This window comes from Archocentrus centrarchus, chromosome 11 (genome assembly GCF_007364275.1).
Source record: "Archocentrus centrarchus isolate MPI-CPG fArcCen1 chromosome 11, fArcCen1, whole genome shotgun sequence".
NCBI classification, from domain to species: Eukaryota; Metazoa; Chordata; class Actinopteri; order Cichliformes; family Cichlidae; genus Archocentrus; species Archocentrus centrarchus.
The window spans coordinates 4,665,452-4,727,235 of record NC_044356.1 but is presented as its reverse complement, the minus strand read 5'-3'; the positions used below and the strand labels follow the sequence as shown (position 1 = coordinate 4,727,235).

Genomic DNA, 61,784 nt, shown 5'->3' with positions numbered 1-61,784 from the left:
CACAGTTGGAGTGACTTGAGAGTGCTGAATATAGATAAACAAACAATATGTAAATAAAATGATAATAAATAACATACAACAGAAAGCACATCACTGTACGCCAGATTCATTCTGCACCATCATGTCTGTGTGTAACAGCTGACAGCGGCGTTGGAGTTGTGTTTGCATTTTTGCAACACACGTGAAGCGTATTTAGTGACTGAGAACGTGGTTGCTGTTGCGTAAAAGAGAGTGATTGAGTTGCACCGGATGTGTGTGAGTGCCTGAACTGTGTTCACGGTTTGGCCAGAAGAGCGTGTGATTCTAGAAATTCATTTAGGCTTCTGTGGATTTGGTTTAGAAATACTGTAGTACCCATATTGAAACCAGAAACTGATTGAGGAAAGTTTATGTCAGGACCTCAGGCCGGCGATCTCAGCTGTTACACCTGTAGCTGCTCAAAGTCGCTGAATGTCACTTATGTTTTTTAATCAATGTTCTATGATCTCTGGTTGCCATGTAGCTGTGAATCTGTGAATCTAAAATAAAATAAACATAAGCAAAAAAGATTTAAAAATATTTAAGATCTACCGAGAATGAATTAAACCCAGAAATGTACATCATAAATATAAAATGTAAGCAAAACTGTAAAAGTTATAAAAATAAGAACAAAAACATGAAAAAGCTATGAATGTGACATTACAAAAGTACTTTAATGCTACAGTTTTCCCTGAATGCAACATACATTTGCATAAAACGTGACGCCTCCTTGACGCTTCAGCCAATGGCGGACCGTGAGTTGATTCCTGCATGGACCGCGTCCCGCCCCTCGTCTCTCACGCTGTCACTTGAACAGTGAAGGCAAAGCCAGCCTGTGTGTGTGTGTGTGTGTGTGTGTGTGTGTGTGTGTGTGTGTGTGTGTGTGTGTGTAAAATTAAAATGAGATGCAGCTCCTTGGACGTCAGAATGTTTACCTTTCCTGCTCTTCCTTATCTGAGCAATAAGGCAAAATAGGATTTTTAGCCTCAGTTCAAACTGATCAAACAGCGATATTAATGACTCCATAGTAAACACATAAACACGCGGCTCTTCGTTACAGTGTAACTAGAGATACAGTGAAGCTAGGACCGCCCTATTATCCTGGCAGGACACTGAAACATAAATGTATCATTGTTTCCTTAAATATTCGGAGCGTGTTTCCACTCATGCTGAAACTGTTTGCCGTGAGGCTTAAAAATAATCGCGTCAAAGTGGTTAAATTGTCTTAAATCTCGTAAAAACCACCGGAGGAGCGGCGCGTCGTCGCTTTTCTCCCTCTTAGATGTCCCTATCTGACTCTCGCGCTCTCAACAACAAGCACATGGACCCGGCACGCGCCGACTGTTGCCTACCGGCGACTGTGCCGCGCTGTGATTGGCTGAATCTAGGTCACTCGCTGCAGCTCTCGGCGCCCTATTGGTTAAAAATAGGTCACAGTCTCCGCCCACAGGTTTCCCCATGCCATGGCCGCGTGAGAGCACGGCTGGAGAGGAGGAGGGGGATGTTTATGTTTCACTTGTGAAGGATCCGTTAAAGCGCGTATTTACCTTTTCACCGTCAGTGGTCACAAACACAAATACAGCAAGAGCTTCAAAAACAAAGGTGATGTTAATCAAATTAATAAGCAGCAAATCACAGGAAACAATGTAACAAACTAACACAACAGTGATATATTTTGTTTACATTTTAAAACCATTTGAAATGCTTTCCTGTGTATTTTTGTGTCCACATGATGCAGGATCATTAATCTCACTTGTTTCCTGTCAGATTCAGATCTGATCACAGATCACAAAAACATGCTCATAAAATGTTACAACCAAGTAGAATACATAACTGTATTCTTGATACTTGATAATCAAACTTATTGAATTACCACATTGTGCTTATCAATATTAATCTAACTATATCAGTAATAAGGACTTTTTGACTTTTAGTCCTCATACTCAGAGGTAATTTTGCTGAAAAAATACTACTTTTGTGGTATTTTTTCATTACATCACAGTTTTAATACAGTAGACGTCGGATGGCTTCTGCAGGTCCCGATTGTTCCTGACGTTAATTCCAGTAAAAATCATCACCTAAGTCGGATCACACAAGTCGGATTTTCGCCTACCTCGAATGAAAAATCCCGTCCCATTGTAATACATTTCCAATTAAATGGGATCCATAAGTTGGATGAGTTTAGCGCTGAAGCCCTCCTCGGCTCCTGTCCGCCCACTTCCATGCATCGGTTCATTGATGCACACACTAACAACACCTGGAGATCGCTTTAGTGTCTGTATCAGTTCCTTTCACCGGAGACAACCATGGCAGCAGGAGGCAAGCATAAGCTACAAACTCTCACTTACGAGCAAAAGTATGAGATTATAAAATTTGCAGAAGCAAATCTGGAGATGAAGGAGAAGCAATTGCTGCAGAATTCGATATTAGAGCCCAACCTGTCTGATATTTTGAAGAATCGGATTTTATCCAACTTACACTTAAAAAGGATTTTTACAGGTCGGATGAAATTCCATGGGCCATTTGGATCCGACTATTTTACCAAATGGTGAAACTTAACCTCTGAGGTCTACATCAGTCCACATCAGTGATGAGAAGTAACCATAGGCTTTAACCTATGGTATGAAAATATATATCATCTTCCTCTTCTTTCAGCTGCTCCCTTTAGTGGGCGCCACAGTGGATCATCTGCCTCCATCTCGCCCTGTTCCCAGCATCCTCCTCTGTCACACCATCCCTCTGCATGTCCTCCTTCACTGCATCCAAGAACTTCCTCTGTTCTCTTTCCCTCCTGCCTGGCAGCTCCATCTTCAACATCATTTGTCCAGTACATCCACTCTCCCTCCTCTGCACATGTCCAAACCATCTTAACGTCGCCTCTCTGACTCTGTCTCCAAACTGAGCAACCTGACCTGTCCCTCTGATGGACTCATTTCAAGTCTGGTCCATTCTGGTCACTCCCAATGAAAATCTTAACATCTTCAACTCTGTCACTTTCAGCTCAGCCTCCTGTCTTTGGTATGAAAAAAACAGAGCAACCGTCAGCCACTTCCTCTACATGAACACTGTAGAAGCTGGATGAATACCAAGGGCTCAGAGAAGAGCTAGAGAGGCTGTGGGAGGTCAAGGTAACAGTGGTCCCCGTGGTAATCGGGTCACTCGGGGCAGTGACCCCCCCAAACTGGGAGAATGGCTCCAGCAGATTCAGGAACAACATCCGAGATCTCTGTCCAGAAGAGCGCAGTCCTGGGAACAGCTAAGGTACTGCGCAGTACCCTCAAGCTCCCAGGCCTCTGGTAGAGGACCTGAGCTTGGAGGACAAAGACCATGTTTTCTCACAGTATGATTTATGTTGTCTTCTGGAATAATGTCATTTCTGTTTAGATGTTAGTCATGTGCCATCATACAAAGTAACTGTTGTCCTAGAAAGTAACTAGAGAAGCAGCTGGTATATAACGTGACTCCTGCTGCTGCCACTCAGTTCCTGGAAGGTCCTACAAGTCCCGTGTGATGATGACAGTGATGTTACACATACATGACAGGAATGTGTGAATAGTAAGAAGCCAAAACAATCTGCCTCACACACACACACACACACACACACACACACACACACACACACACACACACACACACACACACACACACACAGAGTAGCTGAGTGTGTACGCTGCCATGCATCAGCGAAAAGTGTGAAACAACAGCTTGACTCCACTAATGTGTGATCCGAGTTTCATGAGGCGTTTCGAATTGAAATTATTTTCCCCTCGTCCTTTCCTGCAGCACTTGGGACTCAGCCATGTTTTAAAGAATATTTAGATGCCTCCATCTAGTGACTGTTTGTTGGTAATGCAACAACTTTTTTCATGGCTTTGCAACTAACAAACTCACCCAAACTTTTGATGAGATGTGCAGAGAATTTGAGAGCGGGAGGATCAGCTGAGCACTCACTCACCTGTCTGCATGCTTCAGGTGCACAGCACCGGCTCCATCGCTGCTGCATCTGAAACAGGAGCTCAGGTTGCATCGTGTTTTCTCCATATTTTCACAAAGGCAACACAGAGAGAGGCCACTTTAGGGTCCCTGCAGGAGGAAAGCGTGGCTAAAAATATCCACAGTGGATTAATTGTCTGAAACGAGCTCTGAGGGGATGGAGTCGGAGCTGGGTGAAGATTAAAATCAGCTTTTTGTGGTGGGAGACATGAGGGCAGTCACATGCTGGATCTCAGGGGGGCTGGGGTGTAGCTGAGAGGTTCAATGGTAACCATGGTGTTTGTTGGAGGAAAAACCAACTTCAATAACAGGTTTTAAGATTTTAGTCTAAAGAAATTCAGCTTCACTTACAGGTGTTGATCCACTTTCTGTTATATGTCATTTCACTATGGGAACTTTAGAACTGCTACAGAAATGGTGCTGCAGTATGACGATCTGTGGCACTGATTTGCCACAAAGAGACATTACACAAGTTAATGAGTTTGATTGTTGGTGTAATCAGTGAATTCTTTAAATTCGCTGATTTAATTATTAATGACAGTCTTCTTCTATTATCATGTACTTCATCAGGTAGCTGTTAGGTAGGAGGTGTTCAACTGTTTGTTAACACAAATACATAATCAGCCAATCACATGGCAGCAGCTCAACATGTGGGCATGGAGACACGATGAAGACGACCTGCTGAGCATCAGAGTGAGGAAGAAAGCTTAGGAAGGCAGCAGTAACTCAAATAACTACTTGTTACAACAAAGGTGTGCCGAAAAGCATCTCTGAATGCACAACACTTCAAACCTTGAAGCAGGTGGGCTACAGAAGCAGAAGACCACACAGCAGACCACTCCTGTAGGCTAAGAAAAGGAAAGACGCACAAATTCACACGCACTCACAAAACTGGGCAATAGAAGACTGGAGAATGTTGGCTGGTCTGATGAGTCTTGATTTCTGCTGCAACATTTGGATAGTAGGGTCACATACAAGGCAGGATGGATCCACGTGGAAGCACGGAAAGCTCAGATCAAACTGGATTCTTCAGTTTGCTGCACTCAAACGGCCCCCAGTGTATTTGGGAGGGGCACATCATGGCTGTGCAGCCCACAAATCTGCAACAACTGTGTGACGCTTTCATGCCAACATGGGCCAAAATCTCAGGAGCGTTTCTGTGCTGTGAAGAATTAAAGCAGCTCTGAAGGCAGCGCGGGGATCAGCCCAGCACTGTCACAGTGTAACTAATGAAGTGACCGGGGAGTGCACATTTTCACTTCACCTCATCGTTCAAAGTTGTGACTTATCAAGTTGCCAGCAGGTATGTTTTGCCCAGCCGTAGCAATCAGAGCCCTTCATAGACTTTTCATTTCCATCATAAGCAGCTCTGAACTTTACTTTAAACGAGCTGTATCCTGTCAAAATTTCACTAATATTCCCAAACGCTTCCCTCTGGAATCTGATGCTAGCTGCAGGTACATTTTTTATCAGTAGAATCTTGTCACTGCAGGTTCGATCTTTCCCCTCCATTTAACATCACATTAATCATCACAGGAACCTTAGAACTGAACACTATTATTGGTTCCTGTGTGAGGAACTTGAAGCCAACAATCACAGTCATGTTTCAGATTTTTTTATTTCAGGGTTTTCAACAACTCACTTTTAGGCAATGAAAAGGATAGTAATTTAGTAATAATATTACATGTTTTAGTTTTACAGGTAAAAGAAAACACACGTCTGGACAGGACCTAAGTAATGAACTATGTGTACACGCTTCTGTTACAAAAACGGGGCATCAAGTGTGGCAATGAGGGAGTAGGTAAGAGGGGGCTCAGAGAGAAGAGGAGGGGGGAGGATATCACATCGATACATATACTCATCCCGCTGTTTTACAAAGACGGTCCCTGACTCGTTCCCTCCCACCCGAACAATAGCAACAATGATAAAAGAAATGATACTTGGTGTAAAAAACAGCAAATAATCAATATATAATAAAATATAATACGAATTGTACAGTACACTCCGGTTATTTCTCTTCTTCCTTTTCAATCCTGACCACGTTAACAGCTCACGTTTCTGTCGGCACCTCTTTGATAACAACATGAAGTAGTGTACATTACAACAAGCTCGCCAACACTTTAACACTTTATCTCCTTTCAGTCACTTCAGACAAACAAACCCTTTATTGTCCTAAGAGGCTCATAAAACGACTCTAAACTGTCTCACACCAGGATTTCTGTTTTCCTTTAAAAGTTGAATTTGTCTTGAGGGCAAATTTCATCTCCGTATGAGAGGGAGGTCCTCCACAGGGGGCAACGAATAAACACAGACCAAGAGACAGAGACGCTGCTGTTTAAGTGTGAACAATGTGAACACAAACTAAAAATAAAGATAGAGATGCACCGGTATTTGGCAGAATATCAGCACACAAGAAGGCATTCACTGATATTTATGTGTCGTGTCTCGTTAGCTCTGTGCTGGCTGAGTGTTCAGAGTGATGAGGAGCTGAAAGCCTTTAAAGGTGCTTTCTGTAAATTCCTGTCAGCAAAATTTGTTTGAAACCTTCCAAAAGATGAAATTAATAAAGTTAGTGATTTTATGTCTAGAACGTGTGAATTGTTTTAAAAAGGTGTAAACCGAAGATGAACTAGGGCAGGGCTGCACTTCCCTCCAACACCACAAGATGGTGCAGTGGGTCTGTGTGACTTCTATTTAACCTGGCAGCTCATTACAAACGTTCATCCATCACTCTGAGGAAATAAAGTCAACATCTGGTAACACCAACCGGTAAAACTGTGCTCCCGATGGTGAAACTTAGTTAAAACTAGCAAAGTGTAATTACAAAAAATACCTTGTTTAAAGTTGAACTGTGGAATAAATAAAAAGGAACACAAAAACATATAGACAAACATCCGCATTGCTTTTGGTCAAACTGTTCAATATCGGTGCATCCCTAGTACTGGAGGTACATCCCCTCTACAAAAGGTATCCGATCCACATTTATACCCAAACACTGCGAATCAGGGCACTTCAAATCAAAACAAAAACACGGTGGACAGGAAGCTGAATCTGTTTTTAATAACAGATGCTACTGAAGTCATGTTGTGTTGAGTTCCTTCACCTTTGGGGAACAGGAGACAGCCAACGATGGTGGCTCTGAGTTTGGGCCTTTTGAAGTCCGCTTTAATTTAATCGACCACCTGTGCTGCCATAAGTTAGGATTGTACACAGGAGGGAGGCTCGAGGTTATTACTGTAGTTACACTAAACCCCATACTCCCACCTTTTTTTTTTTCTTTTTTTTTGTTAAAAACTTGCTAGCTCTCGCTTGCTTCTTGGATTATTTAAAAAAAATAAACATCAAAAACAATCTAATCTAAAAAAAACTGTTTACTGACTGTAGTCAGTAAGAACCGTTGATCTCTCAGGCTGGACCAGAAGTGGGACTGGCAGCTGGACTGGTGAATGGTCGCCATCTGATGAAGGAGATCTCATCAGTCCCCAGCTCCCGGCCCCGCTGCTGGCGCTCACCGCCCGGCAGGAGAACTTGTGGCGGGCGAGTAGCCGCGGGTTCCAGAAACGGTGTCGGCATTTGTGGCATTGGAATGCAGCTTGTTTAAGATGCTGGCCCCTGTGTTTCAAGGCTTTGTGTAATGAGCTGGTGCGTCTCCCGCACACCTGGCACCGAAGACGGGCGTGGCGGCCTGAGTTCCTCGGTGGGTGCCTGATGGCGTGGTGGACCAGCAGAGAACCCTGCTTAGCATACGTGGTGCTAGGGCAGATGGGGCAGGGGAAGCGTTTGATGGGGACATCCATCGATGTGAGCCCCGTGACCCTAACGGCGCCCCCGCACCACGATTTCACCTTCATCACACTGCCCTTTATCCTCAGCTGGGCCAGCATCTTTTTTTTGTTGAGCTGAGCCTGCAGTCTGCCCCTCTTCTTCCTCAGAATTATCAGCTTCCTTCGAGTGTCTTTACTCAGGGGGACGCCCACCAGCTTTCCATCTCTCATGATGCTGTGGATCACCACTCGCCTTTTTTTCTTCCGGTGCTTTCTTGTCTGCCCATGACGCTTTTGGCAGGTTTTTGGGCGGTAGTAAAAAGGGTGTGGGTGCTGCTGTTGTTGCTGCTGTTGTTGCTGCTGCTGTTGCGCTTGCTGCTGTGGTGGTGGCTGTTGCTGTGGTGGCTGCTGCCCAGATATCCCCTGTGGCATGTGGGAGGAGCCGGCGTAGTTGGGAGCTGAAGCAGAATCGTAGAAGAGCGGTGAGTATCCGGAGGGCTGGGACTGATTTACGCGCTGGCCGTTGCGGTCAATCCCATGCTGAGAGAGCTTGTGCCGCACTAAGCTGTTAGAATAAGCGAAGGCTTTGCCACACACTTCACAGCGAAAGGACTTCTCCAGCCCCACCCTGCCGCCATGAACAGTCTGCTGATGTGCCGTCAGGTGGAAATAGTGGCGGAAGGATTTCCAGCAAACGGTGCAGGTGTAAAGCCTCTGCGACGGTGTTCCAGATGTTGGAGACTTTTCTCCTTGGGAGCAGGAGGAGAAGAAGTCAGAGTTTCCCGAGTTGGAGACTTGGCTGATGGCAGCAGCAGCACCTTTTATCCTCCTCCCCTGGTTGTCGATTTCTCCTCTTCTATGCAGCTTCCCGTGCCTCACGAGGCTCTGAGCGTAGGCGAACATCTTCCCACACAGATTGCACTTGTAGTTCTTTTGACCAGAGTGTACAGTCAGATGCTTGGTGAGGTGGAAAGGCTCACGGAACATTTTGCCACAGACGTCACAGGCGTGAGGCTTTTCCCCCGTGTGAACGCGGTTGTGGCGCCTCAGAGTCTCCGCCCTTCTGAAGCGTTTGCCGCATATCTGGCATCCGTACGGCCTTTCTGAGCCGTCGCCTGGCGGTGCCGGGCTCCTCCTCCTCCTCACGATGGTGTTTGGGTCCCTTTTCTCTCGGGGCTTCCGCGGCCTCTTGGGCTTCGTGTGCGGCTGGCTGGGGTGGGTCAAAGGGATGGTGGAACCATTGAGGGTGGAGGTGGTCGATGGCCCACCCAAGTTACCAAACCCCAACCCCCCCAGCAGGCCTCCTATGATATCCCTCCTCTCTCCTTCCCGGTTCTCTGTGTTTAAATCGCACGAGGCGGCGGCTGCAGCAGCGATGGCTGACATTGCACTGCTGGTGACTTCATCCTCTGAATCATCCAACAGGGAGGAGAGGGGAAGGTGGGGCTGCTGCTGCTGATGATGGTGGTGATGTTGCTGCTGACTTTGTGGATGGGGGTGAAGAGTTGGTGCTAAAGGGGCCTTGCGGAGGGTCTGACCGGTCATTTCATTGGCTAATGTGCTTTCTGAGGAATACAGAGATGAAGGCTGGGATCGTCTGTAGTCATCGACGCCACCGCTGTTGTAGGACGACTGGCTCTGGTAGCGATTTCTGGAATAATCTGTTGCATATTTGTCACTAGCCATCGCTGCCCCATTATTTGAAATCCCTACGCCGTCACTACTGCGTTCCATTTTACTGCTGCTCGGGTTGGATGGTGCACTCCCTGCGCTGCTGGCTCTGTTTTTTGAACTGCGTGGAGGTTTGCCACAAGCACCTGAAGCGGCGTGGTTCAGGAGAGAGGTGCTCTCACGGAAACAACGCCCACACGCCGGGCAGCGGAAAGGTTTCTCGTCGTGGATCTTCTCGTGTCTCGTAAGTGACTCTCGACGGTTGAAGGACTTTTGGCAGATGCTGCAGACAAAAGGCCGGTTTTCTGAGTGGGTGACGCTGTGCTGGATGAGGTGACCCCTCTTTTTAAATCTCTTCCCACACTCGCCACAGCAGAATATCCTCTCCGGGCTGGGAGAGTTACAGTCCGACTTCCTGCTTTGGCTTTCTGGCGTCAAGCCGTGACTGCGGAGATGCCTCCGTAGGCTTGAGAGGTGGGTGAAGGTTTTGCCACACTCACCACAGTGGTAAAGGGGCTCTGGCTCGGTCTGGCCTGACGAGATGCTGTGATTTTCTTGAGATTTGGACAGTTGTTGGTTACCGTTGGCAACGAGCACAGAGGTGGAGTTGGAGGAGGTGGGAGCAGATGAAGAGGAGGACACAGTGGAGGATGGCTGTTGCTGCTGCGAGGATGATGAGAGGAGTGAGGAATGCTGTGGCTCACTTCCAATGCCACTTAGCCTGACGCCCCCAGACCCTCCTCCTCCCACGAGGCCCGATGAGGAGCTCTGACTGTGCCCACTTGAGCTGCTGTTGTGGCAGTTGTTAACACTGCTACTGCTGTGGCTGCTGTGACTGTGGCTGCTACTGTCTGTTTTCCTCTGGGGCAGATAGCCTGCCATCGCTTTCTTTCTCCTGCTCCCCCCACTCGATACCGATGTAGACGAGCTGTCTACAGACTTTGCTCCGTCATCTTTGGAGAGGGACAGGTGCAGGGGCAGTGGAAGGGGCAGGCCAGCCTCCTGCTGCATTAGTGATGCTATCTGGTTTGAGGAGAGGACTGGAATGCCTTGGAAATCAAAGCCACCCAGTGGGGCTGGCTGCGGGGCCGGGTGGAGGGGGTGCGGGTGGTGAGTGTGGCTGTGTGGATGAGATAAGGCGTGAGGGGTGAGCTGCTGCTGTTGCTGCTGAGGCTGGGAAGCTGTGTGACTGTGGGAGGAGTGGAGTGCAGGAGGAGGAGCCAGCGCCGAGTTTGACTCGGAGGCGCCTTGCCCGAGGCCCAAACCCAGGTGGTTGTGAGTGCCTTGCTGGACGAGAAACTGCTCCAGGCTGCTGCTGGTGGGGACGCCAGACAGAAAATACTGGTTAGCAGCAAGCATGCAGCTGAACTGCTGGTGGAGGCTGCGAGGATCAGACTGGCCAACTAAGGGGACCGGAGTGCTACCAGAAGCATTGTTGGAGGCTGAAGCAGAGGTGGAGGGAGAGGGTGAGGAGGAGGAAGGGCCAGAAGAGGGCTGGGGCACAGAGAGACCTGGATGGAGCGGTGGAGGCGGAGGTGCAGGTGTGACAACGCCCCCAATTACCCCTGCACTTCCGCCGCCACTGCTCCCACCAAAGTCAAAGCGCCCCATCCCAGAGTGGAGCTGCTCCTGAGCCAGCGCCGCCTCGGCGGGGTGAAAAGGCCGCAGAAACTGGGGGTACCCCGTCGAGGAACTCCCGCTCCCGCTGCTGCTGCTACTGCTGCTGCTCATCTTACTGGACTTCCTGGAGCTGTGAGATGACGTGGATGACTGGCTCTGGTGAGAGATGGATGGAGGAGGGGCGCTCATTTTGGCGAACAATGACGAGGAGTCTGCAAAGGCGTTGCTCCGTGAGGTTTGGAGGGACCCAAGGCCGAGGCCCGACAGAAGGCTTCCAGATGTGTCAGCACAGGGCTGGTGCTGTTGCTGGAGCTGCTGCTGGTGCTGCAGCTGCACTTGCTGTTGGTGACTCAGTTGTCGCTCTAATCCAAGGCCTTTGAACTGGTGGGCTTGGTGTCCACTTAGCATCTCTAAAATGTCCATGGGGTACTTGCTGAACTGGAACATCTCCAATGCAGCTGTGGCAAAGCGTCCAGGAGTGGCACAACTAGCCTGTTTGCAGCTGCTGGAAACAGCAGTGAGCCCTTGTAAAAACTGAGGAGGTTTGATCTTCACAGGTAGTCCTGCTAACATCCAACAGGCCGCGATAATCCACCGAGAGCCTGGTTTTCCTCACATGAATGTGTCACTAAAGAGCGAAGCGTCAAATGCTTCTTATAAAAAAAATGTCATAAATATACTAAACTATAGTAAAAAAGAAAACAGAGTCTGTAGTGTTTGATTAAAATATTCCATAGCAGTCCCATAAAGTGGAGCGTGTCCGTTATTTTAATGCAGGATGAACCATTGTTTCACTGTCCTTCCATCCAGTCAGTTACGGAGATCTTCGAGGAGCCTGAGCAAAAAGAAAAGAAAGAATAATCTCAGAAATTGTGCATAAATGAAACAACAACAGTGTATTGTTTTTCCTGCCCTCAGTGCCTCTCCCTTAGCTATTAATTCAATTCAATTCAATTCAATTTTATTTATATAGCGCCAAATCACAACAAACTGTCGCCTCAAGGCGCTTTGTATTGTGGGTAAAGACCCTACAATAATACAGAGAAAACCCAACAGTCAAAACGACCCCCTATGAGCAAGCACTTGGCGACAGTGGAAAGGAAAAACTCCCTTTTAACAGGAAGAAACCTCCAGCAGAACCAGGCTCAGGGAGGGGCAGTCATCTGCCGCGACCGGTTGGGCTGAGGGGAGAGAAAGACATGCTGTGGAAGAGAGCCAGAGATTAATATCAATTAATGATTAAATGCAGAGTGGAGTATAAACAAAGTAAATAAGGTGAATGAGAAACAGTGCATTATGTGAACCCCCCAGCAGACTAGGCCTATAGCAGCATAACTAAGGGATGGTTCAGGGTCACCTGATCCAGCCCTAACTATAAGCTTTATCATAAAGGAAAGTTTTAAGCCTAATCTTAAAAATAGAGAGGGTGTCTGTCTCCCGAATCCAAGCTGGAAGCTGGTTCCACAAAAGAGGCGCCTGAAAGCTGAAGGCTCTGCCTCCCATTCTACTCTTAAGTATCCTAGGAACCACAAGTAAGCCAGCAGTCTGAGAGCGAAGTGCTCTGTTGGGGTGATATGGTACTATGAGGTCTTTGAGATAAGATGGTGCCTGATTATTCAAGACCTTGTATGTGAGGAGAAGAATTTTAAATTCTATTCTAGATTTAACAGGGAGCCAATGAAGAGAAGCCAATATGGGAGAAATATGCTCTCTCTTTCTAGTCCCTGTCAGTACTCTAGCTGCAGCATTTTGGATCAGCTGAAGGCTTTTCAGGGAGCTTTTAGGACAGCCTGATAATAATGAATTACAATAATCCAGCCTAGAAGTAATAAATGCATGAATGAGCTTTTCAGCATCACTCTGAGAAAGGATGTTTCTAATTTTAGAAATATTGCGCAAATGCAAAAAAGCGGTCCTACATATTTGTTTAATATGTGCATTGAAGGACATATCCTGGTCAAAAATGACTCCAAGATTTCTCACAGTGTTACTGGAGGCCAAAGTAATGCCATCCAGAGTAAGTATCTGGTTAGACACCATGTTTCTAAGATTTGTGGGGCCGAGAACAAGAATTTCAGTTTTATCTGAATTTAGAAGCAGGAAATTAGAGGTCATCCAGGCCTTAATGTCTTTAAGACATTCCTGCAGTTTAACTAATTGATGTGTGTCATCTGGCTTCATTGATAGGTAAAGCTGAGTATCATCTGCATAACAATGAAAATTGATGCAGTGCTTTCTAATAATACTGCCTAAGGGAAGCATGTATAATGTAAATAAAATTGGTCCTAGCACAGAACCCTGTGGAACTCCATAATTAACCTTAGTGTGTGAAGAAGACTCCCCATTTACATGAACAAATTGGAGTCTATGAGATAAATATGATTCAAACCACTGCAGTGCAGTACCTTTAATACCTATAGCAAGCTCTAATCTCTGTAATAAAATGTTATGGTCAACAGTATCAAAAGCTGCACTGAGGTCCAACAGGACAAGAACAGAGATGAGTCCACTGTCAGAGGCTCTAAGAAGATCATTTGTAACCTTCACTAATGCTGTTTCTGTACTGTGATGAATTCTGAAACCTGACTGAAACTCTTCAAATAAACCGTTCCTCTGCAGATGATCAGTTAGCTGTTTTACAACTACTCTTTCAAGAATCTTTGAGAGAAAAGGAAGGTTGGAGATTGGCCTATAATTAGCTAAGACAGCTGGGTCAAGTGATGGCTTTTTAAGCAGAGGTTTAATTACAGCCACCTTGAAGGTCTGTGGTACATAGCCAACTAATAAAGACTGATTGATCATTTTTAAGATTGAAGCATCAATAATTGGAAAGACTTCTTTGAACAGTCTAGTAGGAATGGGATCTAATAAACATGTTGCTGGTTTGGAGGAAGTAACTATTGAAGTTAACTCTGAAAGATCAACTGGAGCAAAAGAGTCTAAACAAATACCAGCAGTGCTGAAAACAGCCGAACATGAAGAATAATCTTTGAGATGGTTATGAATAATTTTTTCTCTAATGTCTAAAATTTTATTTGTAAAGAAATCCATGAAGTCACTACTAGTTAACGTGAAAGGAATACTCGGCTCTACAGAGCTCTGACTCTTTGTCAGCCTGGCTACAGTGCTGAAAAGAAACCTGGGGTTGTTCTTATTTTCTTCAATTAATGATGAATAGTAAGATGTCCTAGCTTTACGGAGGGCTTTTTTATAGAGCAACAAACTCTTTTTCCAGGCTAAATGAGCATCTTCTAATTTAGTGAGACGCCATTCCCTCTCCAGCTTTCGGGTTATCTGCTTTAAGCTGTGCGTTTGTGAATTATACCACGGAGTCAGGCACTTCTGATTTGAAGCTTTCCTTTTCAGAGGAGCCACAGTATCCAAAGTTATACGCAGTGAGGATGTAAAACTATTGACGAGATAATCAACCTCACTGGGAGCAGAGTTTAGGTAGCTGCTCTGCACTGTGTTGGCACATGGCACTGAAGAGCATAACAATGAAGGAATTAGATCCTTAAACTTAGTTACAGCACTTTCAGAAAGACTTCTACTGTAATTAAACTTATTCCCCACTGCTGTGTAATCCATTAAAGTAAATGTAAATGTTACTAAGAAATGATCAGACAGGAGGGGGCTTTCAGGGAATACTGTTAAGTCTTCAGTTTCTATGCCATATGTTAGGACAAGATCCAGAGTATGATTAAAGTGGTGGGTGGGCTCCTTTACATTTTGAGAGAAGCCAATTGAATCTAACAATAGATTAAATGCAGTGTTAAGGCTGTCATTCTCAGCATCTGCATGGATGTTGAAATCACCCACTATAATTATTTTATCTGAACTGAGCACTAAATCAGATAAAAAGTCTGAGAAATCAGACAGAAACTCTGAGTAAGGACCAGGTGGACGATAGATAATAACAAATAAAACAGGTTTTTGATTTTCCCAATTAGGATGGACAAGACTAAGAGTCAGGCTTTCAAAAGAATGAAAACTTTGTCTGGGTCTTTGATTAATTAATAAGCTGGAATTGAAGATTGCAGCTAATCCTCCTCCTCGACCTGTGCTTCGAGCATTCTGACAGTTACTGTGACTCGGGGGTGTTGATTCATTTAAACTAACATATTCATCCTGCTGTAACCAGGTTTCTGTAAGGCAGAATAAATCAATACGTTGATCAATTATTAAATCATTTACTAATAGGGACTTGGAAGAGAGAGACCTAATGTTTAACAATCCACATTTAATTGTTTTATTCTTTGGTGCAGTTGATGAAGCTGTATTATTTATTGTTTTTGAATTTTTATGCTTAAATAGTTTTTTGCTGATTTTAGCTTTGGTTTTTGGTGGTCTGGGAGCAGGCACCGACTCTATGGGGATGGGGTTTTGGGGGGATGACAGGAGGAGAGAAGCTGCAGAGAGGCGTGTAAGACTGCAACTCTGCTTCCTGGTCTCAACCCTGGGTAGTCAGTTTTTAGGAGGGTTAATAAATTTGGCCAGATTTCTAGAAATGAGAGCTGCTCCATCCAAAGTGGGATGGATGCCGTCTCTCCTAACAAGACCAGGTTTTCCCCAGAAACTTTGCCAGTTATCTATGAAGCCCACGTCGTTTTTTGGACACCACTCAGACAGCCAGCGATTCAAGGAGAACATGCGGCTAAACATGTCGCTCCTGGTCTGATTGGGGAGGGGCCCAGAGAAAACTACAGAGTCCGACATCGTTTTTGCAAAGTTACACACCGAGTCAATATTAATTTTAGTGACCTCCGATTGGCGTAACCGGGTGTCATTACTGCCGACGTGAATAACGATCTTACCAAATCTACGATTAGCCTTAGCCAGCAGTTTCAAATTTCCATGAATGTCGCCTGCTCTGGCCCCTGGAAGACATTTGACTATGGTCGCCGGTGTCTCTAGCTTCACGTTTCTCAAAACAGAGTCACCAATAACCAGAGTTTGTTCCTCGGCGGGTGTGTCGCCGAGTGGAGAAAAACGGTTAGAGACGTGAATAGGTTGGTGGTGTACCCGGGGCTTCTGCTTAGGACTACGCTTCCTCCTCACCGTCACCCAGCTGGCCTGTTTTCCCTGCTGCTCGGGATCTGCTGGGGGGGAGCTAACGGCGGCTAAGCTACCATGGTCCGCACCCGCTACAGGGGCCTGGCTAGATGTAGGATTTTCCAAGGTGCGGAGCCGAGTCTCCAGTTCAGAAAGCCTGGCCTCCAGAGCTACAAACAGACTACATTTATTACAAGTACCGTTACTGCTAAAGGAGGCCGAGGAGTAACTAAACATGTGACACCCAGAGCAGGAAAGTGCAGGAGAGACAGGAGAAGAAGCCATGCTGCTAGTGAGTCGGCTAAGGGCTAAGCTACTAGCTAAGCTAAGCTAGCGAATTTCTAAAAACAAATAAAGTGAGTAATGTGAATACAGGTGATTCAGCAAAGAGTATGCTATTTAAAGTAGGTGAAGATTACACTAAAATATGTTATCCAGATAAATCCAGTTATACAGATATAACAGCTAACAGACAGCAAAACACTGTGCTCCGAAACAGGAACAGGAAGTGATACAATACCGCAGTGAGAGCCAACACCAAGTGACAGCGCCACACTGCTGAACTTGATACAGCTAGGACAAACACACTTTTGCAGTTGTGAATCTTTTGCTTCGGGACTGATTATTTTCCCTGATGTTACCCTGATGATGATAGATGTTTGGCAGTCAAGTTTTGACCCCTTCCTGTTAGTTTTTATAACTCTAGCTTTGTCAGCAATGCAAGTTCTCTAGCCCAAACCAAAGTGTACCTACAGAAAACCAAACTGGTTTTATTGTGTGAAAACCGGGCCACTTCCTTCCTGTTTTACCCACTCAAGAGGATCAAAGCAGCTGTTCTACAATTATCTTTGCACAACTCTGGAAATCTTGGAAACTGCACTGCATCTCAGCGTTCATTCAATCAGGTAAACTCGTCTTCAGCTGGCTTTCTAATACCGTCCAGCTTGAACCCACTGACCCTAACGCACCACAGCTGCTCTAAACTCGACTTTCTCAGGAGATGATTTCTCTCTAAATCCTCACTGTGGCCAAGCTGTGCAACCAGATTGTGATTTGTTGCTGTTGTAGTGTGAGACAGCAGTTCTATTCACAGTGTTTAGTTACAAAAATCATTGCTGGGTACAAGGCGGATAAGAGATAAACTAAACACGGCAATCCAGAGAAATGAATGTAAGCAGGCTCAAGCCTCACTGGTTTCCTTTTGTGCTGCAGAGAAACACAACAGTCAAATAATCCGACAGGAAATGAACAAGCAGCTATATTATTAACTTTCCGGTCATTTATCGATCAAAAACCTAAAGCCTTCGTGCGGTACGATCATATTATTAAAAAACACTCCACTGCTTTCATTCCTCTTGATTTACTTTGAAAGGTGTGTCGATCTTTGGCCTCTTTCCTGTTCTTTTCATTTTACAGCCTCCAGATCTCCAGCTTGTTTTCTGTCTCCTCTGTGCGACAGTGTAAGCATGCATTAAGACAGCACACGTAACACACCAATCCATAACAAATAATCATGGTCTGTTTAAGTATTAGGACACGCTGCAGTTACACGTGTCAACTTAAAAATGCTATTTTTATGATTTTGATTTTTTTTTAAATCAAATGTAATAACATAAGACTTTTTAAGTGAAGCTATTAGAGACACAAATTAGAGACACCAGTGAGGGCTCCAGCTCTTACTGGATAAAATGGCTTCCACCACACACACACACACACACACACACACACACACACACACACACACACACACACACACACACACACACACACCTGTACTGTAGGTGACACCGTGTTTGTGTGTGTGTGTTGATATGTGGAGCAGAACCGTGGTTCTGTTACCTCTTTAATACTAGAACTGCTCATATCGTGCTGGTATCTTTATGACTGTGTTATTACACCTGCTCTCTGTTATAATCAATCCAGTCCTTTCTGGCTTCCTTAAATTATCCTTACAGAACTGTTATGCTACATTTTTTTGCAGTTTCTGCTGCCGCCTTGGACAGGTCTCTGTTGAAAAGGACTTTTTTAAACTCAGTGAGACTTTTTGCCTGGATAAATAAGTCACAGTGAGAGTTGCTGGCCAAAGCGGCATGCCGGGTCAATGGGACGTCCTCGGCAGTTCGAAGTTTATCTTTCTTTTTATAAAATTCACTATTTCACTAAAGCCCTGAAATACAAGATTTTATTTTAAAGGCATTACAAGAGGCCACAATGATCCCGCCGGCAGCAATAATTCTCTGCATACACAACATGACAGTGCATGGTAAAGACCAGGGCTGCGCCATTATAGCAAAATCATAATTATTTTGGTCAATAACTGTGGCCTAGATTATTTAATGTGAATTGTGTGTTGTTACAGGGGATTTCCCCCACATTAAATAATGTAGCAATGAAAACAAACACGTGAACAAAAAGAGAAAGACACGGACTACCAGTTGGTAGTTAGGCCCAGGCTACGGGGTGTTTTTGACTCTGAAATCTGTCTTACAAGGACAACCGCCGGTGCTTGTTGGCCCAGAGCCGCGGGATGTTTGTGGGTTCACACAGGGAGTGAAGTGAGGCCCAGGCGCCACTGAACTCTAGCAATCTGTGTCAAAGCCATGGGGACAGAAATGGAGTCAATAATCAAACAGCATCTCTGTAAGCGGACTGGGTTAGACAGCCCTGGAGACAAAGGCAGCTGGAGACAGCAAAGATCCTTCCACAGGCTCACCTTCAGAAACTTCTCACAGCTTCAACTTCTACACGGGTTTAGTTTCCATCGTCTTGGCTCTGTCTCATCTAAAGCGTAAGTCTGAGCTTTTAGAGTGGGCACTGGTGCAAAGGAAAGGGGCAAAACGAGAGATTTGTACTGAAAATGAACAAAAGTGAAAATGAACCAAGCAAAAACTTCTGTAAGAAACCCTCTTAATCAATAACAGTCATTCAAAAAAAGACAATAATCTTCTAAAATTACATCAAGTGAGCTTCTCTGACAGAAAAAAGCACCTGACCCGAGGTTAATGAAGACATTCTGGTATGTTCTGTTTTTTAAAAAGGAGGAAATTTCCAAATTTTTAGCTCCATGGAAAAAAAAGTGTACACACACTCATTTTTATTTATAGTCTCAAAAAAATGTAAAACAAAATAAAAAAACACTCAAATGAAACAATTTGAGGCTGTATTCTTTAAAACATCACAGTTTTCTTCATCCTTCATCTTAATACTGGCAGAAACATCAGCAAAATGACGCCTCAGTCATAATCTGATGATGACGGCACCCTCTTTAACTAATGATGCTTCTCTTTCACAGCGTGCAACAACCTGCCATTATTTCAAAACATCAGCATAAATTGTTGAAGTCGCTGCTTGTCGTGTGTCAGCCTCGCCTTCTTCTGGTCGACATATCTTATTTTTTTTTTTTTTAAACTGAGGTCAAATCTGCTTTTATTTCTGACCTTCTTCTAGCTCTGCGCCGAGCGCGTGACGTGATCGAGACCCCCTGAGACAGAAACCAGAGAGGCCAAACGTGTGCTGTCGGAGATATAAAACACAGCAAGGATTTTGTATGTTCTGAGTAGTTTCTGTGCTTAGATGCTCTTCACCTGTACAAATACAAAGCATAATGATCATATGTGCAGTCTGGCTGCATCCTATTTCTGAAATTAACGGGGGGGGGGGGGGGGGGGGGGGATAACTGGAAACAGGGCTGCAAAACCCAAATACTGAGGTGGCAGCTCCAAGTCCAATCCCTTACCAGTAGTTCACACAAGGGCCACAAAAAACAAAATGAAATTCAAGAACACGCTCAGTGTATTTACAACAGAGTAAAATATCAGACAGAGCACCGTCTGCATCGGCTACAGTCAGAGGCTCGGCCTCTCCAGCCAGGCTACAGACAACAATACAACTGATTCAATCCAGTTTTGGTCCTTAAAATGTATTCTGTAGTGATCGCTCTCCCAAAGGGAAGATCTTTGGAAAACAGTAAAGCCTGACATTACCTCCCCATCCAGACCGAAACGATGGATACCTCCGAGGACTGATGGTCTGTGGGTTTCTGAGATCATCTCAACGTTTGAAGATTATCAGGTTGAAGACACGAGTATACGATAGACTCTGCGGTGCACCAAGCGTGCACCAAGCCCGGCAACTCTCGAGTATAAATGGTGATGCAGCAGTTCTAACGACAGTTGGTCTGCAACACAACCAATGTGGTGCCCATAGAGCAGGCATAAGTGTGCACCATTTCTTTCTGAAGCCTGTAATCAGGTGGCTGGAGGTGTGTGTGTGTGCGCATTTCAGCCACTTGTTTCCCCACTGTTATTCTTACTGTCACTGCACAGCTTGCAGCCACAGGCAAGGGTAGGAAATGGGGCTTGTTCCTGCAACTAAGTCACTGTAAACCTGCACAGGGTTTTATCTTCTGTGTTAATCACAATATGTAACCGATTCCCATTGAAAAAAGAGAGAGCTGTCTGAGTGGGCTCCACAGTGGACGATGATATGATTAAAATAATAGGCTTAATCGACTGTATTTCTGGCACCAACTAGCAAAGACAGCAACGTTTAAATGTCTGGTCGACTCGTGGTGCACATCCTACACAGGAATCCAGACTGACCATCAACAAAGCACACGACACACATCAAACACACGAGCACTGAAATGAGTTAGATCTTTCTATGAGCTTGGCTCACCTGGCCTGATAGTTTTTGAACAATAAAATAATAATTTTTAAAAAATCCCTCAAGGTAAACTGTTTCTGTCCTGTTAGGGTCAGCCCTGACCTACACGATTACCCCATCGGGCTGTTAGCTGACATGTACAAGACGAGTTCAGGAAAGAAAACACACACATTACAAATACAACAACAAACGCCTGCAAGGGGAGTCGATCCAAGACGAGGAAACTGGCAAAGATCTGTCACACTGGAGGTGGGAATGAAAGGTGTGATTCCCAAAACTGGTTAAACAGGCTTAATGTTAAAGTTTGAGTAACTCTGGCACATATCAGAGATGCAGCTGTTTTTGTGTCAATTTCCTTTCATAAATTAATTACGCAGTAAAGTTCTGCGCTGTCCAACATAGCATTTTATCTTACTTTACTTACTTTACATACTGATATCATACTCCATATTAATATATAATTAATATATAGTATTCATTACTCAATTTATATTTTGTCTAAAGAATCTAAATCTGCAGACTAATTGGTAACTAAAGCTTTAAGGATAGACTAAACTGCTCTGCAGCAAAACACGCCTGTGCTGGATGGGAGAAAATATCACCTTCTGCCACATTTAAACTATCTGAACAGGCGGTTTGATGAAGGACTCTGAGTGACAGCTTAACGTGAAAATACTGAATGTAAGAAAATATCTCATCAATGAGGGTTCATATCAGCCAGCTTGTTTCATAGGTGGACAGACGTGGTAGAAACAGCGTCAGCGACAAAAAGCGGGGCAGCGGCTGGCCGATGAACTGGACCGATACATTTTCTTGGCCCCAGCCCGTTGGTTATGTTTGACATACATGTAAATAAAACTGCCTTTATTGGAGGGAAGCAAGTTCAACATAGCCAGGCTTTCTTTGCATCAGTTGGCTAAAGAACACCTAAAAGCCAGGTCAGAGATAACGGGGATCCTAATGGTGGTTATCAGCGTTCTGTCAACACAGGCTTTCCGCTCCAGGCTCTGTGCACGCTCACATATAAGAATCTCACTCTCACTCATCTCACTCTCTGTCTGCACAAAGTTAACTGATCGAGTACCTCCTACTCCAGAGCCATTATCAGAGGGACATGCGATAAAGATCTATAAACAAAATGAAGAATCAAATGGCAAAAGCAACACTGGTGCAAGAGAGCAATGCCGTGGAAAATCGCTAATTTTGTGAATTCATAACCTAAAATACTTTTCTTACCACTCCAGAAGTGTAAAGCAGACTTGGCTGCAGATTAGGATCAAGCATAAATCAGATTTACACATTTTCTGCTTCACTGACTGAATACATGCAAATTCCTATGACAATGCAAAGCAGACGGCAGTGCTTTGTCTTTCATTAGGTGGCATTACTCAGGAAAAGATTAACTAGGTGCATTTATAACTTAAATTATCTGCTGAAGGAAAGTATTTAGAAAATGTCCTCTGGAAAAGATCACCACAACATCTCACAGCATGAGCAGACGTCACACCAACAGCCCAAAAACCAGAATACTTGTAATAAGATAAGAAACAGATGCAATCTGAGACATTTTTGAAAGATAAATATTTAAATTATGGGCATTTTTATATAATGCTTGCCTCTCTTTCTACTTAATTTAAAAAAATAAACCAAAATTAAAGCAAATAAATTAACATTAGATACCAAACAGAAATATGAAGCCAAATTACACTTAAAGGCTAAAAAAAGATTGTGACAAAAAAGGCACAAAAACCCAGAGCAGCTACTTATAATGGGTTTGAACAAGCAATAAAAAAGTGTTTATTATTGTGGGTTAGAGAGCTAAAAAAATAAATAAATAAATCTGCATTGGTTTGGCATGATGTTTTCTGGTCATAATGTTTCCATTTTCCTTTTTATAATTATTCACTTCCACGAGCACCTGTTGTTTGAGGGACACCAGGAGCTTAAATTAGAGCTTATTATTATTACTATTATTAGTAGTAGTAGTTTATTATTGAGTAAGTACAACTGAATCCAGTATCCTAATACTTTTTTGAATAGTTTTTATGAAATTTCATGGCAGCAAACATTGTTTCTTTTAAATTTACATCCTGTTTGGGAAATAAAACGCTGCATTTTGAGCTCCAGATTCGGGACCAGACATGCAAAGACTATTCAGATATGCGCGGAGTTGAACACGAGTTAGATCTCCTTTAACGCATCAATTTTTAATGCAGGTGATATAAGATGAATGAGACTAATTAGCCTAAATTAAGAGCAGGGTGACTGGATGTTGCTTGCGTCTTACCGGCTGATCCACAGGTCTGAATCCGAAGCTCCCTGCTGGCTGGACCACAGCTCTGGATGAGGAGGGAGGATAGTCTACTGGGACTACTGGTGACTTCAGGTCCACAATCTGGAACAGATGAACCGAGGACCGAGCGGGTCAGACTGATGGAAATAATCGTTTCCAGCCTCTCACTAGACTCTGCTAGCATCTGCCAATCCCTCAGCTAGCTAACTAGAAATCCTGCTCTAAGCGTTAAATAAAAGAAACTGACAAAATGTCATTGTTTTAGCCGCAACTGAACACTTGGACACATACATGTTTAAAGACAGTTTATAAATAGGTTAAAACGATGTTATAACAGTATTAAAAGTAGGTTAAGATGATGCTAAATGAAGTCTCCTGGTTGTCTAGCCAACAGCTAGCAATGCTACCAGCTTAGCTCGGACCGTTAGCACGGCAGCTAGCGCGTTAGCCGACACTGTCCTGCTGGGAACGGCTTTTGTTTTTGTTTTTACCTCGTAGCATGTGACGTGTGAGTGCGAGGGAAAAAAAGGCTCAGAATCAAGGCAGCAAAAATCCGAACACGTGAAGGTGGCTGTGCACCGTGAGAGCGGGATCCCTGAAGCCTGTCAGCGGGGCCTTTTTCTTCATCCAGGGAAAAGCGGAGTGAGAGGCCTGGCTCTCCATCGGCCCGGGAGGGCTGCTTTTCTCTCGCTAACAAAAACTGTTTCCGCTGGCCCGGCCCAATAAGTCCATTGTCTGCGTGACAGCAGAGTCCTGCAGCTGGAGCGGCTCACTGCTGCGCTTCACCCACACGGAGCCTTTGTTTTGTTCCCGTCGTGTCCCTCTTTTCTCCCCGGCTGGTTGCTCTCCGCCCCGTGTCAGCTTTAGGTGTCCCCCCCTCTGTAGACGACGGCTCCTCGGATGCTGCTGGCCTTAAAATGGTTGTTTCCTGTCTGCATAATGGTTCCGGGTAGAGCCAGGCGCAGGTTTTAGTCTGTCCGGCCGCGACCACATCCAACACACCGCCGCCGCCACACTCACATCCACCTCTGCCCCAAAATCCGTATCCTATCCAGCATGATGCTCAAGAATAAATAGAGCGCGCGCATGTGCGTGTGTGTGTGTGTGTGTGTGTGAGAGAGAGAGAGCGTTCATGTACGTACGCGTGCGTGCGCACACTCTACAGTCCATTAAAAAATTGCCTTCAAACACTGTGAGCCATCGAGTCCCCTACGTGTCACTTTTTGTGTGTGAATGTGTGTGTTTTCACACCATGTGTGTGAAATGTTAATTAGTCAATTAAAGATATCATTAGGGTGCATGCTGCATAACATTACAAGGTGTGTGTGTGTGTGTGTGTGTGTGTGTGTGTGTGTGTGTGTGTGTGTGTGTGTGTGTGTGTGTGTGTGTGTGTGTGTGTGTGTGCGTGTCATGAAAGTGCTGCTGTGTGCCCGGTGCCTCATTTGCATTCAATTAAAGTTATTATTATAGTGCATTATTATTGCCTATTGCTGCCTGTGTGGGTGTGTTTGTGTGTTTACTCTGCTGTGTTGCTCATGTTGTGGGCACATTGATTTGTTTGCACACTCGCATTGTGGGCTAGGGTGTAGGTTTGATTTGGAAAGTTGTGGAAGGAAGTCAAACGGTCTGAAACATTTAGGAAACTTTCCTGACATTTCCTATCAACTCTGTATCTATAAAAGGGGTAACTGATGGTAAATATAGGACTAAGGTATGTTTATCAACACTTTGTTTTTGTCATCTGTTTGCCATTTTATTTGTTTTTGGTGAAACTGATGGAAAATGTTGCCATTTAAAATATTCTCTATGTAAATAGGTGTAAAAAGTTACAGCCTACACCTTCTTGGTCAGTTTTTTTTTCAGTTACATGTATAAGAACAGTGAGACACTGGTGAAGTGTGTGGGAGAGTGACAGATGGTTCAAGGTGGGGGTGGGATTACATCAGGGATCTGCTCTGAGCCCCTTCATGTTTGCAGCAGTGATGGACAGGTTGACAGGTGAGGTCAGGCAGGAGTCCCCATAGACTATGATGTTCACAGATGACACTGTGATCTCTAGTGAGAGCAGAGAGCAGGTGGAGGAGAGCCTGAAGGGGTGGAGGTATGCTCTGGAGAGAAGAGGAATGAAAGTCAGTACAAGTGAGACAGAATCCATGTGTGTGAATAAGAGGGAGACAGGTGGAAAGGTGAAGCTGCAAGGAGCAGAGGGAGTGAAGGTGGATGAGTTTAAATACCATCCAAAGCAATGGACAGTGCAGAAGAGAGTGCAGGCAGGGTGGAGTGGGTGGAGAAGAGTGCAGGGGTGACAGAAGGAGAGCAGCGAGAGTGAAATTGAAGGTTTACGGGATGGCAGGGAGACCTGCTGTGATGATGGTTTGGAGACAAAAAGACAGGAGGCTGAGCTGAAGATGCTCAGATCTTCACTGGGAGGGAGCAGGAGGGACAGGATTAGAGATGAGGACATCAGAGGGACAGCTCAGGATCAGCAGGTTGGAGACAAAGTTAGAGAAGCAAGGCTGAGATGGTTTGGACATGTGCAGAGGAGGGAGGGTGGATATACTGGAGAAAGGAGGATGAAGATGGAGCTGCAGGCAGGAGGAGAGGAAGACCTCAGAGGAGGTTCATGGATGTAGTGGAGGAGGACATGCAGAGGGTTGGTGTGACAGAGACTGTATTTTTGACTTTGACTATGATGTCAGAGTCCTTACCTTCAGCCCTGTGCATCAGTCTGCCATTACTGTGCTTGAGGTGGTGGTTATCCAGCATCAACTTGAGCAAATAATAAGCTGATGCATACATTGTAATCCCCCCCCCCAATTTGGGATTGTTTATCAGCCACAGGCTGAGACTGAGTCTGCCATGAGCTCCTCAGTATACCAACGTATTCAGCTAAAGCTTGAAGGAAGTGGTTCATGCAACAGTACAACAATCCCAAGCACTGCAGCAGGTGGAAAAGAGAAGAATGAAGGCGTGGCAGCGGCCCAGTCAGAGTCCATAAATGAACTGAAGCAGCGCTGTAAAGAAGAGTGGGCCAAAACCCCTCCACAACAATGTGACAGACTCACAAAGTGATGGAGAAAATCATCACTTCGAGTCACTGCTGCTAACGGTGGTTCTATAAGCTCTTGAATTGTGGGGTGTACATCGTTTTTCAGAGGATGCAGAGAGTCCTGTACAGATCAAGTTTATTCATATATTTAGTCTGTTTATTGATTAATAAATGATTTGTTAATGAAAGTATTATTGTATGGTTTTAATTCTTAAAGAAATGCTTTATTAGTCTTTCTGTCTCTCTTGCGGTCCTCCATAATACTCTAACCTCCGGTTACACCAAAGCGACTCAGCAGGCAGCAAGATGCTCAGCTCCACCATATTTTTCATCACGTTTGTCCACAGGGACGATGCGCTGAAGCATTGTCCAACTTCATATTCATAGTCTGTGCTCTGACTCATGGGTCGGTCATTTCAAACTGTCCATCCAAACCTCATTTCAATTCTGTCAGTGTAAACATCTCATATATAAATGATTTAAAGGTACAGTACACAGTGGCCTCGAGATGCAGGGTTGGAGACCGCAGCCAAATAAAAATCCTCCTTTCCACCTGTGGCAGTCTGCAGATCCAGTGTTTGCTTCACTTTAGACACAAAGCACACTGTGGAGGAGGATCCTGTAAATATGTAGACATATTAGGACTCATTGTAAGCATCATAAATGTGATTTTGATATTTTCAGGTGATTAAACACCAATAAACACAGAATCGTATATGGTGGAGCTTTAATAAAGGTTGGATCAGATGATTTAAGAGTTTAGTGTGATGTGTCCAGACTCATATGTAGAACTGCTTACTCCAATGTTGTTTCTCCGTTTCACAGTTATAAGCTATATTCAGACTGCTAAATTATGACTTTATTAGAGCTCCTTGATTTAAGTAACTTGTTTTGCCCAGCTACATATCCCACGTGGTGCTTTTCTGATGTTATCATAGTGACTCACCCTATATGTGAAAAATATGTGATGTCAAGTTGATTTGGTTGTAGTTTTGAACAGCACTCAAACAGGTTTGTTTCTTTAACCATGAACATTTCATGTCAGTATCTCACATACATATAAAGTTATGAAGGATCAAAAATGCTGGAAAAATATGGAGAAAAATTCAATCCAACCAGATTTACTCCGAGAGCCTGAAAATATACGTAGTACAGAGTTAAAAGTTTATTAATGCTGCTAAACGTGTAGTAACAAAAAAAAGTGTGCGTGCGTGTGTGTGTGTGTGTGTGTGTGTGTGTGTGTGTGTGTGGGCGGGGGGTTATCAACATTTAATATATAAAAATATTCTAAACATAAAAAATGTGCTCTAAATATGAAAAATCACAAAACACCAAAAACAAAGTTTAGTGGTATTTTCTTTTATTGTTATTATCAATTAAACAGTATGATTTCTACAAACGCAAGAATTGATCACCAATAACAAAAGGGTTGCACATCTGTGAGACCTTTGTCTGGATATTCTTGGAAATAGACATATAAGGGGATGTAATAAATAAATGTATTATACAATTTGAGGTATGCAGAGTAGCTTTGAGAATACAAATTGCCCATGCCTCCCAATACCCCCCCCCCCAGTGGTTAAAACACACACACACACACACACACACACACACACACACACACACACACACACACACACACACACAGGAGAGCACTGAACATGGATTACAACATCTGTATCAGACTTTTGAAAGTATGATGAGAAATGAGCGAAACATTAAAAATACGGCTGAATTCACACGTCATAAACACCCTCCACTCTTTCTCATGCTGTTTGAGCTTTTTCCAGCCAAAGTCAGGTCACTTTACATTCTCCTCCACTTCAGCAACAACTGCCCTCAATAGAAAAACATTTAAATGCAATCAGCCCCCTCCTCTTTAGCCCGTACTGTAGCTTTGGAAAGCTGCGTGTTTATAACTTCTGTGCCTTTAAAATTCTCTTGAAATAAGCTTGTATGAGAAAGCTTCTTTTAAAAAAGGATCAGTTTTTGCAGACGCATATTAAAGGTACTTTTTGTAATTAACCCTGGCACAATTTGATTATTACTACCACCACCAGGGGGCAGCATTTTACAATGGGGTGTTTTTAAGAGTTTAACTTCCGATGTTTCTTTTTAACTACCACCATTTTCTCAAAGGCCACTACCCAACAGTCTGTGACCTCTAACAGTGTAAAAGATGGACACAGCTTCAGGTCTGAAAGGTAACATCAATGCAGAAAGGCCTTACACCTGCATTTTTTTTAATGGCCAGCATGGGGCGATACCTGTGGTCGGAAAAAAGACTTCCTGTCTTATCGCAGTCTACAGGAAAACGGCCCAGTGCCCTGAGCTCTGTAAACACTTTCCTGATCAGTTTATGGTCTCAATCTCTCACTGAAGAAAACAGTGATTCTATTTTGTAAATTTTGGTCCTTCTAAGCGTCAGAAAGGAGGATTATCTGGGATGTATTTGTGAGTCACAGGCGGTTAGCTAATGAGTGCAGTTTCACAGTCAGCTCTGCGCCTCACTCGTCACATCATAAAACACGGAGATAGTGATGCAGAAAATACTTGTCTCGAGGCTTCGGAGCAGGACTTCAAAAATCAGGTGGTGACATCACAGTGTCCCTCTTTAAATAAACTGCAGATGTGTATGACAGCAAAAACAGCCTCTTAGATGGACTGATGTTGACATTATTTCCACGTACGACAAAGATTTAGCCAGACCATCACTTACAAAGAAAGAAATATTAATCTGGTTATCTGTTTTTTTACTACAACATTTGATTTATGAGTAATTTGGTTACTGAATGGTTGTGGGCACTCCATGTACATAGATTAGTATTACTGGATGCCCATTTTGTTTAAAAACATGACACATTTTAAGGATTTAGTATTTTTTTTCTCAATCAAGAATGTTTTATTGAAATTAGTTCTAATCAATAATGTAAAACAAATCTGGGAGAAAAACTCTCCAGCTGATGTTGAAGGACATCGAGCCAGTGGTGAACTTATGTCTCCAAACCTGGCACAGCTTTTCACTTTTTATTTTTCTACCAAGACTAGATGTCAAGAAAAGGCAGTTGAAATGTTTGCTGCTCTTAAATTACATAACTCAGTGCTCCACCTTGTGGTACAAACTGGTATTGCACAAAAGTACAGCCTGGCCCTATTTCAACTTCATTCGGTATCAGTTAAACACAAACAGCACAGGTTTTAGATATAAAGTCACAATGTTGGTTCTTCATATTTTTTTTTTTTGACAGCTTTGGTTAATTTTGGAAAGTTTGAAACTATTCTGAAGCACAATAATTTACAAAAAGTACCTTTAAATTAAAATTCCAGTGACACAAACTCTTATTTAAACACCAAAACTTGACACAATAAAAGCCTTCAATAATTTACATGTTCAAATGTCTAAAAAGTTCTCAGAGCTCCACAAGAAAAGCGGACTGATTAATGTCTTTAAAAAAAATAAATGAATAAACAAAATGATGGCAGGCCTTTAAATTTCATTACATGTTGATATGAACAACATGACTCGAGTGCTGAAGACATGACCTGAGTTTGGGCCAAAAAAAAAAAGAAGTTCAGCATTCCTAAGGAGGGTAAGAAGACAGAGAGTTACACGCACGGGCACACAAACTAAAACAGACGCATGTACATTTACACACATACACGCCGTGACATCATAAGTCAGCACTATGACATCACCAACACTGGCTTCTGACACCGTCATGCGTTTCGTCTTTTCTCTTGGATTGCATCGGCTCTTTTTTGTTCTCGTGAATACAAAGGGTTTTTCTTCTTCTTTTCTTTTAAATTCACTAGAAAGATTTTAATACTGAAAATCCAGGATTATACATTAAAACTCACAGAGATTAAAAAAATAAATACATGTTTAAGTAGAAGAGAAAGAAAGAGAGCTCATGATAATAGCGTTCATAGTGTCATCAAGGGAGAATTTCTACAGAAACCATTAACACGTGAGCACATGTATTAAAACACTAAAAATGGCTGGCAGGTAGCATCACACAGTAATCAATCATGTCTGTCTTTATCGAAATACAACTCGAGAGGGGAAGGCCTCTCTGAAAATCCGGCCAGCGTGGCCAGAAGGTCCATCTCACAGCCAGAAAACAAAAAAAAAGAAAGAATTGTACAAAATATGACATCATTATGGTCAACACTTCTCCCACCACTTTGTAAAATGGTTGTGTGTCTTTACATGGTACACAAAAGTTATTTTGCTTCGCACAATTTCCTTGCATTTCATTTTTTCTCTCTACACAAGAAGAATAAAAATTAAAAAATCTGTGAAAATATGCATGAGCATGCCTCCCGACGCACAGGAACAAATGAAAATGAGAAGCAGAGACTGTACAGAGCACAGACACACAAAGATAATTTGTTTTAGCCCTTGGTGTGAAGTGTCCATTGTCCCCCCCCCCGCCTTGAACCCATCTGCCACCCTTCCCTTCATACGAGGCGAGCAGCTGAACTTGCAGGAAAACGTGTGGCGCCGTGCACGTACAGGAGGGTCGGTTTAATACCACTCGGCGGCAGAAACAAAACCCTCGGCCTCTCTACAAGCTTGCAATGAAAAGTTTTGAACAGTTCAGGGTTTCCGCCAGAAAGCCTGTTGACCCCAGCTGCAATTTAACGCTGCACCATCAATCAATCAATCACCTATAACAGTAACATAAGAACCCTGTTTTCTAGGTCCAAACGTGTCCTGATGAGGTGGGTGAGGTGCTCATGTTTGAAGCGTGCTGCAGTCATAGACACATAAAAGACTGACACAGCTTCCTGATCCTGTTCAGATCTATGGAGATCTTCACGGAGCTGCACGTCTTTTGTCACTCAAAACACCAAAACGGTGATCATCTTCACATTCCTCTGGAGGCTTCATAACGAGACTTCACAAACCATTGGGTGACATCACAGTAGCTACATCCATCTTTTATATCATCTATGGCTGCAGTGTTTTAGACACGAGACCCCAAAAACTTTAAGTTAGCTTTTACAACTTTTTACTTGCACCATTCACGTGTAACATGCCTTTAATAACCATGTAGGGGGAGACGATAATCACAGGATTACCAATAATCCTGTGATAATAGCATTAACAGTGTTATTAAAATGTAATTTTTGGCTTTTAAAAATTGTACTCCCTTAATCACCGGAATCCCAAATCACTTCAAATCGATGTTTTCCAACAAAGTGGCTTCTTCTTCTTCTTCTTCTTCTCCAAAGCCTAGGGTTAGGGTAGGGTAGCTGGCCTAGCGGTGTTCCTGACACCAAACGTTTCAGTCACTGTTGGGCCGACTAAGATCTCAGCGGGGATGTTAAGCTTAGGATCAGGACATTTTCAGTTTTTTATAATCTTGTGTTATGGATGGAGCCATTCTCTTTTTTACTGTCGTCCTCCTGCCAGTGATGGCATTTGTCTCTGTTCATCAGAAACATGGACTCTAATTAAGAACAATTTAACCTTCAACCTTCGTCTTCCCTGTGCTAATCTGGCTATATTAGAGTAACTATAGCACTGTAGCTAGACACCAGGCATGTGCCAACTAACCCAAGTTCACGCGACACGATCAGCTAACGTCCTGCTAACTTCAGCTTGTTTTTCATGAATGCTGGGATGTTAAACTTCGCTGTAACAGATGGGAGAACAGCCACACTGATCATTTTTCTGGAGCTTGGAATTTGTCCCGTTTTTAACTCTCAGTGGTGCCTCACAAATGCCCAGTGATGCAGATAGATGCATCTCTGGAGACAAAAGAGTTTAGTGCCCTATACCACCAACAGAGCTCCACATTATTTAAAGTTGTTCACCTATGGCAGAGACTCATGCAGCCTGCTGTCATTTGTAAAAGGTGGGCATAAGTCCACCAAAGCTAATGTTTTACCTTCAAGTTAAACAATGCTCTTTATTTGTTTTTCATACTTCTGCATTGTTCTTTGAGCTGTCTGAGCTGCTACATGGGTTATGGTAATATGGGTAATAAGATACATTAGCTAACTTAACAGTTGTAGCTGTTATAAAAAGGCCCAGCAGGTTCTGGGGTTGTGGTCCGCTGGCGGAAACCCTGCGGTTGTTGAAGGATGTTTGGTCAGTCAGGGTTCGAATTAAAATGCATGAGATTGGTTCAGTTCAAAACTTTCTTAGCCTACAAATTACACAATGTTTCATAGATGATATACACCCACTAGATTTCACTGTACAAGAGCATAGTTAGCTAAAATCATACTGCAAAGTGGACTTTAAAGCCCGGTCACACCAGAAACACGGGAGAACATCTGGATTCAGAAAAGTTTTGGAACAGCAGCTCCTCAGCCTTGTTTCTTTTTATCGTTCCCTTCATCATAAACTGGCACTTGGTTGTTGGGAGTTTCTTGATTGTGGCATGCTGGTGTGACTGGGCCTTTATGGCAGCCGTTTGAGTTGCTTCTCGTCTCTGAATGGCTCATTTTACTTATTTGTGTTTAGCTTGAGTGACTCGAGCTATAAAGCAATCAAATGACTGCTGCATTGTTTCAGCAGTTTCACTTTGATGGTCCAATCACAACTAGAGAAAGAAATAACAGGCTGATCACGTGACCAGTCTTTAGGTTACAAAGTGGCTGCCTAAAGGATAAATATGTTTTCAACTAAGTATACACAAAATCCTACAGGGCTCAGTTATGCTAATATTAGTATTATTACTATTAGTAGTAGTAGTATTAGGTTAATTTCATACAAAAGCAACTTGTTTGGTTTTAAATATTTGTATAAATACATAGACAAGCAAACGGGTCTGCCTCTGCCTCGGCGCTCTGACATCCACGGCCGATTCACAGACGGATCTCTGTCGAAGCGCTCGAGGACTCAGAGCACAGAGCAACAAAACTCAAGGACAATTCAACAAATCTGACTCAGCGGATATCCTTCAATAAAAGTCACAGCGAATACCCAGCAGCCTTTAACTGCTTCTTCTTTTTTTCTTCTTCTTTTCTGCTCTTTACTCGGGCATTTGTCTTCCCTTTACAAAGAATAGCTGAAATTTCTCTTTTTCAATACACAAGTGACAAAGAGAGAATCAATTGGCTTTACTCACTATGGGATTAATGTTGTCATCCACCACTTTTTATTTAATGAAGGGGGGCTGTGTGTAGCTGAGAGCAGCCCTGTGAGGCAGCCAGCTGATATCAAACCACTTCTTTGCCTTTTCCTGCTCATCGTCACACTAAACGCCTCGCGGCTTCCCTCTCTTCATTCTGTCTGCAGCTTCTTTTCATCTTCACCTCTCTTCCATCGCTATCCCTCTTCCTCTTACACTGTCACCTCATTCTTACTCCCAGTCCGCAGTCCCTGCCCTCCTCCTCCCCCGGGGATGAAGTGCAGTTGTTCAATCGTGTTCTGCCTCTTGCTGGCAAAAGCCATGCGTCGGGCATTGGGGTGGCCTCCGCCCGTCCCGCCGTGGGAGTCCCAGCCACCGTGCATGCCCATGCCAGACATGGCTGTGGAACTGCGGTCGTGCTCGTGGCCTGATGTGGGGTGAGAGTTCATCTTGATCATGTGGTGGCGGTCCATGGACGGTGTGACACAAATGTTCTGCTGCGACTGGGCCTTCTGGTGGTGGCTGAGCCGGCCCATGGTGGGAACCATCCCGGTTCCTCCTCCTCGCTCACTTGCTCCTGGCAGCAGACCCATCGCCATCAGCCGATCCTCCAGACGGTCAGGGGAGACCAGGAGCCGCTCGTGGGACCTAGAAACCAGACTTGGTTACTGTCACTGCCAGAAAAGTATCTAAAAATATCTTCATCAGATGTGCCTGCATATCATTTTTTTAATCATACATCTTTACACTTGGGGTGGAATCACAAATCAATTTTACTGGAAGCTTTGTGCTCGTGATTTGCTTTAAATGCAGAAAGTTCGTGTTGTCATATTTGCAGTCATGTTCATGCTACCTCAGACAACCCAACAATACCACAGCCTAAATATTTGTTGTAGATAACACATTTTAATCATCAAGTCAGGTAAACCTCTGTGATACTGATGTGGTCAGTAAGTATCAGAGGGGGTGTTCATCAGTTTCAGCTGCTTTGGTGTTCATGAATTAACAGCAGGTGCACTAGAGGGGCAACAGTGAGACAACCCCCAAACAGGAATGGTGTTACAGGTGGAGGACACTCAGGTTTTTCCCTCCTCATCTTTTCTGACTGGTTTTCACTAGTTCTGCATTTGGTTAGGGTCAGAGTCACTGCTGGTAGCATGAGGTCATACCTGGACCCTACAGAGGCTGCACAGGTAGTCCAACTCCTCCAGGATGGCACATCAATACATGCCATTGGCAGAAGGTTTGCTGTGTCTCCCAGCACAGTCTCAGAGCATGGAGGAGACTCCAGGAGACAGGCAGGTACTCTAGGAGAGCTGGACAGGGCCGGAGAAGGTCCATCAGCAGGACTGGGATGGTAAATGGACTAGTTCTTATATAGCTGAGCACTCAAAGCGCTTATACAACATGTTTACATTTACCCCATTCATACAAGCACTTCCATGATTAACTAAGCTAAGTGCTTTTATTATCGAACATTCGCTTGCGTCGGAGAGCAACTTGGGGTTAAGCGTCTTGCCCAAGGATACACTGGCATGCAGCCTGGAGTAGCCAGGAATCGAACCGCTGACCTTCTGATCAGTAGGTGACCTGCTCTTCCTCCTGAGCTACAGCCAAGGATCTGCTCCTTTGTGCAGGAGGAACAGGAAGAACACTACACAGCTTCAAAATGACCTCCAGCAGCCACTGGTGTGAATGTCTCTGAAAACAATCAGAGACAGACTTCATGAGGGTGGCCTGAGGGCCCGACGTCCTCTAGTGGGCCCTGTGCTCACTGCCCGGCACCGTGGAGCCCACCTGGCATTTACCATAGAATACCAGAATTGGCAGGTCCACCACTGGAGCCCTGTGCATTTCATGAGAGCAGGTTCACCCTGACCACATGTAACAGACCTGAAAGGGTCTGGAGAAGCCGTGGAGAACATTATGCTGCCTGTAACATCGTTCAGCATGACTGGTTTTGGTGGCTGGTCAGTGATGGTCTGGGAGGCATATCCATGGAGGGACACACAGACCTCTACAGGCTAGGCAACAGCACGCTGACTGCCATCAGGTATCAGGATGAAATCCTTGGACCCACTGTCAGACCCTACGCTGGTGCAGTGGGTCCTGGGTTCCTGGTGCACAACAGTGTCCAGCCTCATGTGGCCAGAATATGCAGGCAGTTCCTGGAGGATAAAGGAATTGATACCATTGACTGGCCCCCACACTGACCTAAATCCAATAGAACACCTCTGGGAAATGATGGTTCAGTCCATCCGACACCATCAGGTTGCTCCTCAGACTGTCCAGGAGTTCAGCGATGCCCTGGTCCAGATCTGAGAGGAGATCCTCCAGGACACCACCCCTGTGTGTCTGCTTGTGTGCATGCCCCAATGTTGTCAGGCATGCATACAAACACATGGGGGGCCATACAAGCTGCTGAGTAGCATTTAGAGTTGGTGCAATGAAATTTTGGCAGCATGAACTACCCTGCATCATTTTTCACTTTGATTTTTGGGGAGTCTTTGAATTCAGCCTCTGCAGGCTGATACTTTTCATTTCCATTAAATAATGTGACATCCTTTAATTCCTAACACATTACCCCGTCCATATAAATATTAGCATGATTGTGTTTTCAAAGTGTTCCTTTCATTTTTTGAGCAGCGTATATACAGTGTCAATGTATTTTTTTCCTATGTCAGATAATTTTAAAATAATATCTGATGTTATTGTTTATACTTTCCTGGGTATCGAGTTTAGTATTATGTACTGTTTCAGCTACATGTTTTTATTCTTGGACTCTGATAGAGTAGCTTTGCATGGTTCACAATAATTCTTATTTATTCTATAATGACTTCCTCCTTTCTCTTACACAGCTTCTCCTGATTGGGTGCCCTTCATAAAAAGAAGATTTGACTAGTGGGTGGGCGGAGCTTCTCTGAAAGTATCAGGGATACCTGTTCTCACCGACATCACACAGATCTAAAGAGCTGTGCTTCATTCAGAAGACTGACACCAGCACAAATGTTAAAATGAGCATCTTAGTATGCAGAAATAAACATGTTTACAGCGAGCAACAAACACACATTTTCCGCTTCATAACAAACATGTCTGTAATTGATCCACTTGGGTAGTTATGAGGCTTAAAGTGGTGCAGCTGGTAAATAATGCACCTGTGTGCGACAGGTGTGTGGTGGTCCTCACTGTGACTGATCTGAGTCGCTGACCTGTGTTTGTGCTGTTGGTTTGGAGCATTTTAAATGTGTGGTATTACCTGTCCAAGACGCTGCTGCTCCAGCTTCGGTGAGTACAATTCTACTATTTTATTAGTATGTTAATTACCATTGATTGGCAGATATCTGTGTCTGCTTCGTCTCTTCGATGCAACTCGTTAACCTTGGCTCATATTTTTACCCTTTCATCCAAATATAGTCACTTCTGGGTCCAGAAAATTAACACGATGGCCAAAACGCTAAAGTTAGGATTCTAAATGTAGGTGACTAAAATAAAAGCATGAGGTTACAGTGTCTGCGTCCCTCTATTATACCATCCTTATTATCGATGTTTAATTATCGAGGGTGAAACAGACACTAAAACAACAGCCGTGTAAGGATGAATGAGCTCAAACTTGGAAGTTGTTAGGAATAACTTTATGGGTATAATATGGGACCTTTGTCTAAATATACCGAACAGAGTTTCTGTTGCATAAATTTCACAGCGTGGACCCTCACCTGTCAGACTCGTGAAACTTTAATGACACGGTCTCACTCTTGACACTGATTAAATATCACACTCTGATTCCCTTTGTTCTTATGTTTTCTTAATGGGATTTGACTCGTCTCACCTCCATCTTCTCATGTCATCTCATATCTTTATGATCCCTGCTTTTCTCTCATCTTCCTCGTCTCTGATCTGACTCCTTTGTCTTTAGTATTTCATCTGTTTGTCCTATTTGATCACACCTCACCTCTTATGTCTGCTCTCACCTGCGGAGTGTCTGTGATGTAGAGCTCCTGCTGGTGCTCATCATGGCTTTGTAGTACTGGTGTTGCTGGTTCTTGGACAAACGGGACAGCGTGTTGCCTTCGCCGAGTGCCAGCAGCTGGTCCTGGGAGCGGACGCGTCGCGGCGGCCTGTCGAAGCTGGAGCTGGTGTAATGTGTCTGGGAAGGCAGCGGGTACGGGTTCGGAGTGGAGGACGGGATGTGGAGGTGAGGCCGGGAGCCGTGGAGGGGTAGCGTGCCTCTGGATCCCGACATGTAGTCTCCTCCCCAGGGCAGGTGGTGCTGAGAGGAGTGGAAGGAGGGTGGAGCGTTGTTGGACCGGCGTTTGGAGCTGTAGTAGCTGGAGTACTCATCGAGTTCTTTCTCTGGTTCAGAAAAACAAAGACAGAATTGTGTAATATGTAAAAAGCTATTTCATTTGTTGATGATTAATAGAGTGTTCAGTTCGTAGAAGAGGCTGAGTCCTGTAGCCGCTCTCAGGTGAGCCTCTGGAGTCAGCATAAAGATGAAACTCTCAGAGTCAGGAAACAGACTGAGACATACCAGACCTCACACTGCTCCACATGCTGTCTGTGCTTCATCATCACGAAGGAGGTGCAAGCGAGTGATTTTTAATTTACAAAATGAAATTCATGTTGTATTAATTAAGGTAGAGACCGTGAACTCATCAGGAAAGGGTCTGCTGAGGTCAGCGATCAGGGGAGCAGACTTTTATACGCCCCTCGCTACTCTCAAGAGAAACTGCAGCTTTAATCCACTTTTGCAGCTTCGCTTTCCAGGAAGCTGCATCCGCCGACACCGCTGACACCGTTACTGTCATACACAGAAAAAAGCATCAAAAAGCTGCAAAAACTTCTACCATGCTAGTCTTTCTGTTGGGACATCAAGTTCATCACCCACTGCAAAGACATATGAACAGAGAGAAGACAGTAAAGGACACCATCTATGTCCACGTGGAACGGCCTTCATTGAACAGGTGATGGTGGCCTACATAACCAGCTACCTGAAACCCAGCATTCCCAGGTATATATAATACCCACTCTCACTTTGGCTCATGTGAGCTGTTAATGACTCACAGGATGGCAGGGTGGGGGTGACGACTCCATCAGGTCTGAGTGAGTGATGGAAAATGTGGCCGCTTGAACTCAGAGGGTGCGTTTGGTTATGACACAAGGAGATCGAGGCATATGTATATGTGCACGACACAGTGCACCTGAACCCCGTTTTCTATCCTGACCCAAAGGGATGCCCTGCAGCATGTGGGTCAGTCTAACCTCACTATGCAAAGTCCTTATGAGGCAAGTCTCAGCAGCCAAATCCAGACAGTTTCAGTAACTGGGACAAAAAAACCTCTCATATGTATAGAATTCACATCAAAAATTAGTGTGGTGTGGTATCTAAAAATATGGTTTAGTACTGTTCAAGTACACAGACTCTTTACAGCCGACTCAATTCAAGCTAATTCTTAGCAAGCTAAGATAAAGTTTTTAAAAAAGTGCATTTGCACGAATCTTTACTAAAATAATGAGACGTGCGATGTGCCAGCGCACAGACTAAACTGCTAGGAACACCTAGAGTGGGCATGTGTCAGTACAGCAGCTGGTTAACTGGCTCTTTGGCATCTATTCTCCCAAAGATTTCTACTCAGGATTCTCTGAGGGTCTCCTTAAACAATGTTATAATGTCTGACTGCACACATGTGACAATGGTGCAAGCAACCGTGCTGTGAATTCATGATGAGCGAGTGGGCGTCACTTTAAAGACCACAGTGGGAAAAAAGTATGGAAGACCTGGGTGCATGCTCGTGAAGGTCATGCACCGTGGTGAAGAGCTCCTACAAAATAAAACTACTACATGGACCTTGTGAGACTGTGAGAACGAATCTCACCCCAAGAGAAAACATGAAGAGTGGAGCAATAAACAAGGGAGAAAAATGCAAATAAAGAAAGAAAAGATAACCTCATGGAGGGTTTCATGAACTGAAACGACTCAAAAGAGACAGAGGAGGTGAAAAAGGCAGAAGTGAGAATGACATGTTGTCAGAGGAGGACAAGAAGCAAAGACAGAAGGCACAAATGGATAATGCAAAAGGAGAGATATGCTGTATATTGCATGAGGCATAAAAGAATAAAGGTAGAAGAGAAGCTCGAGGCCAAAGACAGGAAGGACGTGAGGTGAAAATCGACTTTAAAGGCGGTGAAATATGATAAATGATGTGAAAACAAAGAAGTGGAGGAACAATGTAAAGAGGGAAGAACGCAGTGAAGGAGAAAGAAACAGTCACTTTCACTAACAGTGAGAAGCAGAGCTTCTGTGCATAGCCTTTAATCTTCAAAGCATTTCCATGGAAGCAGCTCCCCAAGAGCCAATTTAAAGCTGACCTTTAACCAGCCACCTCTCTGCCTCCTCACCCCCCTTCCTCTCCTTTCCTCTCCCTCTCCTGCCCTCCTTCTCTTTGTCTTCACCGTTCTCCGTGCTGTTCTTTTCCTTTTTTTACCTTTTGCCTGCTCGAGCTTTTTCTCTCTGCTTCTCTTTCCCCTCTCTGTCCTCACTCTCTCTGTTTACTCCCCTCCAATAAGGCCAAATTATCTCAAGGTTTCTCCCTGGCGGCCCTCCTTAGACAAAGAAACCTTTATCAGTGTCCTTTCTGCAGCGCCGTCTGGGGAACGGCATTAAAGGGACCAGGTTTCACGGAAAGGCTGTATTCCCTCTTCATGTGTCACAATGACAACGTTTTATTCTCTGTCTGAAGGAGTGTTTAACCAAAGCTGACATTCGGGCTGGTTTCCTTTGAAAAAGCAGGAATCTAATAATCAGAGAAGCAGAAGTGGAAGAGTGTGGTTAACACAGGTTTTACATTCCTCTGTGGAAGCCATCGGTCCCTGGGAAATAAAATCATCCAGCCTCACGTTTAAAGTGCTCGCTGCCATCACTTCAAGTCTGCAGAGGTGTTTTAAATGTGTGTGTGTGTGTGGGGGGGGGCTTTAGTCAGTGCTGTAATCCACCTCAGAGCACAGATAGAGCAGCATGACATTGACAGCTTCATATCTTTAATGCCACTCAGAATGAAATTTAAGAGCAACCTGAAACCAAACCTGACAAAAGAGGGGCGGAGCTGACCGAGGACGGGGGACACCGCACTCTCACACGACCGATGCGGTGTCTCCTGATTCGTCCTCCTGTTTGACTACAAGGAGGAAGCATTTACCAGGTCACAGGTGAAAAAAGGAATTCTTCTCAAAACCAGAGGATTCGCCCCCTGCTGGCTATTAGAAAGAGAGCAGAATGAAGGCACTGTAGCACTGGGTTCACTTTAGGCCCTGAAGCTTATTTTTTATGAGGGGGGGTTGAATAGTCTGAAAAATGAGTTTCTACCTCCTTTTCATTTTGCTTGGTCTCAGTGGAGGTGAAGGAAAGGCGTAAAGGAGAGTTAGGAACACAGAACCTGGTTCCTACCATGTGTTTCAGCAGGTGAACCAACATGTCGGTGATTTTAATGGTTGAAAAACGAGAGCCTTTAAATGAAATCCTTCTCATTTTCTCACTGGAATGATGATCCAGTGTAACCCCTTCAATGACCAAAGATTTCCTCCACCCATCACTTTTTCCAAATTAATTCACAATAATCCTAAAGGCTGCAAGACAACAGCACGCATTACTAACACAATTTGATGAATTCACATAGCTCATAATCTGGATTTAGAGAGTTTATATAAGTCTACTTTGGTCACAGAAGCCACAAACCTGGAGAAAAGCTGTTGAAAATTCAAGACACATCAGCAGGTTATGGCAGGAAATGAAGAACTATGATATTTCTATGATCTTTGTCAGCTGACAAAACTTTGTCAGTTGTTAATGGTTTACATGAATAGCCAGCTGCTATGAATTATGGGATGGAAATATCTTCAGTCCTTTTGTGAAGGATGCTCCAGAGTATCCTCTGTTAAATGAGGTAATAAAGGAAGCACCGAGGCTCCTTTCCTCAGTGTCTGGAGACTCGGACCTGCTTCTCTCAGTGAGGAAGAAAAGCAGCGTCCTGTCTTTCCTGCGCTTAGTTTTACTTCCTTCTGTAATTATCTCCTTCATCAGTTCCACCTCTGTGGCCTCAGTCACACCTGTTTCCAGTTAGCTAAGCTGTGTGTACGTATGCAACCTGTGGAGCTGTTTCTGTTTGCCGTTGTAGGCAAGCTTCCCAGCATTACTTGTGTGCTGTCCCAGTGTTCCTCTGTTTGTTTTCCTCATGTGGGAATGGGCCTGAGGCCCAACAATGAGACCCCCACCAATCACAGAAATCCCTCAGAGCAGAACCCGGCTCGGGGGGGGCAGCCATCCACCATGACTGGTTACAACGTGAACAAAAGGACAAAACACAAAATCGTTTCACTGTTGGTTCTGTTATCTGCATAAACTCAAACCTCTGTAGGTCTTCTGCAGCCCTGCACATGTTCTCATACATCATCTGTCAGTGAAGGAGCACACAGAGAAAACAGAACCACCTAAAAAACTCTAGTCTGTCATTCAGTCGTAGGTTAAGTGTGCAAAGTGCTACAATTCTCTCTCTTTTTCATTATCTGCAGGTGATTTTAATTCCTGAGGAAAATGCAGTGTTCATTCATGCTGCAGGAGCATAACTGCCTGCAATAGAGATCCATTTACTCAGCCATGTGAGACAGCGCAACGATATGAGAGAGGGACAGACAACAAAGACGAAAAAACACGGTGACCAAACAGAAGGAAAAAAAGGAAGTGAATTATGGGACGGCATCTGTTTCTCTCTGGGATTTTTCCCAATTTCCTTAAAAGGCTGCAGGACGCTGACCGAGATGCTCATCCATGAATATACAAACAAATATGAGGGCTGAAGATTTGTGAGTCTGATGTGGGGCGTAATGAGTGGAAGTACTGAAGTGTTTCCTTGTTTTGATTGAATTGAAACAATAAAGAACCTCATCTGGGCTCTGCTTCCACCTCATTAATGCTTCCATGTTCACGAAAAGCCACGCCGCTTACACGCACACACACGTGACCCCCCACGTAGCAACGATCCATCACTCAACCTGCAGCGGCGACTCCCCTCCCCCTGCAGGCTTCAGCACTCACAGGGCGAGAGAGGTAAAGACAGAGAGAGAGAGGCGAGCAGCCACTGCCTCCCCGTCGAAGGCAGCCGGGCCCCTGCAGACCAGCCAGTGCCCCTCCCCCTACCTCCACATCTCTTTCCTTCCCTTCTTCCTTTCTTTCACTGCCTCTCCCATCTCTCTTCTCCATCTGCTCACTCATGCTCACTGCATCTCTATCTTCCTGAGCATCTCATTTTTACCCTTTAATGCTGGATCTTTATTTATCCAGCCAGCCTTCCCTGATTACAAATAATTTATTTGTATTGGGGGGGGAGGAAATACCCCCCCCCCCCCCCCCCCCCCCCAATATCCTTTTCTTCCAATATTTCTTTAATTCTCGCTCATCTCATCATCCATCTCCTTCATCTGACTCCATCTTCTCGCCTTTCTAAATTCTCAGCCTTTCATTTGGCTCTTTAACAGTTTACACCTTCAGAAGACAGTGAGACGATTATTTCTCACATATCTTAGAGGCCATGCGTGGTTCCATCCTTTAGGTCCACTGCTCAATCAGCAGCATGCTGCTGATTAACCCGGCTGCAAAAAGACAGTGTAATACAGGGCTGATGTCCCCAGCTGGAAACATCAGCACAGCCACAGGGTTCAACATAACCAACGACCTGAGGGCGTTACCTGTTTCTATCAGCCCTCAGTAGCCAATAGCTTCTTCATGCAGTCAGTAAGTTCACATTAAAGGAAGCTCATAAGGCTACAGAGACAAAGTGAAGCTGTCAACATGGAAAACACTGTAAGGCAGCGCTGATGGTGCAGTAAGGCCTTTTCACTCACATTCATGACTAAAAATCACTGCAAGGAGCCAGTGTATCAGGATTCAGCCCATTAACAAATAACCAAAACACAGGAAACTAAAATACATGTAACAAAGTGCAGCTTCACAGGAAGCTGCCAACACCTCCTTCCTCTGCTGCTCAGTCCCTGTACTGTCTCACCTGCATGCCCTGTACCACTTATCCTGGTTTCTGCTAACAAACCCTTTACATATGGCTATTTATAATATAAGCACTGTACATATGATCTAAGAATATCAAATGACTACAGAAACGTGCTCTGGACCTCATCAAACCCACTCCACTCCCACTGATCACCCACAGAAACTCATGATCAATAACGGCACACCGATGGTGTCTGGAAGTGAAAGCCGGAGTGAGTCTGTCACACTGACCGCCTGCTTGTTTAGTTTCCTCCCCTCTTTAAACTGATCACATCTCTCTGAAACTGTCCTGCAGGTGAACAGCAGCCATGATGACCTCTGCAGGGATGAGACCAGTGACTCAGCATTTTACAGGTTCAGATTAGCAGTATAAAATCTAACAATAAATTATGATATATTGTACATTAAGCCAGCCAGCAGTCTATAAAGAAATTAAATTAGCATCTTTCCTTTTCAGGACAGAAAAAATCAGGATATAAAGCAGGATATTAGCCTTGATTAGACACTGTGGATAACAGGTTTCCATTACAGATCCTAAATGTAACAGTTTAGAACCACTTCTGTGTATTTAAATCAAAAACAAGCTAATAATTAAGCTTTTATCCTGGTGGCTCAGGTGGTAACCACGGCTGTCCACTCATCACCGGGGGTATGGGTTCAATTCCTCCTGCAGGAACGAGGCAGCTTCACTCTGCAGCTTCTCCAGGAATCGCACAGTTCTAGTTTACTGGCAACCTGCCCGGCGTGTACAACACCTTTTGTTCAGCGTTAGCTGCGATTATTCGGATAAGCTGCTAAGAAAATGGATGTATGGAGTTTACACTGAAAGATGGAGGAGTTTTCCTGTAGGCAGGGTCAAAGGAAAGATGCTAGAAAGTGAGTAAAAGTGTAGGATCCAAAGTTTTGGGAGTTCATGATCGGGTTAAGAGCGCACACATCATGACAGACAGATGCAGATAATGTGTTTGTTTATGTGCAGACTGAAGCTGTGAGTATTAAATTTGATCTCTGTGTTGCCTGGTTTTGTAAGGCTGCAGATTTTCTTGTGCAGCCACTAAAATGGGAAACAGGTTCTTATACAGCACTTTTCTACTCGAGCACTCTATAAACACACCTCATTCACCCAGCCACACAAACACTTTTTTCTGCACATAAGTGCTTTCTATCTGACATTCTCACACATTCACACTCCAATGGAGGCATCAGTATCTTGCCCAAGGATACTTTAGCATGCAGACTAGAGCAGCCAGGGATCGAACCGCTAACTTTGCAATTAGTAGCTGACCTGGTCTGCCCTCTGAGCGACAGCCACCCTGCTCCTCTGCTGCCTGGCTGAACTTTCAAACTGCATTCGCCAAACTCCCCCTGCTACGGACACCTATTTCAAGCCTAAACAATTATGTCATTTTTGTGTGGTTGTGATCCACAAGTGTAACCTACAAAGGCTCAGAGTATAATACAAACTTCCAGGCCTTCCTCGGGTTTCCCTTTTTGTCCCCTGTCCTGCTTTTCTGTCCCTTCGTCACCCAGCGACTCACCCAGCCTCTTCAGCGAGCTGTAGCGGTTGATCTCAGGTTTCATGGTTGCCTCGTAGGACGGTGGCAGCTGGGCCAGGTTGTGGAAGGAGTGCGAGAAAGACGGGTGGCTGCTGTTGTGTCTCATGTTGCCTCCAATGACGCCGCCGCCTCCTGCACCTTTGATGCTACCAGAAATCAGGGTGGGCCCGGAGGAGAGCTGGGGGGTGTTGTTCATGCGGGGTCCACGCTCTGGGGAGAGAGACAGAAAGAGGCAGAGAAGGGAAAGAAGAGGAAGATGAAGAAGTGAGGAGGAGATGGAGGGGAAACAGTTATAGAAGAGGGGCGGAGGTCAGAGAGGGAGGATGAAGGAGGGGTGAGATATGGAGGATAAAAGAAATGATGTGGAGGTGAAGAAGAACAAAGAGAAGAAAATGAAGAAGTGATAGAGCCAGAAGATTATACAAGCTGGTTAACCATCAGTAAACAGGAAGTGTCTCTGAGCTCCATGGCGACCATCTATTTATACGACTCTGTGCTGTTCATCTGAGGCTCAATAACACAAACAGATCAGCCACATGTAAATACACAGAAATACACTGATAGTTTCAGGAGGAATCTACACACACACACGTTCACATTTATGCAAAGAGCAAAAGCAGCACAGCGATCAATACACATAAAAAATGATTTGTCTTATGTAAGGTTTGCGGTATGGGGGAGGGGCAGGGTGTTTTGCAACACATATACTCATATCCATTACATCATAAGGTGTACAAGTACATTCATAGTTTCCAAACAGCAAACAAGCAGCAGTGGGAATGACCCAACATGTAGGTGCACACAGGTGACCTGACATGTGTAGGTTCTGTGCATTCAAAACGGACAGAAGCAGTGGACAAACACGTGCCACCCATTGCTGGATCATTGTTACAGAGGAATCTGAGGAGCTCGACCGCCTGCTAAATGTCAGCAGAGGATGCTGGAAAGGTTAGAAATGTGAGAAAAACTATGAAGCAGCGATTAAAGGTTGCATAACTGTGGCCATTTGCTGCTGCTTCCTGTCTGAGACGCAGATATAATTAATGGTGAGTCTGTTCAGGGCGGTAACAGCTATGAGCTGCGATCTTGTTAAGATAACTGCAGGACATATACTGGTCATTGACCATTGACAGTAATGGGCAATAATGGCCAATGTTGTCTCTGTTAAGTGCCACCCAGGGAACACACGCTACATCGACTTCTGTACCGCTAACTCCATACGCACGCACGCAAACACGCCCACACACACACACACACACACACACACACACACACACACACACACACACACACACACACACACACACACACGGTGGGGTAAAAGCAATGCCAGCTCTGAGCTCTGAGATCATATGGCTTATAGGCAGGAGCTGAGCAGCAGGTTGCAGGCTGTGGAGAACGTAAAAGGTGGAAAGCATCAGATTTCCTACCAGTTGCTCTGCGTTTTTGTGCCAGCATGCTAAATTAGCTTGGTAATTTCCATGAGTGAGAGGTAATTGATTTTTTTTTCTGAACACCTACGATGGCTGACAGAGAGGTTTGGTAATGGTGTCCTGGAAAAATGAACTTTGCTCAGTGCGAGCAGAGTGTGTGACTCAGAGAGCTGAAGTGTTCTGTTCTTGTATCGTATCAGGAGGCTGTTAACTTTATCCAGCACAGGACCAGAGCAGTGATGCAAAGAACAAAAGGTCACCGTCACAATCAAAAGCATCAGGAATAAACTGTCACGATTGAAGTCAAACCACCAAAACTGATGGGACTGACTGAAGATCTGAAATCAAGGCCGCCTCCGTTATCCAGAAGTTTAATTTTACTCACTGAAGCACGCCCGCTTCTTTGGTATTGCGATGCAGCAGTTTCCTGTTCACAGAGTAACCTCAGCCTTAGCTTGAAGCTTCTCAAAGTGTGGCTCACAGGCCAAAAGCGGCCCTTGGTAACTTATTGAGCAGCCCGTGAATGTAACAAAGACATTTCCTTCATCCACTTGATGGAAAACTGTAACGGTGCAGAAACAGACCAGGGAGCAGCCACCTGCCACCTCACTGAGACTATAAACCAGCATCATTCCCAGCATGAGCTATTACTCCAAACCTCAGTGTGTGCATTTTCTAATTAACTATTTTTTATTCCAAACTTGCCCTGTGTTTGATTGGTTAAATCAAACAGCACTGCATAAATAACTGAATTTAGATTAAATACAAAAAATAACACATTAAATATTTACTTTGCAAGGAGAGACAGAAAAGATTTTTTTTTAAAAAACCTTCCATAACATGAAAAAAAAAATGCACATTCAGGTGTTTATTTTCTGAACTTTGTCTTTTTGATGGATGGAGACGGTACCCCTGGGTTTCCAGCGTACACTCAGGTGACACACTCAGGTAGCTTGCAGCCAATCGCAAAGTACACTAGCTAAAATGAGAATCATCCATCCATCCTCTTCTGCTTATCCTGTTCAGGGTCACAGGGGGGCTGGAGCCTATCCCAGCTGTCATAGGACGAAAGGCAGGGTACACCTGTACAGGTCGCCAGCCTGTCGCAGGGCCAACAGAGAGAGACAGACAACCATCCACACTCACATTCACACCTATTTAGAGTGGCCAATTAACCTAACCCCAGTAACTGCATGTCTTTGGACTGTGGGAGGAAACCCACGCAGACACAGGGAGAACATGCAAACTCCACACAGAGAGGGGGGGGGCAAGGTGGAATCAAAAAGAAGTCTGGTTGTGCAGAAGTCTATGGGAGGAGGACACTATCCTGATGAGTCTCAATGATTATTGAAATGTTTACTGTGTAAATTCTGGTCAGCGTTACAGTCAAAAAGAAGAATGAAGCTACATTTTTTTGGGTATGATTGATACATTTATGCACAAGGCAGTCTCTCAGATTGTTAGTAAGAGCCGCAAATGGCTCCATTACAAAACATTTTACTCCTAAAAATATGGATTTTTTTTGCCTATTGATCATATTCTTTGATTTACAGTTATAAAGATAAAACCATATCTGACCACCCCCTTCACTCTAATGCACACAATACAGCTAGTGCATATTTAGACAGATAATGTCTTTTGCATATGCAATAATAGTCTGGGCCTCCTGTGTGCCCTCTGTCTTTCTTTCAGTCCATTCCTGATAGAGAAAACTTTAACGTAAGGGAGCAGCTGGGGAGATTATGTGTTATATGTATTGATTAAAGATTTGCTCCTGCAGTTTAAGGTAAAAATGATGAGGTATTTGTATTTGTTGGTTAATATTTGCCGTCCTCTTGGCTGGTTTTACTCTTTGCTGTTGCCTTCTTGTGTAACTCACTGTGTGAGGGGCACATGTAGGTGTAATGGCTCGGAAAAACTGGCACTGAAACAACTTAAAAAGTTAAATGGAAATCATGCTCTTCTCCATCAACATCATCATATTTCCATGGCAACCTTATCCCGTTTCCTGCCATGTTAGAGGCATAAAATCAGCCTTCACAGATAATTATTTGGCTTGCAGTAGGAGTTCATGTGCTTCCTGGGTGCAGCACAGTGACCTCTGGCGCAGATGAATCACTCGTGCTAGCATTGCTTTTCTGTTTTCTCGGTGTAACGCCTGTGAAAACAGACACAGGTTAAAGCGGTGACCTCCTTCCATGTTTAGTATCACACTTGCACATCGCTGCTGCACAGAGAGACGGGGAAGGACGAACAAACACATCTGGAAGCAGGCTTGTGGGGGTAAGTGAGTGAATAGGGCAGACAGGCTTGCATTAAGCGGAGGGCAGGCCAGACAAGTTTAAGCTCACACTCTTATGAAAGATCTGTCAGTTTCAACAGCACCGTGTGACAGAGAAATCACTCCAACTGTACAGCACACTGTGATTTCCAGCACCAATCTGTGCGCAGCCACAGGGTGGAGTTGACAATGGCACAGCTGTTTTAAGAGCGCAGCACAACAGGCCGTCATACTGACATCAAGACAGACAGACAGTGGTGGTGGTGAGGCCGTGAGTCCGGCTCACAACCAACTGTGCTGCTAACCACGAGGCTTACCGATGGTAGCAGAGTGTTTGGGGCTGGAAGCAGACCCCTGCTGGTTAAAATGGTGGTGCAAGTTCCCAGCTGCAAAGAGAGCAGAGCCGACAAACTGATGGGACAGCCACTCGAGAGACACGGGAGGCATGTCGAGTAAGCATTTGTGTCAGTACAGAGACAGAGAGAGACAGTGGGTGAGACAGGACAGCGAGAGAAGAGAGAGGACAGTACAGAGACAGATCAGGCCCTCCAGGAAGTCGCTGATTTTTGCATCTTTTATTTAAATGACAAACTTTATTACAGTTAACTGTTACGCATTCATGGATGATCTGTTTCAGTGGTGGTGGTTATATTAAATGTGGCCAAAGGTTGAAATAATGAGGTCAGTGTATGCACGTGTCATTCATATGAGTCCAGTTTTTCTACTCTTGGCTTTTTGTGATGGCAGTGAGAGCGACTATCCATAAAAGGTCATCTCAGGTACAGAAACCCCACCCACCTGGTCTAGCCAATCAGAAGAAAGTTTATTTAAAGGTGGAGGAGCTATAAAGGCTGGACCAAGGCCCAGTATAAGATAAATGATTACTCTGACTCATGCAAAGTCACTCTAGTAGAGTCCAAGAATAGAACTCTAGAGTTGGGAACATACACAAAGGGTCCATTTTTAAAGATCCAGCTCCTTAAAGTACAGATTTTTAGGCACTCTCTCTTTTACATGATTGCAAACTGAGCTTGTGGAGTTTCTGTTGAACATAAGAGACTGAAAAGGCCTCACTTTGGCTTTTTATACCTGTTCTGTAGCATTTCAAAAGCGAAATAATTATTCAAGGAGAAATAAATGAGGAGATTTATCAGCAGCAGCTGTGTGGAAACTGCAGAGATGATCCAGTTTCAGCTGCAGTGTAACTGGATTCATATATTCTGGTCAAAAAGACAAATCTCAGGCTTTAGTACTACAAGGTGCTCTTACTATTGTTACCTCATGAAAATCAAGAGCAGCTAAAGAAAAAAATCCACTATGTTTGGCACATTTTTCCGTGGCGAGATTTTGGTGAATTTCCAACCTTATTTGCAGAGTCAGAGAACAATTGAAATCCTGGAGAGGCTGAAAGAAGAGAGCTGCTCTTCTGAGAGATGTGGCAGAGTGACAGAGAAACGTATGTGTGTGTGTGTGTGTGTGTGTGTGTGTGTGTGTGTGTGTGTGTGTGTGTGTGTGTGTGTGTGTGTGTGTGTGTGTGAGTGTGTGTGAGTGAGAAAACAGAAACATTCACCTCCACTCTGATCACCATCAGAGAGGAAAAACTTGATCAAATCCCTGGAAAACTTTTTGAAATCACACAAATTTGATTGCATGGTTGTGCTGACTTTAGTAGCAGCAGATTCAACACAAAGCTGCTCTGTGTGTGGGCAACACATGCATTTAAATAAGAGTAAGAATTCCAACAGCTTAAATCATTTCATAGAGATATTAAATAAATACCAACACATTCACCGTGCTAGGAATATTTAGAAAAAGCAGCAGCCGGCATACAAGAACCTTTAAGAGACTGATGAGCCAAAACATTAGGAACACTTGTCCGTTAGCACTTCCTGTGCAGCTAAACCAGCTTTGTCATCTGATGTCTTTAAACCATTCCACACTAATATAATATTCAGGCTGGGGATTTGACTCTATCCCAGCTACTCAGGCTAACCCTATGTGTTATACTGTCACTATATCTTGTTTTTACTGAGTAATCCCCTTTAATGATATTACTGGAAGATGTTTTGCCTCATTTTGGCAGATGAACTACACTCAAAAGGAGAGTAAAGGCAGGTGGAGAGAGTGCGCATCCAAAACTATACAAAAGCTGCAGCAAAGGAACAATTCAGCGTTTTCTAGGATATGACGTGTTAATGACATGGTGTTTTATTTTAAATATCACATTAATTTTGATACAAGCAGGTATATAGAAAGTCTATTTGTCTGCTTATGCAGATTTCTATCCAAGCATAAAGCAAAAGTTTCTGAAAATTTCACCCACACAGTCACTGAATTTGAACATAAGCTGGAATACAAAGAGGCCGAGTGTTTTCATGTTTGAGAGTGTTTTTGACTGACTAGTTTTTCTGCAATTACCATCATCTCTTTTTTAATTCTCCCTCTCTCACCTCCACTTTTCCTGTGACTGTCCATTATGCCAGAGTCCTGTCTAACAACATGTGCAGAGAAGTATGCCTCTGCTGAGAGGTGAGAGAAAGCTGTGGATGCTGTGGTGAGAGGGGGATACACAGCATGGTGACTGTGACCGAGTCCCTGCTCAGATTAACAGCAGGCCAAAATCGCTCTAATGCTACACTACGGAAAACAGTGGCTGGAGACCACGGCACGAACAAAATTACTGTGAGCAATTAACTTGTCATCGTCTTTGAAATTGTTGCTTCAAAAACTAGGTTTGCAATTAGTTGCCATCTTCAAAGTGACTTTGGTGCCTATAAATGATGATAAAACAATAAGACAGATTCAGTCTGCTACCAGTGTGCTGTCAGTCTGCTATCAGGCTGCTGTCAGTCTGCTATCAGTGTGCTGTCAGTCTGCTGTCAATCTGCTACCAGTGTGGTGTCAGTCTGCTATCAGGCTGCTGTCAGTCTGCTGTCAGTCTGCTATCAGGCTGCTGTCAGTCTGCTATCAGTGTGCTGTCAGTCTGCTGTCAATCTGCTACCAGTGTGGTGTCAGTCTGCTATCAGGCTGCTGTCAGTCTGCTGTCAGTCTGCTATCAGGCTGCTGTCAGTCTGCTATCAGTGTGCTGTCAGTCTGCTATCAGGCTGCTGTCAGTCTGCTATCAGTGTGCTGTCAGTCTGCTACCAGTGTGCTGTCAGTCTGCTGTCAATCTGCTACCAGTGTGGTGTCAGTCTGCTACCAGTGTGCTGTCAGTCTGCTGTCAGTCTGCTATCAGGCTGCTGTCAGTCTGCTATCAGTGTGCTGTCAGTCTGCTATCAGGCTGCTGTCAGTCTGCTATCAGTCTGCTGTCAGTCTGCTGTCAGTCTGCTACCAGTGTGTTGTCAGTCTGCTACCAGGCTGCTGTCAGTCTGCTACCAGTGTGCTGTCAGTCTGCTGTCAGTCTGCTATCAGTGTGCTGTCAGTCTGCTATCAGGCTGCTGTCAGTCTGCTATCAGTGTGCTGTCAGTCTGCTGTCAGTCTGCTACCAGTCTGCTACCAGTCTGCTACCAGTCTGCTACCAGGCTGCTGTCAGTCTGCTATCAGTGTGCTGTCAGTCTGCTATCAGGCTGCTGTCAGTCTGCTACCAGTGTGCTGTCAGTCTGCTACCAGTCTGCTACCAGTGTGCTGTCAGTCTGCTGTCAGTCTGCTACCAGTCTGCTGTCAGTCTGCTGTCAGTCTGCTACCAGTCTGCTACCAGTGTGATGTCAGTCTGCTACCAGGCTGCTATCAGTCTGCTACCAGTCTGCTACCAGTGTGGTGTCAGTCTGCTACCAGTGTGCTGTCAGTCTGCTACCAGTGTGCTGTCAGTCTGCTGTCAGTCTGCTACCAGGCTGCTGTCAGTCTGCTACCAGTGTGGTGTCAGTCTGCTACCAGTGTGCTGTCAGTCTGCTACCAGGCTGCTTTCAGTCTGCTACCAGTCTGCTACCAGTGTGGTGTCAGTCTGCTACCAGTCTGCTGTCAGTCTGCTACCAGTGTGGTGTCAGTCTGCTACCAGGCTGCTGTCAGTCTGCTACCAGTGTGCTGTCAGTCTGCTACCAGTGTGGTGTCAGTCTGCTACCAGGCTGCTGTCAGTCTGCTACCAGTGTGGTGTCAGTCTGCTACCAGGCTGCTGTCAGTCTGCTACCAGTGTGGTGTCAGTCTGCTACCAGTGTGGTGTCAGTCTGCTACCAGTGTGCTGTCAGTCTGCTACCAGTGTGCTGTCAGTCTGCTACCAGGCTGCTGTCAGTCTGCTACCAGTGTGCTGTCAGTCTGCTACCAGTGTGGTGTCAGTCTGCTACCAGTGTGCTGTCAGTCTGCTACCAGGCTGCTGTCAGTCTGCTACCAGTGTGCTGTCAGTCTGCTACCAGGCTGCTGTCAGTCTGCTACCAGTGTGGTGTCAGTCTGCTACCAGTGTGCTGTCAGTCTGCTACCAGTGTGCTGTCAGTCTGCTACCAGGCTGCTGTCAGTCTGCTACCAGTGTGCTGTCAGTCTGCTACCAGTGTGGTGTCAGTCTGCTACCAGTGTGCTGTCAGTCTGCTACCAGGCTGCTGTCAGTCTGCTACCAGTGTGCTGTCAGTCTGCTACCAGGCTGCTGTCAGTCTGCTACCAGTGTGCTGTCAGTCTGCTATCAGTCTGCTCTCTGTCTGCTACCAGTGTGGTGTCCGTCTGCTACCAGTGTGGTGTCAGTCTGCTACAAGGCTGCTGTCAGTCTGCTACCAGTCTGCTACCAGTGTGGTGTCAGTCTGCTACAAGGCTGCTGTCAGTCTGCTACCAGTGTGTTGTCAGTCTGCTGTCAGTCTGCTACCAGTGTGGTGTCAGTCTGCTACCAGCATGCTGTCAGTCTGCTGTCAGTCTGCTACCAGTGTGTTGTCAGTCTGCTGTCAGTGTGCAAATGAATGGGGTCAAGTTGGCAATTATATGCAATCAGTTTGTCATCATACAGCAATAACTGTGGTAAATCAGCAAAAGTTGGAAATTAGTTGCCGTTTACATACACAGAAATTCACATTAACTGATCACATTCAGAAGCCTCCACAATTAGTGATGTAGTTGCTTTGGGATAGCGATTTACCTGCAAAATTGCATAGGTGCTCTGCAACCTTGCTTTTACATAAGAACATAACCAGCTGGCAACCAGTTGCAGACACACTACAGACAATTTGTGTTTATCAGCACAGACTGACTCAGACTGATCAGTCTGTGCTCATCAACAAGATGGCAATTATTTGCAAACTGTGACCAATCTGAGTTTGATCGTGATTCCCAGAGGTTGGTGGTGTTATACATACAACCTCTTGGTGACCCATTGGTCACTACTTGCTGAATGGAAAAAAAATTCAGTGCAATCACTGGGAAACCACCAACTTTACCTGGTCGCAAGGAGTTTGCGGTCTTATTTTTACTCTGTCTGATTTACACGTACTATTGTTACGCCTGTGGTTAGATCGCAGTGTGATGAGTATACAAAGGTTCACTTGTTCCTGATGGATTTTGTCGACTACCTTCCCCAGCCTGATATGATTCATCTGTGAGTGGTCAGAATGTTTCAGCTCATCTGTGCACATCGCCCCTTTTTACTGCTTCCGTTCTCCAACACAGTCATTTAATAGTGAAAATAACAGCAATAGAAAAGCCATGATGCTAGATTTAATTTTAGTTTACAAATATTCACAAAAGCAGACTCTACTTTGCTGCTTATAGTATCAAAAACATCACAATTTCATCATCACAAAGGTCCTAAAAGTACATAAAGAGAACCTAATAAAACAAATGAAAGTAAACAAATATTGTGGTTTGGTGATGGGTACAGTAAGGAAATGATCCAGTGTATATACGTCATATTTATGCAGAAATATAAAGAACTGAAAGAAAATTTACCTAAAAAAACAAAAAGTTATAAACATTTTTTGTATGATTTAGAAACTATTACTATTTTTCATATTAACTATTTGTCTTTTAATCCAAATAAGTGAGTTTCTGTAAGATGAACACCTCTTTAAATGTCTGAACTCGTGTTGCTTCATTTCAAATGACCCTCTGAGATTACTGTAGTTAAACAGTCATCTCAGGAGGCTTTTTGAAATGAAACAATTCCACCTGAAGTGAGAGGTGTGTTGCTGGGATCTGAAATGATTGTTATCACTTTTTCCACTGGGGACGGGACCAGCTGGCCTCATTCCAATTCTCACTTAACCTGAATGTATCCTCACTGCTTTGGATGTTTTTGAGTAATCGTCACTCACTGCGGTTGTCCTTGATCTGCAGGATGGGGGTGTACAGGCTTTTGGACGTGCGTCCGTCTGAGGTGGTGGTGGTCAGCATTGTGGTGTTGTTCCTCTCGCCCTGCTGCACGGGGCTCGACTGGTGACGTAAGATATCCACCAGTGATCTGACGCAGCAAAGGGAGGAGGGAGGGAGCGAAACAAAAGGCCAGAAAGACAAGAGGAATAAAAGAGACGTGAGGAGAATCGTGTGGAGGAAACATTAAAAACACCCAGACCTCAATATTGTCCCAAGTGCTCTTTTCTCTGTCATGTGACTTTATTTCATTTTTCAAACCTGTCCAAAGCAATCTAGGTTTTCTAATACTCACATTTCTTAATCGTCTTAATATGCAACAAACTGAGCAGTTCTGAGACCTCATTTCTGACTTTTTTTAATCTCATGTGTAACATATAATCATTTAATCAAGATAATAAGTAGATAATAACTAACTAGATTTAAAGTAATGTGAATAATTGCAAGCTACAAACTCCTTTCAATCATAGACTGTCCATAAAACACTGAGACAAAAACAAGCCTTAAACCTGCATTCTTTTTAATGGCCAGCAGGGGGAGACTCCTTCTGCTTTTCCAGTTCCATAGAAGTCTACGGGGAAACAACCCCCACTGGGTGACATCATATTTATGGATCATTAACATGATACTTATTGTCTTGGGATTTTCAGAAAAACTGATTTATTTGAACTTCCCTTCTTCCTCTAAATGGTGTGTGTGTGTGTGTGTGTGTGTGTGTGTGTGTGTGTGTGTGTGTGTGTGTGTGTGTGTGTGTGTGTGTGTGTGTGTGTGTATATAAAACAAACTCAAGTTTAAAATTTTGCAGTCTATTTAAGCTACAATCTTTCCCAGCTCTCTCTCTCTGGAGAGAGAGGGCCAATGGCACTGCTGCCCTGTTGTAACCCACCCACCGCCCCATCATCCATCTGTAGGCTCCGGGGGGAGATGATTATGATTCAGCAATGGGCCGCACGTTTACAACCACTAAACTCACCCACATCAAACTAAAGACCAAACTCAAAGTGGCTAAACATTCAGTAACATCCACCAGGTCGATGGAGGGTAAATTATCTGTATAGGGTTAAAGTAAGGTAACATATACACATCTACCCCGACCCCGAGTGGTTCTCTGGTGGATGTTAAACGGTTACGATGGCGGTCGAACAGCATCGAGTTTCTTCTGCGTTCTGCACGTGTAGACTGAGAATCAAAGCGGCTGTCCGGCAGTCTCACCTGGGCATGTTGATGTCTCGGTTTCGGGGTCGACGAGCCACCTTGCTGAAGGCAATCCTGACGCCCACGGCCACCACCACAGTGAAGGAGATCACGCCTCCGATCACATAGGCCGTACTGTTTATAGAAAGGAAATGACATTGGATTAAAGTCACTCATGTTTTTATTATTCCCTTTTCAGTATGATTCATGTCTCTATCTGTAGTTGTGACTAATATTGTGCTTCCATTTATCAGGCTCAGATTTGTTGCACTCCAAGCAGGGATGTATCCACTGAAATCCACGGCTGACTTTGATCCAGGAAAACAGGAAATCTCTTTCATGAAAAATAACTTACCTCTTTTAAAGGTTTTTAGCTCTTCATAAAGTAATTTTTGAACACTTAGACAGCCCAAGTGTGATGTGACACACCAGGGAATTTGGGTGAATGCCATCTTACTGTATTTGCAGATAGGCTGATATCATTTAAAAGGCTGATGTGACCAGATATGTGGCAGTAATCATGTTTAAATTAAAACAAGTAACAAAAGGCAACAAAAGATTTTAGAGATTCTCTGATTCTAACATGTGGTACTTTTTCTGGCATCCAGACTCTGACCTGCTGCTCTGCTGCTGAAGCGTCTCAAAGTCGGGGTCGGGCTTCAACGCGGGCACGGTGACGGGGACCTGCGGGTCGGCCCAGACCGGGGACTTGTAGTTGTTGCAGGAGTCCTGGTCCAGCCGGCTCCTCTGGTGCTCGCAGCAGAAGCGGTAGTGACAGGTGCCGCAGCAGTAGATGTAGCTGCCCTGGGAGCAGTTGAACGTGCTGTCAAAGTGCCCCATCACGTCGAAGTAACCCCTGTGGAGTAAAGATGGTAAAAATGTACCACTGATGCCACCGTGTACGACATCTCTGCCGCTTTAGATGCTTCTTTGACCTTGAAAGTTCACGGGATGTGAGTGTTGGGCGCATGGGTCCAGGAGCATCACTAGGAGCATCATGACTACCAGAGCAAGAGCATTCTTTAATTCCAATTTCTACCAATATGTTTGTCCATGTCAGGGGCAGTTTTCCAATGAGCTGCTCCCAAATCCTTACTACCTGTTAAAGATGCATTAAAGAAAGGACAGCATAAGGGCAATAAGGGCGCATGAGCTAATCACAGCTAGTACAAGGTGAGAATGGATGATGATGATTATGACTGCTATCAAACCAAAGCCTGATTTGCAGTCCCGTGTTTTTTTTCATTTTTGTTTTTTGGGGTGGGGGTGGGGGTGGGGGTGGGGGTGGGGGGGGGTGGGGGTGGCTGGAGCATGGTGGGGAATGGGAGCCACTCTGACTAAAGGTCAGAACAGAGTGAGTCCACACAGATGGGTAGAGCTGTGAATATGAGAGCATATGGGTACAGTAGCTTTAAAACCTATTAAATCTATATCTTTCTATCATCATATCTTTGAATTCTTTAATTGGTTAATGTGGTGCATTCTTGGCTCACTAATGTAGTGATGCAATTACAGCTAAAGCTAAAAATGTGGCTTAAGTGATCATTGCATGGTCAACACCTCTGGTGCTTAAAGTTTGCCGGTGATGAATTGTGCTTATTTTGACCAAACAAAAGCAACTTTTCTTTTTTTTTACTGCTGCAAAGCAGAAAACAGGCTGAGAGTCTGAAAGTGCATCTGCTGCCGTGATGTAAAATCCACTGGTGTCTGTGGATAAACTGGTCTAACGCTGGTCTGTGATCGAGCTTCCTTCCTTTCTCCTTGTGCTCATCAGTATCATCTTGCAAGTTGTGCAAGTTGCTGCCTGAATCACAGTAATGTGTAGCTGAAGTTTTTAGGTGCAGATCCAGAAAGTATGGAAGCTTGTTTCCACCCCCCCAAAAAAAGAAACGTTTTTGCTATCCATAACTCAAAATTTTGAGTTAGCTCTGCCAATCATGAAGGTACTTTATTTCCTTGTTACCTGGAAGCAGATGACACCAACACATGCACGCTCAAAGCTGGTAGCGACAGTATCAGTGAGCTAGCAGTGTTTAGCAAACATTAACAAACTGTTGTCAGGTTTTTGACCTTTGACCTTCTAGCCAATAATCGCTGCATAAAAGGAATCAGTGTTGGACAGGTGATGCCTTCAGCCTCCTGCTCCCAGGTAACAAGCAAATGAAGTACCTTCATGGAGCTTCCTGATTGGCAGAGCTAACTCGAAACGTATTTTCTCAAGATTTCAAGTTATGGATGGCAATTTTGTTTTTTTAGTGGTGGAAACAAGCTTCCATAATAAGGAAGCTTCCTTTCAAACTGTTGTGGCGTCTCCATCTGTGAGGATCTGTGAGCTTCTGTGCTGATGCATCATTAAAAAGCGGCACAATCGCAGGCTCGTGTCTTCGGCCCGTTGGGAGGATTTTGTTACTGTTTTGAAGCATTTCACGGACTCCCCTGCCTGACATTTGTTGCTGCAGGAGCTCTCTGAGCACTTCAAGCCAAAACATGTCGTCTCAAAGGAGATAAACGTTTTAGGTAAATACCTTTTTGGGCTCGCAGGCTAAATAACAGCAGAGTGAAGGAACCTGCAGAACTGAGATCTGTCTCTGCTGCAGTGTTTTGTGCTGCTTTCTTGTGCCTGACTGTAGCTGCTGAGAGTCGTAGCGTGTGGCTCGCCAACACACATCTGAGTTAGAGCTGATTATACGTTGCTTAGCAACAGCAAGACGCCTCTCAGTGAGCTTCGGTGAGACGAAGATCAGAGCTGAAGGAGGAGAATCATGATGTGCCTCGAGTTTATGTGATCGAGACATCACACAATGGATGTAAATTAATGAGGCGCAGCCCCTCGACCATACGCACAACTTCAACACAAAACACAAAACGTAGATATTTATATACAGTTTATCTTCATTTTAATCTAAATTGACTCTGTCTACATTTTAAAGTGAACACCTTTTCCAAATTTTGTATGTCCCCACTTCAGATCCAAACTGACTGAGCGGCCTCTGAAGAGATTAGTTTCTGACTATGAATGAGGCTTTTGTCTGTCTGACTGTGGCAGCAGGAGTTATGTCAGTCTGATCTGGGCAGAAGAACCCTTGAATCCTCACAGAGGGAAGTCTGTTTGCTCTCCTGGGCGTCAAGATGAAATAAATGTTGATGCTTTAACAGCTCACTCTCCTCAACTGGTATTCCTGCATAACAGATTAAAATGTTTCAGACTGGGATACATTGATCCAACATGGATCAGCCTGTTTCCACCAATTCTCGGCATCATGATATCGCTGATCGAGGACACACTTATACTGCACACATGGCCAAACTATGAAAAACCAACCCACAGACCACCTCAATCTGACCCCTGACACGCTAAAAGCTAAATAATCCCTCCCCATTCCCGAAAAAATAATTTATAGATGGATGTTGATGGATATTCAGGTGACTAATCTATACTCCTGTTTAACTATAGACACTGTAAATGGTGGATGTAGCTCCCTGGTCTCAAAAATAAAGGCAACACGGAAACGCAGAAGTGCTTTAAACCTGCATTCTCGTTAATGGCCAGCAGGGGGTAGAGAGAAGATGCTTGTATAGTCTGTGGGAAAAAGGCTTCTGCTCCCTCACTCTGTGACCTCACTCTGTGACCTCACTCTGTGACCTCAGTAAATGTCAGAATATATGTGATGTAATGAAAAAATATGTGTCAAAAAATAATTACAAAGGAAAAGAAAGGAGGATTATCCTCATCGTGTCTGGTTTCAACAGACCAAGATGGAGACGATGAAATTCTTACTGGACTTCATTAATCAGTCCATGTGTCCATCTTCTATACTGTCCATGTATTTAATTATATTTTAATAGCAAATGCTCTACCAGCGAATGAATTAATACACCTTTACTTGATGTAGCATTAAATGTGGATGTATTATGGCACGGTCCACACAGACATAATAAAGTCAACATTTTTTGGAAACATGGACCCATTCCCTTCTGTTAACTTAACAAAACCTGTGGAGCTTAGCCTGATTCATTAAAACATGCATCATGTTTCACCTGAGTAGCTCAGCGTGTGACCCTTTGTATACTTTAACCAAGTTACTGAGGCCCACTGAGACAATAGCTACCCAGTCCTGCCATAAAGCACATGCTTCTTTACTGTTCATGTTGCTCTAAAGGGGACAAAAATTAACATCACACTGCAATAAACAAGGCTCCAAACTAGAAAATGAGACAAATTTTAGCGAGCTAAAAACTATCCAGTGAGAACTGGGGTCATTCATCCATAATTTCTCTACAATCTAACTTCGCTTTGCAGTCGCAACAGTCTCCCCCTGCTGGAGATGAGAGAGAATGCAGATTTAAGGTGCTTCTGAGTAGGCTTTGTCCGTCATTCAGTTTGCGTACACTCAATCATACAGGATTTCATTAAACTCACAAACATGGCCCTTTGAAGACTCAATGTGAACACTACAAAAAAGTCTGATACCTGCACACGTCCACGTCCACCAGCTGTCTCGGGGGTGGAGCCACCTGGACCGCACTGAGCGGAGGCTTCAGAGCCGCCGTCACGTTCCTTGGCAACATGGTCTGAGGGAGGGGCTTTGGTGGGAGCTCAGCCATCACCGGTGGATCATCCCCGTCCTCCACCTCGGCCGCTTTCGGCGGCACTTTGGGTCCGGCAGGCAGCGGTGGGAGCGGCGGCTTGTAGCCCGTCAGGAGGAACAAGGTGGTGCCTGTTTTAGCAGCCGCGGCAGAGCCGCCGCCGCCGGTCAGAGTCCTGATGTCATCATCGACTGCATGTCGCCGAGTGGTGATGGTTACAGTGGAAACAGCGAGGCAGGACAAAAGCAAGGGAACAAGGGACAAGCAAAGCATCCCTTTTAATATTTTAGACGTCATTGTTTTATCACAAAGTTCTCAAGCCAAAAAAAAAGTGTCACAAACGGCTCCAAACGTCAGCGAGCCGCTCCAATCGGTGGCTTATAAAAGTCCTGTCTGATGAACCAATCCTCAGCAGATTCACGGCGTCACTCCTTCATCTGCATGTAAACATTTCTCTGTGAATACAAATCCTTCATAAGCAGCGTTTGTAAACATTGAGGTCTTTGAGTGTGTTAGGCCCTCTGCAGTCTGCCTGTACGATGGCCGTGGACCAGAGTGGTTACAAATACAGAATAGTGTGGCTTCCGTCTATGGCAGCAGGTATCGGATGTTTAATTTTGGTCTGTCGGTTGACAAAGTGCCATTTTACAGTCCACCGGCAAAAATCTTCAAACAGGCAGTATTCAGATGTTTCTGTAAACAAAACGAGTATGAAAAATGAGCAGAGTCTCCTGTGTCCTAATGCAGGGGTTCTGGGAGCAGTTTATGGCACAAGATTGATGTAAGAAACTGGAATGAAACTGGTCTGTAAACATTTAGCGCTGTATGTAAACTTGGTATTCAGTGAGCTCTGACAGATGCTGGGCGGATTCTTCTCGGAGTTTGGCACTTCTGTTGTCCCGGGTGGAGAACCAATGCGTAAAAATCAGACATGCAAAGGAAATCAAATGAAACTTGAAGCTCCGTGTGTCTCGTGTCTGTAAACAACAGCGCTGGCAGCTTTAGAGATCTCAGCTCTGTTTGGTGAACAGGCTGAGAGGAAGTCCGTGTAAATTTGGCACAAGCTGTTTCTTAAACGTCTCTTACACCACACTCACAGTTTATCCCAATAAACCAAATCTCCCTTTCAATTTAGAGGAAGAGGATCAGTAAAGGTCAGTATGCTTGAAATTTTGGTTTCAACAATGGAA

At 44.5% G+C, this 61,784-nt stretch overlaps 2 protein-coding genes across 3 annotated transcripts; both read right to left on the bottom strand.

Annotated features, from left to right (window-relative positions):
- Positions 1-5,610: 5,610 nt before the first annotated feature.
- LOC115788111 (uncharacterized) lies at positions 5,611-24,194 on the bottom strand. Its single transcript, XM_030741023.1, has 3 exons — positions 23,568-24,194; positions 23,071-23,178; positions 5,611-11,901 (listed from the first exon to the last, which is right to left on the bottom strand). The coding sequence occupies exon 3, from the start codon at positions 11,637-11,639 to the stop codon at positions 7,383-7,385; it is 4,257 nt and encodes a 1,418-aa protein (XP_030596883.1). The 5' UTR covers positions 11,640-11,901; positions 23,071-23,178; positions 23,568-24,194; the 3' UTR covers positions 5,611-7,382.
- A 3,328-nt stretch (positions 24,195-27,522) lies between these two features.
- LOC115788719 (protein shisa-7-like) lies at positions 27,523-61,116 on the bottom strand. Of its 2 annotated transcripts, XM_030741861.1 has the most exons (8): positions 60,479-61,116; positions 56,624-56,863; positions 56,026-56,142; positions 54,759-54,904; positions 48,855-48,923; positions 44,806-45,033; positions 37,182-37,563; positions 27,523-33,861 (listed from the first exon to the last, which is right to left on the bottom strand). In XM_030741861.1, exons 1-8 carry the CDS (start codon positions 60,889-60,891, stop codon positions 33,426-33,428), a joined length of 2,031 nt encoding a protein of 676 aa, XP_030597721.1. In that variant the 5' UTR covers positions 60,892-61,116; the 3' UTR covers positions 27,523-33,425. The 2 variants fall into 2 exon arrangements, with proteins under 2 accessions (XP_030597721.1, XP_030597722.1); XM_030741862.1 differs by lacking the exon at positions 48,855-48,923 and having other exon boundaries at positions 27,524-33,861; positions 60,479-61,114.
- Between the last annotated feature and the right edge of the window lie 668 nt (positions 61,117-61,784).

Excerpts from the sequence above, each read along its gene's own strand:
- LOC115788719 (XM_030741861.1), bottom strand. The coding sequence starts at position 60,891 with ATGACGTCTAAAATATTAAAAGGGATGCTTTGCTTGTCCCTTGTTCCC. Across the intron at positions 54,905-56,025 it reads CGAGACATCAACATGCCCAG|ATCACTGGTGGATATCTTAC; the intron begins GTGAGACTGCCG and ends TTGCTGCGTCAG. Across the intron at positions 45,034-48,854 it reads CAAACACTCTGCTACCATCG|AGCGTGGACCCCGCATGAAC; the intron begins GTAAGCCTCGTG and ends CTCTCTCCCCAG.
- LOC115788111 (XM_030741023.1), bottom strand. The coding sequence starts at position 11,639 with ATGTTAGCAGGACTACCTGTGAAGATCAAACCTCCTCAGTTTTTACAA.